Consider the following 61837-nt stretch of genomic DNA (forward strand, 5'->3'; position numbering starts at 1 on the left):
TGGATGAACGAACGTCTCTCCACATGCTCAGTTCTGAGAGATAAGTGTGTGTGAAAGCCGTCCTTCACCTAGCTTGAAGGGAACACAAAGTTTCTTTTCAGTTGCCAACTCCACTCCATACATATATATGGGGAGGTACAAGCTCCAACTCGGTTTTACAGTGAAAACGGCAGGCACTTCAAACCGGCACTAGGAAACCGACTGAGAATCCAGAGTAAGGGTTTCTCCTGCAACCCGTTCCCTTTGTGCTGGATGAACGAACGTCTCTCCACATGCTCAGTTCTGAGAGATAAGTGTGTGTGAAAGCCGTCCTTCACCTAGCTTGAAGGGAACACAAAGTTTCTTTTCAGTTGCCAACTCCACTCCATACATATATATGGGGAGGTACAAGCTCCAACTCGGTTTTACAGTGAAAACGGCAGGCACTTCAAACCGGCACTAGGAAACAGACTGAGAAACCAGAGTAAGGGTTTCTCCTGCAACCCGTTCCCTTTGTGCTGGATGAACGAACGTCTCTCCACATGCTCAGTTCTGAGAGATAAGTGTGTGTGAAAGCCGTCCTTCACCTAGCTTGAAGGGAACAGAAAGTTTCTTTTCAGTTGCCAACTCCACTCCATACATATATATGGGGAGGTACAAGCTCCAACTCGGTTTTACAGTGAAAACGGCAGGCACTTCAAACCGGCACTAGGAAACCGACTGAGAAACCAGAGTAAGGGTTTCTCCTGCAACCCGTTCCCTTTGTGCTGGATGAACGAACGTCTCTCCACATGCTCAGTTCTGAGAGATAAGTGTGTGTGAAAGCCGTCCTTCACCTAGCTTGAAGGGAACACAAAGTTTCTTTTCAGTTGCCAACTCCACTTCATACATATATATGGGGAGGTACAAGCTCCAACTCGGTTTTACAGTGAAAACGGCAGGCACTTCAAACCGGCACTAGGAAACAGACTGAGAAACCAGAGTAAGGGTTTCTCCTGCAACCCGTTCCCTTTGTGCTGGATGAACGAACGTCTCTCCACATGCTCAGTTCTGAGAGATAAGTGTGTGTGAAAGCCGTCCTTCACCTAGCTTGAAGGGAACACAAAGTTTCTTTTCAGTTGCCAACTCCACTCCATACATATATATGGGGAGGTACAAGCTCCAACTCGGTTTTACAGTGAAAACGGCAGGCACTTCAAACCGGCACTAGGAAGCAGACTGAGAAACCAGAGTAAGGGTTTCTCCTGCAACCCGTTCCCTTTGTGCTGGATGAACGAACGTCTCTCCACATGCTCAGTTCTGAGAGATAAGTGTGTGTGAAAGCCGTCCTTCACCTAGCTTGAAGGGAACACAAAGTTTCTTTTCAGTTGCCAACTCCACTCCATACATATATATGGGGAGGTACAAGCGCCAACTCGGTTTTACAGTGAAAACGGCAGGCACTTCAAACCGGCACTAGGAAACCGACTGAGAAACCAGAGTAAGGGTTTCTCCTGCAACCCGTTCCCTTTGTGCTGGATGAACGAACGTCTCTCCACATGCTCAGTTCTGAGAGATAAGTGTGTGTGAAAGCCGTCCTTCACCTAGCTTGAAGGGAACACAAAGTTTCTTTTCAGTTGCCAACTCCACTCCATACATATATATGGGAGGTACAAGCTCCAACTCGGTTTTACAGTGAAAACGGCAGGCACTTCAAACCGGCACTAGGAAACCGACTGAGAATCCAGAGTAAGGGTTTCTCCTGCAAACCGTTCCCTTTGTGCTGGATGAACGAACGTCTCTCCACATGCTCAGTTCTGAGAGATAAGTGTGTGTGAAAGCCGTCCTTCACCTAGCTTGAAGGGAACACAAAGTTTCTTTTCAGTTGCCAACTCCACTCCATACATATATATGGGGAGGTACAAGCTCCAACTCGGTTTTACAGTGAAAACGGCAGGCACTTCAAACCGGCACTAGGAAACAGACTGAGAAACCAGAGTAAGGGTTTCTCCTGCAACCCGTTCCCTTTGTGCTGGATGAACGAACGTCTCTCCACATGCTCAGTTCTGAGAGATAAGTGTGTGTGAAAGCCGTCCTTCACCTAGCTTGAAGGGAACACAAAGTTTCTTTTCAGTTGCCAACTCCAGTCCATACATATATATGGGGAGGTACAAGCTCCAACTCGGTTTTACAGTGAAAACGGCAGGCAGTTCAAACCGGCACTAGGAAACAGACTGAGAAACCAGAGTATGCGTTTCTCCTGCAACCCGTTCCCTTTGTGCTGGATGAACGAACGTCTCTCCACATGCTCAGTTCTGAGAGATAAGTGTGTGTGAAAGCCGTCCTTCACCTAGCTTGAAGGGAACACAAAGTTTCTTTTCAGTTGCCAACTCCACTCCATACACATATATGGGGAGGTACAAGCTCCAACTCGGTTTTACAGTGAAAACGGCAGGCACTTCAAACCGGCACTAGGAAACCGACTGAGAAACCAGAGTAAGGGTTTCTCCTGCAACCCGTTCCCTTTGTGCTGGATGAACGAACGTCTCTCCACATGCTCAGTTCTGAGAGATAAGTGTGTGTGAAAGCCGTCCTTCACCTAGCTTGAAGGGAACACAAAGTTTCTTTTCAGTTGCCAACTCAACTCCATACATATATATGGGGAGGTACAAGCTCCAACTCGGTTTTACAGTGAAAACGGCAGGCACTTCAAACCGGCACTAGGAAACCGACTGAGAAACCAGACTAAGGGTTTCTCCTGCAACCCGTTCCCTTTGTGCTGGATGAACGAACGTCTCTCCACATGCTCAGTTCTGAGAGGTAAGTGTGTGTGAAAGCCGTCCTTCACCTAGCTTGAAAGGAACACAAAGTTTCTTTTCAGTTGCCAACTCCACTCCATACATATATATGGGGAGGTACAAGCTCCAACTCGGTTTTACAGTGAAAACGGCAGGCACTTCCAACCGGCACTAGGAAACCGACTGAGAAACCAGAGTAAGGGTTTCTCCTGCAACCCGTTCCCTTTGTGCTGGATGAACGAACGTCTCTCCACATGCTCAGTTCTGAGAGATAAGTGTGTGTGAAAGCCGTCCTTCACCTAGCTTGAAGGGAACACAAAGTTTCTTTTCAGTTGCCAACTCCACTCCATACATATATATGGGGAGGTACAAGCTCCAACTCGGTTTTACAGTGAAAACGGCAGGCACTTCTAACCGGCACTAGAAAACCGACTGAGAAACCAGAGTAATGGTTTCTCCTCCACCAGTTTCCTTTGTGCTGGATGAACGAACGTCTCTCCACATGCTCAGTTCTGAGAGATAAGTGTGTGTGAAAGCCGTCCTTCACCTAGCTTGAAGGGAACACAAAGTTTCTTTTCAGTTGCCAACTCCACTCCATACATATATATGGGGAGGTACAAGCTCCAACTCGGTTTTACAGTGAAAACGGCAGGCACTTCAAACCGGCACTAGGATACAGACTGAGAAACCAGAGTAAGGGTTTCTCCTGCAACCCGTTCCCTTTGTGCTGGATGAACGAACGTCTCTCCACATGCTCAGTTCTGAGAGATAAGTGTGTGTGAAAGCCGTCCTTCACCTAGCTTGAAGGGAACACAAAGTTTCTTTTCAGTTGCCAACTCCACTCCATACATATATATGGGGAGGTACAAGCTCCAACTCGGTTTTACAGTGAAAACGGCAGGCATTTCAAACCGGCACTATGAAACCGACTGAGAAACCAGAGTTAGGGTTTCTCCTGCAACCCGTTCCCTTTGTGCTGGATGAACGAACGTCTCTCCACATGCTCAGTTCTGAGAGATAAGTGTGTGTGAAAGCTGTCCTTCACCTAGCTTGAAGGGAACACAAAGTTTCTTTTCAGTTGCCAACTCCACTCCATACATATATATGGGGAGGTACAAGCTCCAACTCGGTTTAACAGTGAAAACGGCAGGCACTTCAAACCGGCACTAGGAAACCGACTGAGAAACCAGAGTAAGGGTTTCTCCTGCAACCCGTTCCCTTTGTGCTGGATGAACGAACGTCTCTCCACATGCTCAGTTCTGAGAGATAAGTGTGTGTGAAAGCCGTCCTTCACCTAGCTTGAAGGGAACACAAAGTTTCTTTTCAGTTGCCAACTCCACTCCATACATATATATGGGGAGGTACAAGCTCCAACTCGGTCTGTTTCCTAGTGCCGGTTTGAAGTGCCTGCCGTTTTCACTGTAAAACCGAGTTGGAGCTTGTACCTCCCCATATATATTTATGGAGTGGAGTTGGCAACTGAAAAGGAACTTTGTGTTCCCTACAAACTAGGTGAAGGACGGCTTTCACACACACTTATCTCTCAGAACTGAGCATGTGGAGAGACGTTCGTTCATCCAGCACAAAGGGAACGGGTTGCAGGAGAAACCCTTACTCTGGTTTCTCAGTCTGTTTCCTAGTGCCGGTTAGAAGTGCCTGCCGTTTTCACTATAAAACCGAGTTGGAGCTTCAAACTCCCCATATATATGTATGGAGTGAAGTTGGCAACTGAAAAGAAACTTTGTGTTCCCTTCAAGCTAGGTGAAGGACGGCTTTCACACACACTTATCTCTCAGAACTGAGCATGTGGAGAGACGTTCGTTCATCCAGCACAAAGGGAACGGGTTGCAGGGAAACCCTTACTCTGGTTTCTCAGTCCGTTTCCTAGTGCCGGTTTGAAGTGCCTGCCGTTTTCACTGAAAAACCGAGTTGGAGCTTGTACCTCCCCTTATGTATGTATGGAGTGGAGTTGGCAACTGAAAAGAAACTTTGTGTTCCCTTCAAGCTAGTTGAAGGACGGCTTTCACACACACTTATCTCTCAGAACTGAGCATGTGGAGAGACGTTCGTTCATCCAGCACAAAGGGAACGGGTTGCAGGAGAAACCCTTACTCTGGTTTCTCAGTCTGTTTCCTTGTGCCGGTTTGAAGTGCCTGCCGTTTTCACTGTAAAACCGAGTTGGAGCTTGTACCTCCCCATATATATGTATGGAGTGGAGTTGGCAACTGAAAAGAAACTTTCTTTTCCCTTCAAGTTAGGTGAAGGACGGCTTTCACACACACTTATCTCTCAGAACTGAGCATGTGGAGAGACGTTCGTTCATCCAGCACAAAGGGAACGGGTTGCAGGAAAAACCCTTACTCTGGTTTCTCAGTCTGTTTCCTAGTGCCGGTTGGAAGTGCCTGCCGTTTTCACTGTAAAACCGAGTTGGAGCTTGTACCTCCCCATATATATGTATGGAGTGGAGTTGGCAACTGAAAAGAAACTTTGTGTTCCCTTCAAGCTAGGTGAAGGACGGCTTTCACACACACTTATCTCTCAGAACTGAGCATGTGGAGAGACGTTCGTTCATCCAGCACAAAGGGAAAGGTTTGAAGGAGAAACCCTTACTCTAATTTCTCAGTCTGTTTCCTAGTGCCGGGTTGAAGTGCCTGCCGTTTTGACTGTAAAACCGAGTTGGAGCTTGTACCTCCCCATATATATGTATGGAGTGGAGTTGGCAACTGAAAAGAAACTTTGTGTTCCCTTCAAGCTAGGTGAAGGACGGCTTTCACACACAATTATCTCTCAGAACTGAGCATGTGGAGAGACGTTCGTTCATCCAGCACAAATGAAATGGGTTGCAGGAGAAACCTTTACTCTGGTTTCTCAGTCTGTTTCCTAGTGCCGGTTTGAAGTGCCTGCCGTTTTCACTGTAAAACCGAGTTGGAGCTTGTACCTCCCCATATACATATATGGAGTGGAGTTGGCAACTGAAAAGAAACTTTGTGTTCCCTTCAAGCTAGGTGAAGGACGGCTTTCACACACACTTATCTCTCAGAACTGAGCATGTGGAGAGACGTTCGTTCATCCAGCACAAAGGGAACGGGTTGCAGGAGAAACCCTTACTCTGGTTTCTCAGTCGGTTTCCTAGTGCCGGTTTGAAGTGCCTGCCGTTTTCACTGTAAAACCGAGTTGGAGCTTGTACCTCCCCATATATATGTATGGAGTGGAGTTGGCAACTGAAAAGAAACTTTGTGTTCCCTTCAAGCTAGGTGAAGGACGGCGTTCACACACACTTATCTCTCAGAACTGAGCATGTGGAGAGACGTTCGTTCATCCAGCACAAAGGGAACGGGTTGCAGGAGAAACCCTTTCTCTGGTTTCTCAGTCTGTTTCCTAGTGCCGGTTTGAAGTGCCTGCCGTTTTCACTGTAAAACCGAGTTGGAGCTTGTACCTCCCCATATATATGTATGGAGTGGAGTTGGCAACTGAAAAGAAACTTTGTGTTCCCTTCAAGCTAGGTGAAGGACGGCTTTCACACACACTTATCTCTCAGAACTGAGCATGTGGAGAGACGTTCGTTCATCCAACACAAAGGGAATGGGTTGCAGGAGAAACCCTTACTCTGGTTTCTCAGTCTGTTTCCTAGTGCCGGTTAGAAGTGCCTGCCGTTTTCACTGTAAAACCGAGTTGGAGCTTGTACCTCCCCATATATATGTATGGAATGGAGTTGGCAACTGAAAAGAAACTTTGTGTTCCCTTCAAGCTAGGTGAAGGACGGCTTTCACACACACTTATCTCTCAGAACTGAGCATGTGGAGAGACGTTCGTTCATCCAGCACAAAGGGAATGGGTTGCAGGAGAAACCCTTACTCTGGTTTCTCAGTCTGTTTCCTAGTGCCGGTTTGAAGTGCCTGCCGTTTTCACTGTAAAACCGAGTTGGAGCTTGTACCTCCCCATATATATGTATGGAGTGGAGTTGGTAACTGAAAAGAAACTTTGTGTTCCCTTCAAGCTAGGTGAAGGACGGCTTTCACACACACTTATCTCTCAGAACTGAGCATGTGGAGAGACGTTCGTTCATCCAGCACAAAGGAACGGGTTGGAGAAGAAACCCTTACTCTGGTTTCTCAGTCTGTTTCCTAGTGCCGGTTTGAAGTGCCTGCCGTTTTCACTGTAAAACCGAGTTGGAGCTTGTACCTCCCCATATATATGTATGGAGTGGAGTTGGCAACTGAAAAGAAACTTTGTGTTCCCTTCAAGCTAGGTGAAGGACGGCTTTCACACACACTTATCTCTCAGAACTGAGCATGTGGAGAGACGTTCGTTCATCCAGCACAAAGGGAACGGGTTGCAGGGAAACACTTACTCTGGTTTTTCAGTCCGTTTCCTAGTGCCGGTTTGAAGTGCCTGCCGTTTTCACTGAAAAACCGAGTTGGAGCTTGTACCACCCCTTATGTATGTATGGAGTTGAGTTGGCAACTGAAAAGAAACTTTGTGTTCCCTTCAAGCTAGGTGAAGGACGGCTTTCACACACACTTATCTCTCAGAACTGAGCATGTGGAGAGACGTTCGTTCATCCAGCACAAAGGAATGGGTTGCAGAAGAAACCCTTACTCTGGTTTCTCAGTCTGTTTCCTAGTGCCGGTTTGAAGTGCCTGCCGTTTTCACTGTAAAACCGAGTTGGAGCTTGTACCTCCCCATATATATGTATGGAGTGGAGTTGGCAACTGAAAAGAAACTTTGTGTTCCCTTCAAGCTAGGTGAAGGACAGCTTTCACACACACTTATCTCTCAGAACTGAGCATGTGGAGAGACGTTCGTTCATCCAGCACAAAGGGAACGGGTTGCAGGGAAACCCTTACTCTGGTTTTTCAGTCCGTTTCCTAGTGCCGTTTTGAAGTGCCTGCCGTTTTCACTGAAAAACCGAGTTGGAGCTTGTACCACCCCTTATGTATGTATGGAGTTGAGTTGGCAACTGAAAAGAAACTTTGTGTTCCCTTCAAGCTAGGTGAAGGACGGCTTTCACACACACTTTTCTCTCAGAACTGAGCATGTGGAGAGACGTTCGTTCATCCAGCACAAAGGGAACGGGTTGCAGGAGAAACCCTTTCTCTGGTTTCTCAGTCTGTTTCCTAGTGCCGGTGTGAAGTGCCTGCCGTTTTCACTGTAAAACCGAGTTGGAGCTTGTACCTCCCCATATATATGTATGGAGTGGAGTTGGCAACTGAAAAGAAACTTTGTGTTCCCTTCAAGCTAGGTGAAGGACGGCTTTCACACACACTTATCTCTCAGAACTGAGCATGTGGAGAGACGTTCGTTCATCCAGCACAAAGGGAACGGGTTGCAGGAGAAACCCTTTCTCTGGTTTCTCAGTCTGTTTCCTAGTGCCGGTTTGAAGTGCCTGCCGTTTTCACTGTAAAACCGAGTTGGAGCTTGTACCTCCCCATATATATGTATGGAGTGGAGTTGGCAACTGAAAAGAAACTTTGTGTTCCCTTCAAGCTAGGTGAAGGACGGCTTTCACACACACTTATCTCTCAGAACTGAGCATGTGGAGAGACGTTCGTTCATCCAGCACAAAGGGAACGGGTTGCAGGAGAAACCCTTACTCTGGTTTCTCAGTCTGTTTCCTAGTGCCGTTTAGAAGTGCCTGCCGTTTTCACTGTAAAACCGAGTTGGAGCTTGTACCTCCCCATATATATGTATGGAGTGGAGTTGGCAACTGAAAAGAAACTTTGTGTTCCCTTCAAGCTAGGTGAAGGACGGCTTTCACACACACTTATCTCTCAGAACTGAGCATGTGGAGAGACGTTCGTTCATCCAGCACAAAGGGAACGGGTTGCAGGGAAACCCTTACTCTGGTTTTTCAGTCCGTTTCCTAGTGCCGGTTTGAAGTGCCTGCCGTTTTCACTGAAAAACCGAGTTGGAGCTTGTACCACCCCTTATGTATGTATGGAGTTGAGTTGGCAACTGAAAAGAAACTTTGTGTTCCCTTCAAGCTAGGTGAAGGACGGCTTTCACACACACTTATCTCTCAGAACTGAGCATGTGGAGAGATGTTCGTTCATCCAGCACAAAGGAACGGGTTGCAGAAAAAACCCTTACTCTGGTTTCTCAGTCTGTTTCCTAGTGCCGGTTTGAAGTGCCTGCCGTTTTCACTGTAAAACCGAGTTGGAGCTTGTACCTCCCCATATATATGTATGGAGTGGAGTTGGCAACTGAAAAGAAACTTTGTGTTCCCTTCAAGCTAGGTGAAGGACGGCTTTCACACACACTTATCTCTCAGAACTGAGCATGTGGAGAGACGTTCGTTCATCCAGCAAAAAGGGAACGGTTTGCAGTAGAAACCCTTACTCTGGTTTCTCAGTCTGTTTCCTAGTGCCGGTTTGAAGTGCCTGCCGTTTTCACTGTAAAACCGAGTTGGAGCTTGTACCTCCCCATATATATGTATGGAGTGGAGTTGGCAACTGAAAAGAAACTTTGTGTTCCCTTCAAGCTAGGTGAAGGACGGCTTTTACACACACTTATCTCTCAGAACTGAGCATGTGGAGAGACGTTCGTTCATCCAGCACAAAGGGAACGGGTTGCAGGAGAAACCCTTACTCTGGTTTCTCAGTTTGTTTCCTAGTGCCGGTTTGAAGTGCCTGCCGTTTTCACTGTAAAACCGAGTTGGAGCTTGTACCTCCCCATATATATGTATGGAGTTTAGTTGGCAACTGAAAAGAAACTTTGTGTTCCCTTCAAGCTAGGTGAAGGACGGCTTTCACACACACTTATCTCTCAGAACTGAGCATGTGGAGAGACGTTCGTTCATCCAGCACAAAGGGAACGGGTTGCAGGAGAAACCCTTACTCTGGTTTCTCAGTCTGTTTCCTAGTGCCGGTTTGAAGTGCCTGCCGTTTTCACTGTAAAACCGAGTTGGAGCTTGTACCTCCCCATATATATGTATGGAGTGGAGTTGGCAACTGAAAAGAAACTTTGTGTTCCCTTCAAGCTAGGTGAAGGACGGCTTTCACACACACTTATCTCTCAGAACTGAGCATGTGGAGAGACGTTCGTTCATCCAGCACAAAGGGAACGGGTTGCAGGAGAAACCCTTTCTCTTGTTTCTCAGTCTGTTTCCTAGTGTCGGTTTGAAGTGCCTGCCGTTTTCACTGTAAAACCGAGTTGGAGCTTGTACCTCCCCATATATATGTATGGAGTGGAGTTGGCAACTGAAAAGAAACTTTGTGTTCCCTTCAAGCTAGGTGAAGGACGGCTTTCACACACACTTATCTCTCAGAACTGAGCATGTGGAGAGACGTTCGTTCATCCAGCACAAAGGGAACGGGTTGCAGGAGAAACCCTTACTCTGGTTTCTCAGTCGGTTTCCTAGTGCCGGTTTGAAGTGCCTGCCGTTTTCACTGTAAAACCGAGTTGGAGCTTGTACCTCCCCATATATATGTATGGAGTGGAGTTGGCAACTGAAAAGAAACTTTGTGTTCCCTTCAAGCTATGTGAAGGACGGCTTTCACACACACTTATCTCTCAGAACTGAGCATGTGGAGAGACGTTCTTTCATCCAGCACAAAGGGAACGGGTTGCAGGAGAAACCCTTACTCTGGATTCTCAGTCGGTTTCCTAGTGCCGGTTTGAAGTGCCTGCCGTTTTCACTGTAAAACCGAGTTGGAGCTTGTACATCCCCATATATATGTATGGAGTGGAGTTGGCAACTGAAAAGAAACTTTGTGTTCCCTTCAAGCTAGGTGAAGGACGGCTTTCACACACACTTATCTCTCAGAACTGAGCATGTGGAGAGACGTTCGTTCATCCAGCAAAAAGGGAACGGTTTGCAGGAGAAACCCTTACTCTGGTTTCTCAGTCTGTTTCCTAGTGCCGGTTTGAAGTGCCTGCCGTTTTCACTGTAAAACCGAGTTGGAGCTTGTACCTCCCCATATATATGTATGGAGTGGAGTTGGCAACTGAAAAGAAACTTTGTGTTCCCTTCAAGCTAGGTGAAGGACGGCTTTCACACACACTTATCTCTCAGAACTGAGCATGTGGATAGACGTTCGTTCATCCAGCACAAAGGGAACGGTTTGCAGGAGAAACCCTTACTCTGGTTTCTCAGTCGGTTTCCTAGTGCCGGTTTGAAGTGCCTGCCGTTTTCACTGTAAAACCGAGTTGGAGCTTGTACCTCCCCATATATATGTATGGAGTGGAGTTGGCAACTGAAAAGAAACTTTGTGTTCCCTTCAAGCTAGGTGAAGGACGGCTTTCACACACACTTATCTCTCAGAACTGAGCATGTGGAGAGACGTTCGTTCATCCAGCACAAAGGGAACGGGTTGCAGGAGAAACCCTTAGTGTGGTTTCTCAGTCTGTTTCTTAGTGCCGGTTTGAAGTGCCTGCCGTTTTCACTGTAAAACCGAGTTGGAGCTTGTACCTCCCATATATATGTATGGAGTGGAGTTGGCAACTGAAAAGAAACTTTGTGTTCCCTTCAAGCTAGGTGAAGGACGGCTTTCACACACACTTATCTCTCAGAACTGAGCATGTGGAGAGACTTTCGTTCATCCAGCACAAAGGGAACGGTTTGCAGGAGAAACCCTTACTCTGGATTCTCAGTCGGTTTCCTAGTGCCGGTTTGAAGTGCCTGCCGTTTTCACTGTAAAACCGAGTTGGAGCTTGTCCCTCCCCATATATATGTATGGAGTGGAGTTGGCAACTGAAAAGAAACTTTGTGTTCCCTTCAAGCTAGGTGAAGGACGGCTTTCACACACACTTATCTCTCAGAACTGAGCATGTGGAGAGACGTTCGTTCATCCAGCACAAAGGGAACGGGTTGCAGGAGAAACCCTTACTCTGGTTTCTCAGTCTGTTTCCTAGTGCCGGTTTGAAGTGCCTGCCGTTTTCACTGTAAAACCGAGTTGGAGCTTGTACCTCCCCATATATATGTATGGAGTGGAGTTGGCAACTGAAAAGAAACTTTGTGTTCCCTTCAAGCTAGGTGAAGGACGGCTTTCACACACACTTATCTCTCAGAACTGAGCATGTGGAGAGACGTTCGTTCATCCAGCACAAAGGGAACAGTTTGCAGGAGAAACCCTTACTCTGGTTTCTCAGTCTGTTTCCTAGTGCCGGTTTGAAGTGCCTGCCGTTTTCACTGTAAAACCGAGTTGGAGCTTGTACCTCCCCATATATATGTATGGAGTGGAGTTGGCAACTGAAAAGAAACTTTGTGTTCCCTTCAAGCTAGGTGAAGGACGGCTTTCACACACACTTATCTCTCAGAACTGAGCATGTGGAGAGACTTTCGTTCATCCAGCACAAAGGGAACGGTTTGCAGGAGAAACCCTTACTCTGGATTCTCAGTCGGTTTCCTAGTGCCGGTTTGAAGTGCCTGCCGTTTTCACTGTAAAACCGAGTTGGAGCTTGTACCTCCCCATATATATGTATGGAGTGGAGTTGGCAACTGAAAAGAAACTTTGTGTTCCCTTCAAGCTAGGTGAAGGACGGCTTTCACACACACTTATCTCTCAGAACTGAGCATGTGGAGAGACGTTCGTTCATCCAGCACAAATGGAACGGGTTGCAGGAGAAACCCTTACTCTGGTTTCTCAGTCTGTTTCCTAGTGCCGGTTTGAAGTGCCTGCCGTTTTCACTGTAAAACCGAGTTGGAGCTTGTACCTCCCCATATATATGTATGGAGTGGAGTTGGCAACTGAAAAGAAACTTTGTGTTCCCTTCAAGCTAGGTGAAGGACGGCTTTCACACACACTTATCTCTCAGAACTGAGCATGTGGAGAGACGTTCGTTCATCCAGCACAAAGGGAACGGGTTGCAGGAGAAACCCTTAGTCTGGTTTCTCAGTCTGTTTCCTAGTGCCGGTTTGAAGTGCCTGCCGTTTTCACTGTAAAACCGAGTTGGAGCTTTTACCTCCCCATATATATGTATGGAGTGGAGTTGGCAACTGAAAAGAAACTTTGTGTTCCCTTCAAGCTAGGTGAAGGACGGCTTTCACACACACTTATCTCTCAGAACTGAGCATGTGGAGAGACGTTCGTTCATCCAGCACAAAGGGAACGGGTTGCAGGAGAAACCCTTACTCTGGTTTCTCAGTCTGTTTCCTAGTGCCGGTTTGAAGTGCCTGCCGTTTTCACTGTAAAACCGAGTTGGAGCTTGTACCTCCCCATATATATGTATGGAGTGGAGTTGGCAACTGAAAAGAAACTTTGTGTTCCCTTCAAGCTAGGTGAAGGACGGCTTTCACACACACTTATCTCTCAGAACTGAGCATGTGGAGAGACGTTCGTTCATCCAGCACAAAGGGAACGGGTTGCAGGAGAAACCCTTACTCTGGTTTCTCAGTCTGTTTCCTAGTGCCGGTTTGAAGTGCCTGCCGTTTTCACTGTAAAACCGAGTTGGAGCTTGTACCTCCCCATATATATGTATGGAGTGGAGTTGGCAACTGAAAAGAAACTTTGTGTTCCCTTCAAGCTAGGTGAAGGACGGCTTTCACACACACTTATCTCTCAGAACTGAGCATGTGGAGAGACGTTCGTTCATCCAGCACAAAGGGAACGGTTTGCAGGAGAAACCCTTTCTCTGGATTCTCAGTATGTTTCCTAGTGCCGGTTTGAAGTGCCTGCCGTTTTCACTGTAAAACCGAGTTGGAGCTTGTACCTCCCCATATATATGTATGGAGTGGAGTTGGCAACTGAAAAGAAACTTTGTGTTCCCTTCAAGCTAGGTGAAGGACGGCTTTCACACACACTTATCTCTCAGAACTGAGCATGTGGAGAGACGTTCGTTCATCCAGCACAAAGGGAACGGGTTGCAGGATAAACCCTTACTCTGGTTTCTCAGTCTGTTTCGTAGTGCCGGTTTGAAGTGCCTGCCGTTTTCACTGTAAAACCGAGTTGCAGCTTGTACCTCCCCATGTATATGTATGGAGTGGAGTTGGCAACTGAAAAGAAACTTTGTGTTCCCTTCAAGCTAGGTGAAGGACGGCTTTCACACACACTTATCTCTCAGAACTGAGCATGTGGAGAGACGTTCGTTCATCCAGCACAAAGGGAACGGGTTGCAGGAGAAACCCTTACTCTGGTTTCTCAGTCTGTTTCCTAGTGCCGGTTTGAAGTGCCTGCCGTTTTCACTGTAAAACCGAGTTGGAGCTTGTACCTCCCCATATATATGTATGGAGTGGAGTTGGCAACTGAAAAGAAACTTTGTGTTCCCTTCAAGCTAGGTGAAGGACGGCTTTCACACACACTTATCTCTCAGAACTGAGCATGTGGAGAGACGTTCGTTCATCCAGCACAAAGGGAACGGGTTGCAGGATAAACCCTTACTCTGGTTTCTCAGTCTGTTTCCTAGTGCCGGTTTGAAGTGCCTGCCGTTTTCACTGTAAAACCGTGTTGGAGCTTGTACCTCCCCATACATATGTATGTAGTGGAGTTGGCAACTGAAAAGAAACTTTGTGTTCCCTTCAAGCTAGGTGAAGGACGGCTTTCACACACACTTATCTCTCAGAACTGAGCATGTGGAGAGACGTTCGTTCATCCAGCACAAAGGGAACGGTTTGCAGGAGAAACCCTTTCTCTGGATTCTCAGTATGTTTCCTAGTGCCGGTTTGAAGTGCCTGCCGTTTTCACTGTAAAACCGAGTTGGAGCTTGTACCTCCCCATATATATGTATGGAGTGGAGTTGGCAACTGAAAAGAAACTTTCTGTTCCCTTCAAGCTAGGTGAAGGACGGCTTTCACACACACTTATCTCTCAGAACTGAGCATGTGGAGAGACGTTCGTTCATCCAGCACAAAGGGAACGGGTTGCAGGAGAAACCCTTAGTCTGGTTTCTCAGTCTGTTTCCTAGTGCCGGTTTGAAGTGCCTGCCGTTTTCACTGTAAAACCGAGTTGCAGCTTGTACCTCCCCATGTATATGTATGGAGTGGAGTTGGCAACTGAAAAGAAACTTTGTGTTCCCTTCAAGCTAGGTGAAGGACGGCTTTCACACACACTTATCTCTCAGAACTGAGCATGTGGAGAGACGTTCGTTCATCCAGCACAAAGGGAATGGGTTGCAGGAGAAACCCTTACTCTGGATTCTCAGTCGGTTTCCTAGTGCCGGTTTGAAGTGCCTGCCGTTTTCACTGTAAAACCGAGTTGGCGCTTGTACCTCCCCATATATATGTATTGAGTGGAGTTGGCAACTGAAAAGAAACTTTGTGTTCCCTTCAAGCTAGGTGAAGGACGGCTTTCACACACACTTAACTCTCAGAACTGAGCATGTGGAGAGACGTTCGTTCATCCAGCACAAATGGAACGGGTTGCAGGAGAAACCCTTACTCTGGTTTCTCAGTCTGTTTCCTAGTGCCGGTTTGAAGTGCCTGCCGTTTTCACTGTAAAACCGAGTTGGAGCTTGTACATCCCCATATATATGTATGGAGTGGTGTTGGCAACTGAAAAGAAACTTTGTGTTCCCTTCAAGCTAGGTGAAGGACGGCTTTCACACACACTTATCTCTCAGAACTGAGCATGTGGAGAGACGTTCGTTCATCCAGCACAAAGGGAACGGGTTGCAGGAGAAACCCTTACTCTGGTTTCTCAGTCTGTTTCCTAGTGCCGGTTTGAAGTGCCTGTCGTTTTCACTGTAAAACCGAGTTGGAGCTTGTACCTCCCCATATATATGTATGGAGTGGAGTTGGCAACTGAAAAGAAACTTTGTGTTCCCTTCAAGCTAGGTGAAGGACGGCTTTCACACACACTTATCTCTCAGAACTGAGCATGTGGAGAGACGTTCGTTCATCCAGCACAAAGGGAACGGGTTGCAGGAGAAACCCTTACTCTGGTTTCTCAGTCTGTTTCCTAGTGCCGGTTTGAAGTGCCTGCCGTTTTCACTGTAAAACCGAGTTGGAGCTTGTACCTCCCCATATATATGTATGGAGTGGAGTTGGCAACTGAAAAGAAACTTTGTGTTCCCTTCAAGCTAGGTGAAGGACGGCTTTCACACACACTTATCTCTCAGAACTGAGCATGTGGAGAGACGTTCGTTCATCCAGCACAAAGGGAACGGGTTGCAGGAGAAACCCTTACTCTGGTTTCTCAGTCTGTTTCCTAGTGCCGGTTTGAAGTGCCTGCCGTTTTCACTGTAAAACCGAGTTGGAGCTTGTACCTCCCCATATATATGTATGGAGTGGAGTTGGCAACTGAAAAGAAACTTTGTGTTCCCTTCAAGCTAGGTGAAGGACGGCTTTCACACACACTTATCTCTCAGAACTGAGCATGTGGAGAGACGTTCGTTCATCCAGCACAAAGGGAACGGGTTGCAGGAGATACACTTAGTCTTGATTCTCAGTCTGTTTCCTAGTGCAGGTTTGAAGTGCCTGCCGTTTTCACTGTAAAACCGAGTTGGAGCTTGTACCTCCCCATATATTTGTATGGAGTGGAGTTGGCAACTGAAAAGAAACTTTGTGTTCCCTTCAAGCTAGGTGAAGGACGGCTTTCACACACACTTATCTCTCAGAACTGAGCATGTGGAGAGACTTTCGTTCATCCAGCACAAAGGGAACGGTTTGCAGGAGAAACCCTTACTCTGGATTCTCAGTCGGTTTCCTAGTGCCGGTTTGAAGTGCCTGCCGTTTTCACTGTAAAACCGAGTTGGAGCTTGTACCTCCCATATATATGTATGGAGTGGAGTTGGCAACTGAAAAGAAACTTTGTGTTCCCTTCAAGCTAGGTGAAGGACGGCTTTCACACACACTTATCTCTCAGAACTGAGCATGTGGAGAGACGTTCGTTCATCCAGCACAAAGGGAACGGGTTGCAGGAGAAACCCTTACTCTGGTTTCTCAGTCGGTTTCCTAGTGCCGGTTTGAAGTGCCTGCCGTTTTCACTGTAAAACCGAGTTGGCGCTTGTACCTCCCCATATATATGTATGGAGTGGAGTTGGCAACTGAAAAGAAACTTTGTGTTCCCTTCAAGCTAGGTGAAGGACGGCTTTCACACACACTTATCTCTCAGAACTGAGCATGTGGAGAGACGTTCGTTCATCCAGCACAAAGGGAACGGGTTGCAGGAGAAACCCTTACTCTGGTTTCTCAGTCTGTTTCCTAGTGCCGGTTTGAAGTGCCTGCCGTTTTCACTGTAAAACCGAGTTGGAGCTTGTACCTCCCCATATATATGTATGGAGTGGAGTTGGCAACTGAAAAGAAACTTTGTGTTCCCTTCAAGCTAGGTGAAGGACGGCTTTCACACACACTTATCTCTCAGAACTGAGCATGTGGAGAGACGTTCGTTCATCCAGCACAAAGGGAACGGGTTGCAGGAGAAACCCTTAGTCTGGTTTCTCAGTCTGTTTCCTAGTGCCGGTTTGAAGTGCCTGCCGTTTTCACTGTAAAACCGAGTTGGAGCTTGTACCTCCCCATATATATGTATGGAGTGGAGTTGGCAACTGAAAAGAAACTTTGTGTTCCCTTCAAGCTAGGTGAAGGACGGCTTTCACACACACTTATCTCTCAGAACTGAGCATGTGGAGAGACGTTCGTTCATCCAGCACAAATGGAACGGGTTGCAGGAGAAACCCTTAGTCTGGTTTCTCATTCTGTTTCCTAGTGCCGGTTTGAAGTGCCTGCCGTTTTCACTGTAAAACCGAGTTGGAGCTTGTACCTCCCCATATATATGTATGGAGTGGAGTTGGCAACTGAAAAGAAACTTTGTGTTCCCTTCAAGCTAGGTGATGGACGGCTTTCACACACACTTATCTCTCAGAAATGAGCATGTGGAGAGACGTTCGTTCATCCAGCACAAAGGGAACGGGTTGCAGGAGAAACCCTTAGTCTGGTTTCTCAGTCTGTTTCCTAGTGCCGGTTTGAAGTGCCTGCCGTTTTCACTGTAAAACCGAGTTGGAGCTTGTACCTCCCCATATATATGTATGGAGTGGAGTTGGCAACTGAAAAGAAACTTTGTGTTCCCTTCAAGCTAGGTGAAGGACGGCTTTCACACACACTTATCTCTCAGAACTGAGCATGTGGAGAGACGTTCGTTCATCCAGCACAAAGGGAACGGTTTGCAGGAGAAACCCTTTCTCTGGATTCTCAGTATGTTTCCTAGTGCCGGTTTGAAGTGCCTGCCGTTTTCACTGTAAAACCGAGTTGGAGCTTGTACCTCCCCATATATATGTATGGAGTGGAGTTGGCAACTGAAAAGAAACTTTGTGTTCCCTTCAAGCTAGGTGAAGGACGGCTTTCACACACACTTATCTCTCAGAACTGAGCATGTGGAGAGACGTTCGTTCATCCAGCACAAAGGGAACGGGTTGCAGGATAAACCCTTACTCTGGTTTCTCAGTCTGTTTCCTAGTGCCGGTTTGAAGTGCCTGCCGTTTTCACTGTAAAACCGAGTTGCAGCTTGTACCTCCCCATGTATATGTATGGAGTGGAGTTGGCAAATGAAAAGAAACTTTGTGTTCCCTTCAAGCTAGGTGAAGGACGGCTTTCACACACACTTATCTCTCAGAACTGAGCATGTGGAGAGACGTTCGTTCATCCAGCACAAAGGGAATGGGTTGCAGGAGAAACCCTTACTCTGGATTCTCAGTCGGTTTCCTAGTGCCGGTTTGAAGTGCCTGCCGTTTTCACTGTAAAACCGAGTTGGCGCTTGTACCTCCCCATATATATGTATGGAGTGGAGTTGGCAACTGAAAAGAAACTTTGTGTTCCCTTCAAGCTAGGTGAAGGACGGCTTTCACACACACTTAACTCTCAGAACTGAGCATGTGGAGAGACGTTCGTTCATCCAGCACAAATGGAACGGGTTGCAGGAGAAACCCTTACTCTGGTTTCTCAGTCTGTTTCCTAGTGCCGGTTTGAAGTGCCTGCCGTTTTCACTGTAAAACCGAGTTGGAGCTTGTACATCCCCATATATATGTATGGAGTGGTGTTGGCAACTGAAAAGAAACTTTGTGTTCCCTTCAAGCTAGGTGAAGGACGGCTTTCACACACACTTATCTCTCAGAACTGAGCATGTGGAGAGACGTTCGTTCATCCAGCACAAAGGGAACGGGTTGCAGGAGAAACCCTTAGTCTGGTTTCTCAGTCTGTTTCCTAGTGCCGGTTTGAAGTGCCTGCCGTTTTCACTGTAAAACCGAGTTGGAGCTTGTACCTCCCCATATATATGTATGGAGTGGAGTTGGCAACTGAAAAGAAACTTTGTGTTCCCTTCAAGCTAGGTGAAGGACGGCTTTCACACACACTTATCTCTCAGAACTGAGCATGTGGAGAGACGTTCGTTCATCCAGCACAAAGGGAACGGGTTGCAGGAGAAACCCTTACTCTGGTTTCTCAGTCTGTTTCCTAGTGCCGGTTTGAAGTGCCTGCCGTTTTCACTGTAAAACCGAGTTGGAGCTTGTACCTCCCCATATATATGTATGGAGTGGAGTTGGCAACTGAAAAGAAACTTTGTGTTCCCTTCAAGCTAGGTGAAGGACGGCTTTCACACACACTTATCTCTCAGAACTGAGCATGTGGAGAGACGTTCGTTCATCCAGCACAAAGGGAACGGGTTGCAGGAGAAACCCTTAGTCTGGATTCTCAGTCTGTTTCCTAGTGCAGGTTTGAAGTGCCTGCCGTTTTCACTGTAAAACCGAGTTGGAGCTTGTACCTCCCCATATATATGTATGGAGTGGAGTTGGCAACTGAAAAGAAACTTTGTGTTCCCTTCAAGCTAGGTGAAGGACGGCTTTCACACACACTTATCTCTCAGAACTGAGCATGTGGAGAGACGTTCGTTCTTCCAGCACAAAGGGAACGGTTTGCAGGAGAAACCCTTACTCTGGATTCTCAGTCGGTTTCCTAGTGCCGGTTTGAAGTGCCTGCCGTTTTCACTGTAAAACCGAGTTGGAGCTTGTACATCCCCATATATATGTATGGAGTGGTGTTGGCAACTGAAAAGAAACTTTGTGTTCCCTTCAAGCTAGGTGAAGGACGGCTTTCACACACACTTATCTCTCAGAACTGAGCATGTGGAGAGACGTTCGTTCATCCAGCACAAAGGGAACGGGTTGCAGGAGAAACCCTTACTCTGGTTTCTCAGTCTGTTTCCTAGTGCCGGTTTGAAGTGCCTGCCGTTTTCACTGTAAAACCGAGTTGGAGCTTGTACCTCCCCATATATATGTATGGAGTGGAGTTGGCAACTGAAAAGAAACTTTGTGTTCCCTTCAAGCTAGGTGAAGGACGGCTTTCACACACACTTATCTCTCAGAACTGAGCATGTGGAGAGACGTTCGTTCATCCAGCACAAAGGGAACGGGTTGCAGGAGAAACCCTTACTCTGGTTTCTCAGTCTGTTTCCTAGTGCCGGTTTGAAGTGCCTGCCGTTTTCACTGTAAAACCGAGTTGGAGCTTGTACCTCCCCATATATATGTATGGAGTGGAGTTGGCAACTGAAAAGAAACTTTGTGTTCCCTTCAAGCTAGGTGAAGGACGGCTTTCACACACACTTATCTCTCAGAACTGAGCATGTGGAGAGACGTTCGTTCATCCAGCACAAAGGGAACGGGTTGCAGGGGATACACTTAGTCTTGATTCTCAGTCTGTTTCCTAGTGCAGGTTTGAAGTGCCTGCCGTTTTCACTGTAAAACCGAGTTGGAGCTTGTACCTCCCCATATATTTGTATGGAGTGGAGTTGGCAACTGAAAAGAAACTTTGTGTTCCCTTCAAGCTAGGTGAAGGACGGCTTTCACACACACTTATCTCTCAGAACTGAGCATGTGGAGAGACGTTCGTTCATCCAGCACAAAGGGAACGGTTTGCAGGAGAAACCCTTACTCTGGATTCTCAGTCGGTTTCCTAGTGCCGGTTTGAAGTGCCTGCCGTTTTCACTGTAAAACCGAGTTGGAGCTTGTACCTCCCATATATATGTATGGAGTGGAGTTGGCAACTGAAAAGAAACTTTGTGTTCCCTTCAAGCTAGGTGAAGGACGGCTTTCACACACACTTATCTCTCAGAACTGAGCATGTGGAGATACGTTCGTTCATCCAGCACAAAGGGAACGGGTTGCAGGAGAAACCCTTACTCTGGTTTCTCAGTCGGTTTCCTAGTGCCGGTTTGAAGTGCCTGCCGTTTTCACTGTAAAACCGAGTTGGCGCTTGTACCTCCCCATATATATGTATGGAGTGGAGTTGGCAACTGAAAAGAAACTTTGTGTTCCCTTCAAGCTAGGTGAAGGACGGCTTTCACACACACTTATCTCTCAGAACTGAGCATGTGGAGAGACGTTCGTTCATCCAGCACAAAGGGAACGGGTTGCAGGAGAAACCCTTACTCTGGTTTCTCAGTCTGTTTCCTAGTGCCGGTTTGAAGTGCCTGCCGTTTTCACTGTAAAACCGAGTTGGAGCTTGTACCTCCCCATATATATGTATGGAGTGGAGTTGGCAACTGAAAAGAAACTTTGTGTTCCCTTCAAGCTAGGTGAAGGACGGCTTTCACACACACTTATCTCTCAGAACTGAGCATGTGGAGAGACGTTCGTTCATCCAGCACAAAGGGAACGGGTTGCAGGAGAAACCCTTAGTCTGGTTTCTCAGTCTGTTTCCTAGTGCCGGTTTGAAGTGCCTGCCGTTTTCACTGTAAAACCGAGTTGGAGCTTGTACCTCCCCATATATATGTATGGAGTGGAGTTGGCAACTGAAAAGAAACTTTGTGTTCCCTTCAAGCTAGGTGAAGGACGGCTTTCACACACACTTATCTCTCAGAACTGAGCATGTGGAGAGACGTTCGTTCATCCAGCACAAATGGAACGGGTTGCAGGAGAAACCCTTAGTCTGGTTTCTCATTCTGTTTCCTAGTGCCGGTTTGAAGTGCCTGCCGTTTTCACTGTAAAACCGAGTTGGAGCTTGTACCTCCCCATATATATGTATGGAGTGGAGTTGGCAACTGAAAAGAAACTTTGTGTTCCCTTCAAGCTAGGTGATGGACGGCTTTCACACACACTTATCTCTCAGAAATGAGCATGTGGAGAGACGTTCGTTCATCCAGCACAAAGGGAACGGGTTGCAGGAGAAACCCTTAGTCTGGTTTCTCAGTCTGTTTCCTAGTGCCGGTTTGAAGTGCCTGCCGTTTTCACTGTAAAACCGAGTTGGAGCTTGTACCTCCCCATATATATGTATGGAGTGGAGTTGGCAACTGAAAAGAAACTTTGTGTTCCCTTCAAGCTAGGTGAAGGACGGCTTTCACACACACTTATCTCTCAGAACTGAGCATGTGGAGAGACGTTCGTTCATCCAGCACAAAGGGAATGGGTTGCAGGAGAAACCCTTACTCTGGTTTCTCAGTCTGTTTCCTAGTGCCTGTTTGAAGTGCCTGCCGTTTTCACTGTAAAACCGTGTTGGAGCTTGTACCTCCCCATATATATGTATGAAGTGGAGTTGGCAACTGAAAAGAAACTTTGTGTTCCCTTCAAGCTAGGTGAAGGACGGCTTTCACACACACTTATCTCTCAGAACTGAGCATGTGGAGAGACGTTCGTTCATCCAGCACAAAGGGAACGGGTTGCAGGAGAAACCCTTAGTCTGGTTTCTCAGTCTGTTTCCTAGTGCCGGTTTGAAGTGCCTGCCGTTTTCACTGTAAAACCGAGTTGGAGCTTGTACCTCCCCATATATATGTACGGAGTGGAGTTGGCAACTGAAAAGAAACTTTGTGTTCCCTTCAATCTAGGTGAAGGACGGCTTTCACACACACTTATCTCTCAGAACTGAGCATGTGGAGAGACGTTCGTTCATCCAGCACAAAGGGAACGGGTTGCAGGAGAAACCCTTAGTCTGGTTTCTCAGTCTGTTTCCTAGTGCCGGTTTGAAGTGCCTGCCGTTTTCACTGTAAAACCGAGTTGGAGCTTGTACCTCCCCATATATATGTATGGAGTGGAGTTGGCAACTGAAAAGAAACTTTGTGTTCCCTTCAAGCTAGGTGAAGGACGGCTTTCACACACACTTATCTCTCAGAACTGAGCATGTGGAGAGACGTTCGTTCATCCAGCACAAAGGGAACGGGTTGCAGTAGAAACCCTTACTCTGGTTTCTCAGTCTGTTTCCTAGTGCCGGTTTGAAGTGCCTGCCGTTTTCACTGTAAAACCGAGTTGGAGCTTGTACCTCCCCATATATATGTATGGATTGGAGATTGCATCTGAAAAGAAACTTTGTGTTCCCTTCAAGCTAGGTGAAGGACGGCTTTCACACACACTTTTCTCTCAGAACTGAGCATGTGGAGAGACGTTCGTTCATCCAGCACAAATGGAACGGATTGCAGGAGAAACCCTTACTCTGGATTCTCAGTCTGTTTCCTAGTGCCGGTTTGAAGTGCCTGCCGTTTTCACTGTAAAACCGAGTTGGAGCTTGTACCTCCCCATATGTATGTATGGAGTTGAGTTGGCAACTGAAAAGAAACTTTGTGTTCCCTTCAAGCTAGGTGAAGGACGGCTTTCACACACACTTACCTCTCAGAACTGAGCATGTGGAGAGACTTTCGTTCATCCAGCACAAAGGGAACGGGTTGCAGGAGAAACCCTTACTCTGGTTTCTCAGTCTGTTTCCTAGTGCCGGTTTGAAGTGCCTGCCGTTTTCACTGTAAAACCGAGTTGGAGCTTGTACCTCCCCATATATATGTATGGAGTTGAGTTGGCAACTGAAAAGAAACTTTGTGTTCCCTTCAAGCTAGGTGAAGGACGGCTTTCACACACACTTATCTCTCAGACCTTAGCATGTGGAGAGACGTTCGTTCATCCAGCACAAAGGGAACGGGTTGCAGGAGAAACCCTTACTCTGGTTTCTCAGTCTGTTTCCTAGTGCCGGTTTGAAGTGCCTGCCGTTTTCACTGTAAAACCGTGTTGGAGCTTGTACCTCCCCATATATACATATGGAGTGGGGTTTGCAACTGAAAAGAAACTTTGTGTTCCCTTCAAGCTAGGTGAAGGACGGCTTTCACACACACTTATCTCTCAGAACTGAGCATGTTGAGAGACGTTCGTTCATCCAGCACAAATGGAACGGGTTGCAGAAGAAACCCTTACTGTGGTTTCTCAGTTTGTTTCCTAGTGCCGGTTTGAATTTCCTTCGGTTTGCACTGTAAAACCGAGTTGGAGGTTGTTCCTCCCCATATTTATGTATGGACCATATGCCGACACAAAAGAAGAGATTGTAGTTAATTTAAAGTTGCTGAAATCAATGTCCGGAAGACCTAGCTAAGTTTCCTAAATGTCCCAACTTAACTAACCACAGGACTGCCGCATCAAGAATGGGGCAAATAGCACCTTGTGAATTTTTTTTAATGAATAAATAATGATCCACTTCCTACCACCGGCAATTATGATAAGACTGAGTATAAGTTCTTACAACAAATAGTGTAGAAATCATAATTTCTACTTGATTCAAACCACTTCTTCTATAAAATTTGAATCTTTTTTCTTCAGACGGATTTGTGCCATTTGACCTAGTGATAAAATTTTCAACTGGCTTTTATTAAAAATATTCACCATAGTGAGAGTTTATTATATCAACTATTCCTTTATGGGAAACCCTTGTGCCTTGTCACTCTGTTTCATAATATTTCCTGTGGAAAATTCAATCCTTCATTCAGGAAAAGTCTGAGCAATATTTCTCATGGAAATCCGTACTAAACTGCAACCCAAGAAATGAAATTGACACTGAGCAGCCCGTGAAGCCGGCAGACACATGCAGTGCACTGTTGTGTTCCCGCCTCTTATTTCTGTAACCAGCAGGGAAATTTGTATCTCAAGAAATAGACATAAACAATTTTCAGGACCTGAGCACACAGTTTCCCTTTCAGGGTTTAGTGGGCTTCCATTTAATTCTATGAGAAATGTTTAAAACAACAGGAAAACAGCTGAGATAGGGTTTAAAATAACTTTTATTTCAGTGAAAATAAAGCCAACTGACTGTTATCATTTTTACTTTATTTGATCTCACTCTCTTACTTTACCTTCCCAACCTCCTCCACAAAATGATGGTGAACATCCCCTCCTGGGTCAGAAATCTAAGTAGAAATTACCAATTACATTGAGGTGTGCTTTGTTGTTTTATTTTTCAAAACAACCAAGTTTCTTTCATATGATTTAATAATTAAGATCAGAAACAAAGTCTACTCAATAAATGGTAGACAACACATGTCGTCATAGCTGCTCATCAGGTTTGGCCCCACGTTACACACTTTTACATGGACATGTGCCATGTGCTGTCATGGGAAACGGTGAGTGGGGACAGGGCCTCTGCTCTCACAGGGCACACAGCCTGGTTGGGCAGGCGGTGTTCAATCATTGCCCTTTTGTCTTTAATATACTTACAAATTATGGGAAATGCTATTTAAAAAGAACAAAATGAGTCACTGAAAGTGAAAAATACAAGGACAGTATTTAGGCTGAGGGAAGACAGGGAATCTCTTTGAAGATCTGACACTCCACTGAGACCCAAAGGACAACTCTGGCACTGAAGGTGAAGGGCAGGGACACACTGATAAAGGGCTGAAATCCAGAATATACCAAAATTTCTTTACACTCAACAAGAAGGATGAATAACCTGATTAAAAAATGAGCAAAATGCCTGAACACACACCTCATCAAAGAAGAAATCTGGATGCCAAAGAAGCCTTTGGAAAGATGCTCCACAGCACCTGTCATCAAGGGGATGCAGACTGAAACAGCGAGATACCACTGCACACCTGTCAGAACTGCCAAAATGCAGAACACTGACAGCACCGAATGCTGGTGAGGATGTGGAGCACCAGAAATTATAATGCATTGTTGGTGGGAATGAAAAATGGCCCAGGTACTTTGGAAGACGGTCTGGCAATTTTTTACAGAGCTAGACGTAATTCTAACATATGATCCGGCAACTGTGCTCCTTGGTGTTTACTCGATGAAATGGAAACTTATGTTCACACACAAATCTGCATACAGATGTTAATAGCAGCTTTATTCATACTCAACAGGATTCAGAAGCAACTAAGCTCTTCTTCAGTAGGTGAATGGATAAATAAACTGTGGTCCCGCCAGAAAATGGACTATTATTTGGTGCTAAAATGAAATGAGTTATCAAGGAATGAAAAGACATGGAGGAACCTTAAATGCATATTACCAAGTGAAAGAAGCCAATCTGGGAAGTTTCAGCAACTGTCTGATTCCAACTGTATGGTGTTCTGGGAAAGGGAAAAACACAGAGACTGAAAGATCAGTGGCTGCCAGAGGCTAGAGGGGAAAGAGCAATGAATGAGGTGCAGCACGGAGCATTTTAAGGTCACTAAGACACACGACTCTGTATGATGCTGTGATGGTGGATACATGTCATTGTACATCTGTCCAAACCCACAGAGTGCACAACACAATGTGTAAATCCTAGTGTCAACTATGGGCTATGGGTGATGATGACATGTCAGTGTAGGTTCACCCATTGTCACAAATGTACACTCTGGTGCAGGTGTCAATATTGAGGAGGCTGTGGGGGCAAACTGCAGTTCATACACCCAATCCAGCCCCAGCCACCGCTGTTAATAAAGCTCTATGGGTGTGTGGACTATCTGGTTGTTCTGGCATCTAAACAGTAGAGCTGAGCAGCTGCACCAGAGATCAGGAGGTTTTCAGACCCTGAAATATTTACCCCCAAGCCCTTGAAAGGAAAAGTCTGCTGAGCCCTGTTCTAAATGAATCAAGATTCACCCTGATGAGGCAGGACAGCAGGGCCCAAACCAGGCATGGTTAATGGGGCTGAAGCAATGTTTTAGTTCCAACACATTTGCTGAAGTCCTGCAAGTCCAGTGACAGACTGTAGCCAGGAAGCGTCTGCAGGAGGAGTCGGGAGCAGGCCTTCCCGCCAGGCTCCGGGATGCCGGGGGCCGCGTGCCGCACGGGGGCCACCCGCTTGAAGAAGGTGGACTTGCAGTGGAAGCCGATCAACTCGTAGAGCTCGGAGAGGATGCTGCACGGCTGAATTTTCTCCTCGGAACGCTGAAGCACAAGGAGAAAAGCAACAAGCATCTGAATGAAACACGTAAGTGAAAAAAGACCCATAAAAATGGTTTTCCCTTAAAACAGAGACCCGATGACACAGGAAGGAAGAGGAAGGCTGACTTAGTGCACTGATGGGACCGGATGCAGAAACGCAGGGAAGCAGCACTGTGCAGACACTCCAGACCCCCTCTGGGCCCCACCTCTCCGCATTCCACCTGTCCCTTTACTAGAAAAGCCCGTATTCCCTGAAATAGAGGAATCTGCTACCTAAACATGGGACACAGAGAAGGGAAAGAGGAAAAGGAAGGGAAAGTAAAGGAACAACAGTTCATCTAGACCCTAGGGTCTGGGCGGGACTTTCACCAAACACACAACTTCTCAAAGCACAGAGCGCACAGGGAGAGGCTGACAGAGTGATTGCGACTTCTGCTCCTAAAGCACCCAGCTACCTGTCAGCACACGCTGCGCCCATTACTGAATCATTACAATCATCTCAGAAACAACTACTACCCCGGCTCACAGGCAAGGAAATCTGAAACTCGGGGAGGAATTATTATCATCCTGGACAAAGTCCCACAGCCCAGTAGTCTCAGAGCCTCCGGCAGACCCTGGGCTAAAATGCTCCTCATCACCACGGGCCCTGAGACTCAGGCTGAGGCCACGTCAGGTCTGCACGGGCCCAGAGCACAGTCTGTGGGACAGGGAATGCTCCCACTCGAAGTGCCAGGTCAAGGCCCTCAGGAACTTGTGTAATGAAACCAAATCCCCAAACTCATTTCCAACCCACTGCCCTGTCCGGGAGGACTGCTCGGCACAACTGCGCTGTCACCTGTGCACAGGCTGAGCAAGGGGCCCAGACAGTGATGTGACATCCCAGTGGAAGTGGCTCGGAGACCACTTCATCACAGGACAGATTCTCCCGGCTTCCAACGTTAACTCTCCATTCCATTTCCAACTGGAAAGTAAGTTTAGACTTGTTTTCCTCTCTTAGAAACAAAGAGAGCGGTAACATCAGAGGGAAACTCAAGACAGAGGAAGAGTCTCCTGGTCATTTGCAAGGATAGGCCGGGGAGGGAACAGAGACAGGGATCAGAAAGACCCGTGTTCCAGTCCAAAGTCTGCACGTCACTCGCTTTGACAGTTTCCTTTTTAATACAGGTGATAAAATCTAAATATGATTTTTGGGAAAACTAAATGAAATAACGTATTCCACTAGCATAGGTGTAAAATCCTCCATGAGTGTTCCAGAAATGGACGTGATCGTGGTTAGTTACTGTCTGCCAATTCTTGTGTTCTCAGCTCACATCACCCAACCAGAGATGTGCGAGAGATTGCCTCACCAGCCAGCAGCCTTCTCCAACTTGGAAACTTACAGTGTCCGAAGAGCAGGCAGTGTTGGATGCTTTGCGGCACTCTGGAGGTAGCACTCCAGTGATGACTTTAAAAAGCTGGGGAGAATTTAGGGGACCATACAGTTCAAATACAGAGTACTCATTCCATGTCTACAAATATTCATCTCTAGCCATGATGAGTAAGAGAGGAAATACATATTCAAACATACATCATTTTCCCACATAAGTGCATCAAAACAATTTGGAAAGAGTGTAACTTTCTTCTCTAGATCACACAGCGGGGATTACAAGGTTTGTACTGACAGCCCTACTTGTAAATCATCTGCAAACGTAACTGGGTCCACTATCAGTCATCATAATTTGAAGGGAATGTTAGAAAAGAAAAAAGCCAAGCTAATACTCTCCAATCTTTTGTTTGGTTACGATGTCACAGAGGAGATGGACAGCTCAATAAGGAACCACTCTGCCGTGATCACGGAGCCGGGGAGCGGGATGTGCGGCAAGATGTATGACGCAGCCGCAACTGTGCCCATGATTCTAGGCAGGTACCCAAAGTCACCTTGACAAGGTGTGAAACGTTTATGCCCACGTCCTCATAACCTGACATGTATTAAGGAGAAATGGAAACTTATAAACGGCCAATACCCTTGGTGGATACACCGTCCAAAGAGCAAAGTCACAGTTTGACAACTGGCCATCCCGGTACCTTGGGATTCATTCTTGAAGAACCTTAAAAACCACTCCTCTGCCCTCAAGAAGTGCTGCCTACTAGTCCTATCTTTGGCTCATGGATACCACATGTTGAAGTGAACTTCAATGTCTGCACAGATTTGACTGTCTTTCTCCAGGTTCACTTGTCCATTCTGAAGAGGCCTGAGCTAAGTCCAAATTCCTTAAGATTAATTCCCTCCAGTGACAACTCAACGAGCCTGTAATTACAAGCCAACTGAACAGGACTGTCCTCAGCGAAAAATGTCACCAACCCTTCACTGCTTTCTTAAACTCCTCTCCTGGTTAATTGCAACATACTAACACCACCCTCCACCAAGTTCCCCAACTATGTCAAATAGAAAGTAAGGTCCATAAAAGAGGAGACAACTCCATAGTCACCTTTGAATTCCTAGCATAAAGTAATGTCAATAAATAGAACTATGATTATGGCTTCTTTCCTTTAAAACCTTTCTGGTTATTTAAATGAGACCATGGAAGGGAGGTGTTTGAGTCCAGTATCTTGATCCAGAAGACTCTGGAGGCCTTTTTCAGAATGGCTGTCCACTGATTCATTCAAAACACACCTTCTCTTTCCGGGAGGAGCTGTGATTTTCTGCCATGGGTTTGTGGTCACTCTCATGCCAGAACAGCTTTAAACTAAATCCTTACTTTGGATATGTTATTTTTCCCGCTTCCAAAAAATTTTACTTTCCTTACTTCCTTGCCTTGAGGAATGCTTTTATTCTTTTCTTTCTAATTCAACCTTTTATAAAGCAGGATTCTCAGGATGTGTTTGGCCTTATATAAGAACAGCCATCCAACTCCCAGTGTGAGAGGACACAGGCTCACCTCCTGCCCTCCTGCCAGGGCAACTGAAACTCAGTTCAGGAGCCAACCGGCACCCCAGGGCTTCTAAGGCTCACGTATCTCCCAGAATCCCTGCTTTCTGGTTTGTCTTGGCTTCTGAGAATTTCCCCTCACTTTCTTGACAATTAGCTGTGCAGCTTGAAAGATGAGGAAGGAAGGTTTTATTTCTTAATCAGAATTTAAAGGAACTTATGTAATGAAGCTTTTCACGAGTTTCTAGAACCCTCCATTGCTGAGACAGAAAACACACAAGATATTTTCTAAATTTAGCTATCATGTGCATTTTTTCTTTGCTTTTGTTTTGTTAACTGCTAATAGACATTTTTTAATTAAAAAATCAAATAAGGTCCCAAATAAGATAGAAAATTGAAGGGGCAAACAAAATTAAAGAGCAAAGACAGAAAAATGATAAGTACTCTACAAAGTTAATAGAATAAATACACTATGGATCAGACCAGCAATTCTCAGTAACAGCTAATTGAAACCTGACCATGAGGTAAAACGTCTCTCCTGTCAGGAGATGACCAACAGAAAATAGAATTAAATCAACAACCTAAAATTCTAAGTCTGGCGAGGTATAGAAGTCTACCAGCTAAGTGTGTCTTCTTCTGGAAAAGAGGGAGACTCACCAGCTCTTTTCTGTGGAGCCTGAGCCCAGGGGAGGACAGTGAAGTGTGTTCTGTAAGTACCCAATTAGCAAAGTGAGTGATGAATAAAGAGATGTGAGCTTTGATGAGAGATGATACTACTATTCACTTGTCCTGTAAAGTATGTCTTCGCGTTCAGAGATCAATATCTCAGCAGGAAAATGCACAGCCCGGGACCAGACCACTTCTGTGATTGTGACACTGCACTTAGATGTCTCAAGGGCACCTCCAACTCCACCTGCAAAGAGCTAACTTCACGGTGTTCCTCCCATAGCCATCCTGCCCAGGGCCCTTGGTCGGGGGCAAGGTCTCCCTGCCTCTCCCAGCTCAGGCCAATCACTCACAGATGTGACAAGACCCCTCCTTCAGGGGCAAATTTCCTCAGTCAACGAGATCCACCACCCACACCTGTCCTACCAGGTACTCACTGGCACTCCCTCAGCACTGACTCTGTGCTGGGGACCATGCTGCACACTGTGCACATGTTATCTCACTGGATCTACACAGCAGTCCTGGGAGTTCGGTACATCACTGCTTCTATTGATTAGATAAATTGTTTCACTTCCTTGGGTGTGTCATCCAAAGTGACACGGCTACTGAGCCACAAACCTGGGACTGAAAATCACTTGAAAATTGAACACTGCTACACCTCGCAGCCACCCTACTCTGACTCATCACATCACCTCCTGCCGAGCCTTCTAAATGTTTCTAAGCATTCTACAAGACAAAAGTGATCTACGAGAGCATCGCACTAGCCTACTTAAAATCTGTCAATGACGGTCCACTGCTCTTAGGAGAAAGCCCCACCGGGCCTGAGCACAGCCCAACGGCCCGGCATCCACTTTCCCTGCGCGGCCGCGCCGCCTCACCCACCACGCAGCTCTACACGTGCAGCGTCCAGGACAGGGATGCTGACTCCGTACAACCCGGGGCTCGTCTCACTCAAACAATGATCACCCTCTTCAGTGGTTACCTTCTTCAATACTGAATCTCAGAAAAATATTTTCTCTGGATGAATCAATATCTTTTTCCTTACAACTTCCCATCATTGATAATGAGCTCCCCCCAAAAGAGAGAAGACCTAATCCTCAGTCTCCTTATCTGTAAAGTGCAAATAACAGGGAAATATGAGAGGTTTTATTAGAAGTAATATTCATGTGAGGCTGAGGGACAATTCCCAACATACAGTAAGTACTCAATATGTGCTTACTTAATATTAATAAGAATAGATTACATTCCAGCAACCTTAAATCAATGCTTTATGGCTTTGTCTAAAAGACTACCGACAAACTGTTGGACGAACTGTTTTTGAGCAGATCAGCACAAGTGTACTGGGCGAGGTAAGCGCTGACTCCAGTTACAGCTGCAACCAACCAGCACTACAGGGCGGGAGCAGTTTGCTCAAACTCTTACATGTTGCTTGAGCATTTAGTTGTAGTTATTGAATAAAGACAGGTATTATTTACTCAAAGCTCCTGAAACATAAATCTTCAAAGATTGATGCAAATTATGTTTCAAGTACAACACTCTCACTAGAAATTACTTGAAAATTATAGTCTTAGCTCCTCCGCACATCAAAACAGCATTTTCCTAATGTATCTGACTATGTACTCTGAAAGGATTGTTTAAAAGAAATTAAGATGAAGCCATCCTGAATAAGATCTCAGTATCATCTACACAAACCCCACCCAAAGGTCTCATTTCTCACTTCCACATAGGTGTTCAGATGGCTTAAGCTGGGTCTTGGTTTCTTATGACACGGGGGTGGGAAGAATTGTGGATAGATCAATGTAGCAAATATAAACCTAGTGTATTTGCTATGTAGGAATCCTAGAAATAAATAAATTGATATATATAGTCCCACCCTTATGAAGCTAAGCCGTTCCATTTACAACTGCATAAAAAATAAAATGAGAGATACATTTAACAAAAGTTTACAAGATTTGTACATTGAATATTTTGAAGTATCACCAAAAAAATTTTAAAATATCTTCATATATGGAAGGCATCCCATGATCATGCAATGGTAGAAAATATTGTTAAAAATGTTAAGACTTCCCAAAGTAATCTACATATTTAATGGAATCCCTATCAAAATTCCAGCTGACTTCTTTGCAAAAATTGAAAAACTGATCCCAAAATTCATATTGAAAGCAAGGGACCCAGGTCAGCCAAAACAATCTTGAAAAAGAAGAGCAAATTTGGAGGACTCACTCAAAGGTTACAGCAAATCTATAGCACTCAAGTCATTATGCTTCTGTCATAAGTTTGGATGCAGAAATCTATGAGACACAATAAAAAATCCTGGGGGGAATCTTACATTTACAGTCAGTTTTCCAGAAATGTGCCAACAACACTCCATTGAAAGTATAGTCTATCCAACAAATGGAGCAGAGACACCTGGGTATCTGAAGGCAAAAGAATGAATCTGGAATCTGGACCCCGTATTTTATATAACAAATATTAATTCAAAATTGATCACAGACAGAAACGTAAAAACTAAATATATGAACTTTCTAAAAGAAGACATAGTATGAATCTTTGTGGTCATAGGATAGGCTATGGCTTCCTAGATACAATACCAAGAGCACAAGTGATAAAACAAAATAGATAAAATGGACTTCATCAAATTAAAATCATTTGTTACAAAGGACAACATCAAGAGTGTGAAATGAAAGGGGAAAGGGGTAGCTCAAATGATAGAGTGCGTACTAAGGAAGAAAAACAAAATGAATAAATCTAATTACCTCCCCTATAAAGAAATTGTTTTAATGTTTAAAAAAATTAAAGTGAAATGACAATCTGCAGAATAGGAGAAAAATCTTGCAAAGCATACATCTAATAAGAGACTAGTATCCAGGATATAAAACAAATGCTTACAACTGAACAATACAAAGAAAATCGACCCAATTTTTTAATTTGCCAAGGATTTAAATAGATACACAATTGGCCAATAAGCATCTGAAAAGATGGTCAGCATCACTAGCGAAATCAAAATCAAAATGAGATCTCATTTTAAACTCACTAGGATGGTTATAATCAAAACATGGACAATAACAAGTGTCAATCAGGAGGCAGAGAAATGGATACCCTCAATATGCAGCCGTTGGAAAGGGGCAATGGTGCAGCTTCTTTGGAAGAGCCCGATGTTTCCTCAAAAGGTTAGAGTTATGTGGCTGAGCAATTCCACTCCTACATGTAGAGTCATCCTTCAGTGTCCTCGGGGGGTTGGTTTCAGGAACCCCCACCCTGGATACCATAATCCAAGGATGATCAAGTCCCTTTGCAATCAGCCATCTTGGTCCATGAAGTGGAAACTACAGATATGGTGGGCCAACTGTACAGCCAACAGAATGGAAATGTATTCTCACAAAAACTTGCACATCAATATTCATAGCAGTATCATTCAGAGTAGCTAAAAGTCACTAAAAATATCCATCCATCAATGAATGGATAAACAAAATTACCAAGAATAGTCCCACAAACTTTTGGTAATTGAATCTTTGACAAAGGAGGTGAGAACATACAATTGAGCAAAGACAGCCTCTTCAGCAAATGGTGCAGGGAAAACTGCACAGCTGCATGTAAATCAATGAAGTTAGACTACCCCCTCACAACATACAAAAAAATGAATTCAAAATGGCTTAAAGACTAAAAATTGTAGACAAGACACTATAAACCTCTTAGAAGAAGACATAGGCAAAACATCTGACATATATCTCAACAATATTTTCCAAGAGCAGTCTACTATAGCAATAGAAATACAAGCAAAAATATACAAGTGGGTTCTAATTAAACTTACAAGCTTTTGCACAGAAAAGAAAACAAAAATTAAAGCAAAAAGACAACCTATGGAGTGGGAGAAAATAGTTGCATTAAATGAAAGTGACAAGGGCTTAATTCCCAGAATATGTAAACAGCTTTTACACTTGATAAAAAAGAAAAACAAACAATTCAATCCAAAAATGGGCAGAAGACCTAAAGAAACATTTCTCCAATGAAGACATACAAATGGCCAATAGGCACATGAAAAAATGCTCAATATCATTATCAGAGAAATGCAAATCAAAACTGCAAACAAGTATCACCTTTCACCAGTCAGAATAGCCATCATTCAGAAGTTCATAGACACTAAATGCTGGAGAGGCTGTGGAGAATTGGGAACACTCCTACACTGTGGTGGGAATGCAGTTTGGTGGAGCCATTGTGGAAAACTGTATAGAGGTTCCTCAAAAGACAAAACCTTGGGGGCCCAGATGACACAGCAATCCCACTCCAGGGCATATATCCGAAAGGAAATGTAATTCAAAAAGACAGTTTCACCCCAATGTTCACAGCAGCATTATTTACAATATCAAGACATGGAAACAACCTAAATGTCCACTGACAGACGACTGGATAAAGAGGTTGTAGTATATATGTCCAATAGACTACTATTCAGCAATAAAATAATAATAAAATAATGCCATTTGCAGCAATATGAATGGACCAGGAGAATGACATTCTAAGTGAAATAAGCCAGAAAGAGAAAGAAAAATACCATATGAGATCGCTCACATGTGGAATCTAAAACAAAAAAAAAAAACAAAAACAAAGGAACAAAAAGATAAACTTATCTACAGAACAGAAACAGACACAGAGACATAGAAACCAAACTATGGTTACCAGAGGGGAGAGGGTGTGGAATGAATAAATTGGGAGTTCAAGATTTGCAGATGCTGAGTATGTATACAATAAACAGCAAGTATATACTGTATAGCACAGGAGAATATATTTAATAACTTATAGTAACTTATGTTTAAAAAGGATATGAAAATGAATGCAGGTATGTTCCTATTTAACTGAAGTTTTGTGCTGTACACAAGAAACTGATGCAACACTATAAACTGACTAGACTTCAATGAAAATATTTTTAAATAGACCAAAAACGAAAAAAAAGGAAAAGGATATTATCAAACAAAAAGAATAATGTACTGATTCAGGCTACAATATGAATGAACTTTGAAAATTTATGCTAAAATAAGCCCGTCACAAAAGGGCAAATAGTGCCCTTTAAGGTGAACTGTATCTAAGCATTTATTGTACTACTCCTGTAAATTTTCCGGAGTTTTGAAGTCTATCAATACCAAAATAAAATGTATTATTCATTAAAAACTTAAAACCCTTCCTCACAGGAGGGCTTTAATTATTAAATGCAGAAAAGCATGTAAAACTCTTGGAACAACAATTTTCACGTCCACACACAGTCACTGCTGTCACTGCCACTCAGAGTGTGGTGCCAGCGCTGGTGAGATCTGCCTCCACTCGCTCCCCTGCAGAAAGGAGTGAAGGCCTGAGCTCTGACAGGCAGGGTGAGCGTGAACCTGAGTCATACACAGCCACGTTCCAGACTCTGCGTTACCCAACTTTCTTATACAAACTGCAACATGTAATGTAAACACTCTAGAGGGATGTATCTTACAACACAGGGAATACAGACAATGTTTTACAGTAACTATAAATGGAGCATCTATTGTACACCTGAAACATATATTTTAAATCAGCTATGTCTTTATTAAAAATTAAAAAATAATTTAAAAATGTTATCCCTTTAATATTCAATTTGGTTTTTAATTAACTACTAAACAGCTTAGAATATATAAAAGCATTTAAGTGTGATGTTTGTTTACATATTTATTTACTTCAGCCTCCTGCTAAAAGAGAAATTAAACAATTTTTTAAACACAGCTTAACAACCATAACAACAAAAAGGCAAAACTGAGAGTGAAGAGAAAATGGAGATTCAATACTTAAATGAAACCAGGGGGAGGTAAACTCATAAAAATGGATTCCATGAAGTCAGGGCAAGTGTTAAAGGCCGACTAGAAATTCAGCTGTAAGATTCTTGGCAGCTAAAGCAAAAAGAAAAAGATGATGGGGCAGGTGGTAGAGCGTGTGCTTAGTGTGAACAGGGTCCTGGGTTCAAGCCCCAGGGCCTCCACTAACAGATAAATATACCTAATTACCTACCCCCCAAAAGAGCCCCAAAGAAAAGAAAAAGAGAAATTTCTTTCCAAAAAAATCCTGATATTAAATTTGGATTAAATACTTTAAAAATAAAAGGAAAATAGAAAAGATGAGTGACACTGTGAACAAAAACCCCAGCTGGGCTAACAAGCTAAGTCACAAATCTAAGTGTGATAAGTGTCGGTTTACTGATCTAAGTTTTGCTGGGCTAACTCGTAAATCTGAAGTTCAGTGTCAGTTTACTGGGCTAACAAGCTAACTCGTAAATCCAAGGTCAACAATTGTCAGTAACGTGATCTGTTCCAAATTGATAAGCTTCAGTGTACTGATTCCTTGCTTTTTGTTGTTTGAGCCTTATTGGCTAAAAGCCCCATACTTGTAATTAACCCTATAAAACCTCATGTGCACGTCTTGGATGTGCTCAGGGCTTGGGAACAGAAGCCCCTCTGAGCCCGCTGGCATAATAAATCTCAGTACTCCCACCCTCTGAGTGCTGCTTATTTCTTGGCTGGCCTGTTGTTTCCGTAACAACACAAGCGATAATGCCCGTGAGATAAATCTGCAATGGCTGCTGGCAGGTCCCCATGTCTCATGTGGGAAAATCTGAAACATATTTCTCACCACTCAGAGTCATCCTCAGCCCACCCCACATCTCCCGCTGTTAAATGCAGGAACACACGCAGGGCCCGGCCTTTGCTCTCTCTGTGTCATCACAGTGAGACAGGATGGAAGGGGGCAGAACAAGCCATTCAAGAAAGACCACAGCAATTAACATCAAAATGGTGGAGAATTCAACCCCCAATAGGTCTTGAGGCTCAGGATGAAGAGATTTAACTTCTAGTAGATCCTGAGCTTCATTATACACCCATTGTAATAGTAACATGGTGAATAACACGGCCCCAGGCACCATGGCCGTCACAAGGCTAGCCACAAAAGGTCAAAGGGTGGAAAATGGCCAACTCCCTGGAATCCCAGCCCCTTGCCCTAAGGCTGGTCCTTCTACTTATTAGCATATGAAACCACGAAGCCCAAGAAAAGGAGCAACACAGAGCCACATCCCAGGAACCCCTCTCTCTACCTCTTCGGAGAAGGCCCACACTATTTCTGTGGAGTGTGTGCCTACTTTTAATCTGAGCATCAAACCCCCATACTTCGTGACGTTTCTCATGCCTGTCAATGTATCTCTCTGAATAAATCTACCTTTACTCAACACTGGCTTGTTCTTGAATTCTTTACTGCATGAAGCCAAGGAACAAAATCTGGTGGGGCACATCCCAGGGGCTCAACGGAAGCCTGGGACACAGCCCTTCTCATGCCCCACATATTTTTTCTTGTATCAACAGGACTGGGATGTGAAGTGAGGTCTGAGGCCCCAGCTAAGGGACAGAAGCAGCCTCCAGGTCTCCAATTGGTGGGCAGCCTCTCCCCCATCAGGGGCCATGGGGTCTGCCTGGTTCTGTGTGTTTTTTTGTTGTGCTGACTCCCCAGTCAGAGAGATTTCTCCTTAGGCCTGGCTCCACAAAACCCTTCTCTCCAAAATACAAGCACATCATGTCACAATCCTCTTGTTCAACCATGAATTGTTCAGCCAACTTTTTCCTTTCCCAGTTAAGTACCTAAATGTCCTCCCTGCCATCCCACCACTTCTTTCTTTTTGAGAACTCTGCACTCCCCACACACCATCCTGAACGCAGGTGCCTTGCTGGCTGGGACCGAGATGTTTCAGTCTCAAACATCCTGAGTCCTTTCTCTTTCCACTTGCTAACTTAAAAAGGCCTTCCTGTGTCTCCCACCGCTCTGATTCTGAACGTCAATAAATGCTCAGGTTACATTCACTCTGTGAATACCTCCCAGGTTTTGGCTAGGTTTCCTTCCCAAGATCTTCATTAAGGAGCTGCATCAAGAAGTTTAAAGGGGCTATTCTTACATTTGAGTGGAGGAGCCTGCAAGAAATTTAAATGGCTTTGAAGAGAGAGTTAACCAGGGACAGAGAGGTCGCAGGTCCTAGTCAACAGTGTCATGAGGCAAAATGTTCTTCAAAGGCTCAGAGTGGCTTCTGAACACGGAGTCGGCAGGGAGGAGGTGACAGGCAGTGAGTGGGGTGAGAGACACAGGGTACGGTCCCCCAGCAGGGGAAGAATTGGTTATTTTCTAGTTTTCCAATTTCTTACTACCTTTTTCTCTTATTGCCACATACCATTTCCTACGAATTAAGCATATCAATGTCAGTCATTTGGGCCACTTGGGAGAAGCTGCATGATGCCATTCACAGGGCTGGGACATGAAAGCCACACCAGTCTAGGTTGAAAGACCAGTGGGGGTATTTCCATGGTAATCACGGGCATGCAGCAAACTCCCCAGCTTCAATGACCTCCTCTCAAAGTTGGCGCCAATAAAACTACCAAGCAAAATGCGTGATGATTCTGGCCAACATCTGTTTATTAGTTAAGTGCCTGTGACACCTGCCACTTAATAGGGAATGAGTACGATCAACGAGGCCCTGTCTACCTGGCCACACGCGCCCTGCCTTCCTGCCTTGGTGCAGCAGCACAGCCTGTTTAGCTGAGATGAGCGCCCCCAGAGCAGCCCCGATGGGAAAGCTCCCAGCTCTGCACGGCCAGACGTGTTCCTTTCCTTCTCAGAGCTGATCACAATTTGCTGTCGTCTGTTTTTATGTTTATCCCTTTTGTAACTGCCTCTCCTCCGGAGATTTTGCTCAAGCAGCACAGGACCAGGTGTGTCTTGTGGCCTGCCGGATATTCTGGGCTGGGAAACAGCCGAGCCCACATCTGGCTCTGGTGCTGAACGGAGAGAGCAGAAGGCCCAGGAGCCCATGCTGAACCGAGGCCCCTGCACACAAAATTATGGTCTGACTTTGGGCAAATTACACAGTCTTTTTTACCCTGAGATTCCTCATCTGTCCATAAAAATAACTGCCCATGGCACACAGAGTTACAAGTATTAAAGGAAATCACCAAATTCACAAAGTAGCCAAGGGGCTACCAGTGCATCCTAAACAGACACATGCTGCCTTTAAGGCTCTGACACACACCAAGCGTGGTGGTCGAACAAAGTGTACACTGCTAAGTGTCAGTGTGTTAAGTGCTTCATGTGTGCTATAATAATCTTCAGAACTTACAACAAGCCCAGGAAGTAACGAATATTATCATGCCCATTTCACAGACTCACCATCAGTTTAAGAGAGGTTACATTCAAGTCCAAGGCGCTATGGTGAGTAAATGGCGATTTCAACCTGAATATGGGCCCAGGCCTGGGCTCCATCTCTGTCCCATCCACCTGACCACTGCCTATGAATTCCACCTGTCCAATACCCAAGTTGAAGCCAGCCAGCTCTTAAATGCAATGTGTGTCACCGTTTGTCAATGTTGGTTCATTACCATAAACAGTTCTCAGAAAGCACTTCAGAAAGGAAAGTTGGACTCACATACCTGCCCACAAAGAAGAAGAATTCTGCCTTGCCTTCTCCTGTAACGTGCAGAAACCCTTCCCATTCACCACCGAATCCTTTTGTATGCTTCCTCCGTGTTCATGTTTACACATGGCTTATTAAAGTAGAAGTTACCTGCAGTAATTCCATCTCGGTTCCATTCCAAGCTTCCAGATTATCCATAATCAGGGTAATACCATAATTTTCTGTGAATGAAAACACTACAAATTGAATGAAAATATTGCAACCATGTCACTAAACAAAGAATGCTGAAAACAAGTCATCAGCGGCTGCCGCCACCCCCCAGTGAAGACAGGCCTGCAGCCATTCACAACGGTGCCCTCTGAGCAGACTCAGAATAAGAAAGGACAGATTACTGGCCCTAGATAGCTAGGTGCTTGTCTAAAGTATATATTCAGTCAGCCCAAATGTTGGCTTCCTCCCATATATTGAAAAGCATTAAATTCATGAACTTGAGATACCTGGCTTTCTTTAGATAACAAGCAATGTTTTATTGTTCTGACTACCTGGTCTTTGTTGTAAAGCTCCTATATAATCCTAGCTTCTCCCCTACTCTTGCGAGCAGTCCCTCAGAGTGTTCTGAGAGGCGGTCATCCTGGCTCGAGTCCTTCTGACAAATAAAACATAACTCTTAATATTCAGGCTGCACGTTTATTTCAATCAAGTCCCAGAATAGACACAACTCATCAATTGTGTAATGGGACACACTGGATCAGGAACCAAAAGAGTGTAGTAGTCCCTAAGAACTACGGCTCCCTCTTTCTTCCTGTCATTATACAATCCCACCAGAACTCATTACTTTGCTGTCTGCTCCTCTGGCAACCAAACTCAGAGAAGAGTCAACTCAGCAGAGCGTCCTGCTGGGGAGAACCCCTGCAGCAGCACTGCAGGCTGCCTGCCCTCCCGCACGCTCTGACGACTGCTAGTGTCCTCCGTGGAAACCAGGCCAACAGAGCTGTTCCCTACAGCTACAAAGTCCCAAATATTAAATAAAACCTTTCATTTTATACTATATGTTACATATATACCCATCTCTGAAAACAGCTTTGCCAGAAGCCCAAATCTTCAACATTAATCTGCAAAGGCAAATCAGGTCCCCAAGGGAAAACAAGTCTTAAGACGATGCTAAGACCTCCAAAGTCCTCTCCACGACCATAAACCAAACTGCCTGCAGGTCTGCAGCTGCAGGAGGCTACATGTCTGCTTTTAAAGCAACCCCTTCCTGCCCTCGGGTGCTACAATGCCCTTCTACGCCCTCCCATCTCAGGGTAAGAGCACCCACTGCAGAACCTTGCAGGGCAGCACTGACAGGACTGGACAATGAGGATCAGAGCTAAACTAAGCCTTCTGATGACACGAGTTGTCACTCGGTCACTTTACAGATGAAGATATATATAGAGAGAGGTGGGGTGTTATTGTTCAAAGTCACACAGATAAAAAGTGACAAAGTCTATAACTCTGCTCCTCCCTCTGGTGTGACGCCCCAACTGGGACAACCACAGGGTTCTTTCGTGCCTGCCTGACCAGTTCTTTCCTATCACTCATGACCCACCACAGGGTCTGAAATTAGCCTGCATTTGCAGCATCTTTTCCCTCCAGTTTCTCAGGAACAAGGCTGTTCGGGCCACTTTATGACTTCCAGGTCCCCGAAATCTCCGTGCTCAGGCTGCTCTTGCCTGTGCATCCGGCCCGCTGCTCAGAGGCTCTTCCTCCCCTGCAGGAGGACGTTTCTACTCTTCAAAGGGACACCCCCTTAGGGGATCCCTCCTCTCGCCCTCAGCTTGGCAGGTGTCCCAGACCACATCGCGAGATGCCCCAATAGGACTGCATCTGCCCAGGTCTGCTAGTCAGACCAGCAGCCTCAGAGCCAGGGATTATGCCCAGGTCACACTGCAAACCTACTGCCCGCCTCACAGACCCCAGCCAGCAGGTCACCTGGAAGTCACAGCAAGTGCCCCACCCAATCCAGAAGCCTCTTCATTTCCCAGCACCACTGATGACTGGTTTCCAAACTTTGGTCAGTTTCGCACAAAACAACACCTTCTACTGTGTAGCGGGTGGTTTTTGCTTCTGCACCCCATTCTTACTGAAAACGTTAAGGGAAACCAAAAAGCCTCTTCTCAACCCTTTTCTGATGATACCCTCCCACCCACAATATACATATGCTCAAGAGATTTGGATCCACGTGATTTTGTTTCCCTTACGATAAGTGGCTCAAAACACTGCGGGATTATTTTTCCTTTGAGGGTATTAGGACTCAGTTTCTCGGCTTTAATCTGTTTTTGTCTTTGTCTTCTTTGTTCCTAGCAGTTGCCACCTCTTACTCCATTCAGCAGCCTCCCTCCCAACTTCTAGTCTAGGAAATCAGCTGTGATGAGGGGCACGGGGGCATTCACAGAAGATGCAACAAAGGCAAAAAGAGGCTATATAATTTGCCAAAGATATCACCTTCAACCCCCAACAGAGTGTGTCATGTCCCTGTGTTTAACTCTTATTCTAAGCAAGTTAACTTTTTGTAGATTATGTTTATAAAGATGAGAAATCAAAATACATACAAGGACACACATCAACTCTAAGATATTCATTAACTCCACTATTTTGTTTCTATTTATTTTATTTGTATTAAAAAATTAAGAACCCCTGCAACCAATATAGCAAAATGTTACTGGGTTTTAAATACAGAATATAGAGGGGTTAAGTGTGTCATTACTCATCCTTATATGTATGTTCACAAGATAAAATTATTTGAAAGTCTCTCTCCCCTCTCCCTACTCACTACTGGCTCTCACCTGAGATCCCAGACCACACATCTAACAACCTTTCACTTTACCCACAGCTGAACTCATCAGTTTTCCCCCAGAAATCCCTCTGCAGCTTTCCCTCCTCAGAACACAGCAGGACCATCATTTAACTCATTAATCCACCCAGAAACCTGGGCCTTACTTCATCCTACCTTCACAGACAGCTTTAAATCTTTCTTTTTACCATCTAAACATGCCTTCAATCTGTTCGCTTTTACCCACTATCCTACCGCTCAAGTGGAAGCCACCAACACTGCCCACCTGGACTCACGAGTCTCCCAAGTGGCCCCACAGCCACTCTCCCCTACTTGAGACAAATGGGATTGTGTCACTCCCATGCTTTTTGGGCTCTTTTCAGACCCACTGTTCATAGAAGAAACCCCAATTTCTTCACCTTGTGAAGGTGTTTGCCATGAAACTGTCAGCTCATGGAGGGCAGGGCACGCCCTCTCCCCTCAACCCCACTCTCTGGCAGAGCATCAGCTTGGGAGGACCCGCTGAGCTACATCAGCCTGTATCCTAAACCTGGTCTTGGGTTCTTAGCAAACTGCTTCACTTATCCATACATATCCAAGGTAGATAAGAAAGATTTTAGATGTTGAGCTAGACTATTCATTTGGGGATTTTGCACTGGCAACCTGCAAGTATATGTTCTAATGTTTGTGTCTTGTTAAAACCACACACAGATTAAAGGAGTATTTGTGGAATGTCTTCGGAGTAAAAGGGTTCTGTACTTTTACAGATTTTATGTTTTATAACATGAATAACCCGGACAGGATCACAAATGGAACCGCCTCACAAGTGACAGAAGACAGGTGAGATGCATATAGCAACAGGTCACAAAGATGGTAAGAGCAAAGTTGTTTCTCCAAACCCCAAAAAAATTCCTCCAAGAACAGAAAACTCAGAATTTTGAAAGTAAAATACTATCATATAAGGAAAGAAAATAAATAATCCTCTTCATCAGGGTTTCAAGATCTGACTGCAGAGTTATTAGCAGGCTATACTGAATCCTAGCACAGAAAAATCAGATGGACTACTGGTGAGTAAGTTCCAGGAAAACGGCAGTAATTCCTCCACTTGAAAGAGGACACACACTCACTTGTTCAAGGTGATTGCAAACAACATTCTGCAGAAATTCAGAATATTCAGGCACCGCTTCTAGATGGTGATGACACGGAAGGATGGCTTGGATGCATGCTTCTAACTGAGTCACCGGCATTCTTACACTGCAGGGGGAAACGGAGGCCCTCAGCCAAGAGCAGAGATGTTCCTGTCATGTATCCCAGGTCGTGCCTCGGGGACTCAGTGTCCTGTAGCAGTCCGGCCCCAGGCGAGGACCAGCAGCGTGGCCCACCCAAGCAGGAAGGGCACTGTGCTTGAGAAAGCCCACACCAGATGGGAGCAAGAGTGGCTGGTGGGGTTTTGTGAACCTATGAATGCTCATAGAAAAACACCTGCATACATTCAAGTGATACAATTAACGGTAGCATTCTTTTTAACAAAATTTCAAATGTCAGTGGTAATTTTACCATTCCTTTTCTCTTGTCCCCTGCACTCTGAGACAGGCTTAGGTTCTCTCACACTTGCAGCTCTGATGCAATAGTTGTGAAGTTATTTTACTTTACTGCAAGTGTCTTCGCTCCACGTGTCACTGTGACTGTCGTCTCTTAACACAGTCAGATATCTTCCTGGATCTCTCCATGAGTTCCTTGCTCCTGCTTCTCAGATCCTGAGATAAAGAACAGGTGAAGGCACATGACTGGAAAAGTCAATGTGGACTTGAGCAAAGTCCTCAGTGACCCCCTAGGTGAGTGTTGACCACCCCTTAGCTTCGATTCTCAAAGTTCTGCCCAGGGTGACATCCAGACAGGAGGGAGTCCTGGGCCCAATTAAAAGCTGTGTGGCTTGGGTGCGGGGAAAGTTGCAGGAGCTAGTTCCATAGCCGGGACCCTCCACACCTCTGCTCCTCTCTCTCCCGAGGCCCCGCTGCCAAGTCCCCACGCTCCCTGATATTCTGTCCTTCTCTTCTACTCTACTTCAAGCGCTTTTCCTCTTCCTTTATTCCCTGATTATCTGCAGCTGGAGAGATTTTTCCATCACAAAATCTGAAAAAATTTCCTGCAGCTGAAAAAGAGGTGCCAGAGGTCAATGCGCATATGGTGGTTCCTGAATAGAGCCCCTGGTTAGGGGGACCCTCACCAACACTCACGGGACATCAGGTATGTTACAGGGTCGACCACCCCCAACAAGAGTTTGCTGTGACCCCAAGGCACGCACAGCATCCCTGCTCACTAAAGTGTAGTTGTAATCCGTTATTAAGAAGCAAAAATAAAAAAAATTTCTCATGTTTCTTACTAAAATTATTTATGAGTTAGAAAAAGAAATTGTAAAAGAAAAGAACAAATTTGACTCCATGTTAGATGTGTTCGTTTGGCTTTAAACCTGTACCTTGTTTTCTAGGCTCCGACTTGATATCTCTGCACCTTTTGTGAAAAAAAGTTGCCTTTAGCCTGAAATATCCAGGACAGCCTATTCTCCGGGCTCTGATCTTTAAGGATATTAGCTCTTCTACACTTATGTACAGATGGCAAGTGGCAAAATAGATAATAACCTTTCTTTTATTTGGAGGTTTTACGGGGGCACCTTAATTTGACCCACCATGGACAGCTGCAGGAACAAAGGATTCCAAGGACAAACAATTCGTACAGCGAGAAGTTTGCAACAACCAACCACATCCCCGCCGCTTTTTAGTATAAAAGGAGACTGAATTCTGCTTTGGGGAAGAGAGTTCTACTGGATATCAATATGCCATTTTCTGGGTCTGCCAGATTTTCAAATGAAGTCACTATTCCTTACTCCAACATCTCATCTCCCCATTTATTGGCCTGTCATGCAGCAAGCAGAACGAGTTTGGACTTGGTAACAAAATGACTGCATTAGAGGTAGTATGTCTCCACTGTTTCCTCATTTCCAGTATGTCACAACCTATCAATTTTATATGCTGTTTAACAACATGACAAAGACCTATTACAAGGAATTGATTCCACAGAAATAAAATTATTTCTACTCCCTCAAGACTTTTTTCTTTTCTATTTTATTTTGTTTTGCTTATTGAAAAGAAAATAAAAGTCAAATCATTTTATTTCATGTATTTTTATAGCTACATAATGTAAATACTACAAAAATATTTAAATTGCAATAAAACTTGTTAATATATTTGTATAATGATATATAAACAATCAATGCAGATTAGGAAAGGAGTAGATATTTACTAAAAATCTACTGCACATCCAGTCTTTTACAAGCATATCCTGGAATATAAGCTCTATTATCCAGGGGTCCCCCACCCCCATTCTCACTGCCGATTCCCTTAGTAATCAACTACCAAGGCACCAGCATAGAACCATGCGATCGCTATTTTAGGTATAAATGAATGAATTAGCTCATTCAATTCTAAAACAGAAACCTTAAAATAAATACTGAACTTATTTACAGATAAACAAATTTGGACACAAAAAAGTACAGTTTCTCCCCCAAGACACAAAGATAATAATTGGTAAAGGCAAGATTTGAACTAATCTGCCTGATTATAAAGCTAAGGTGGAAATCCCCTTCGACTGTGTAGGTCCAGCAGCACAGCCCATCACCCTATCTTTGTTCAGATCTGGCTTTAGACAGCCTGAGACAGCACCCCATTCCTATGGAACTCGAGGGGAAACGATAACAATAAGGATTTTATATTCAGTAGTTTCTTAGGTCTCAATTATATAAAGTGTCAGCAGGTCAGCAGAAAACTCTGGGAAATATGAGTGGGTCCAGAGCTTTTCGCTGATAAGAAACTCAATCTATCAGGACAGAGTGACCTTCCCATGAGTGGCCTCATGAACATAAATTAAGGCAGCTGAAATGAAAACTAGCAAGAACATGGAAGTGAAGCAGGAAGGATCCCTACTATCCCCTGCCCAGTTGCCTCTTCACCCGCGTGGACAAGATGGCAGAAGACCCAGGTTCTTGTCTAAGTTACAACATCATGGATTCTCACCCATAAAATGTTGCAACTCTATGCTGTCTTAAGTCCTTTACAACTAAAATATGATGACACCAATATCTCAGCGGAATGTCTATGTCTCCACTTTCTCTCTTCTATTAGGAGACTATATCTATGGCCACAAACAGAAATTCAATTAAAAACACCATGCACGAAGCCTGGTGAAAGTCTGTGTAAGAGACATTGTTCTCACTCTCTGTGAATGAAAACTCAGAAAAAGTGGACCTTCTCCCTCTGTAAGTGGGAGGTAGACAGATTGTGTGTGTGTGTGTGTTTGCACGCACATGTGTGTGTGTAAATCATATAAAATATATTCTGGGATTTGCACAGTTTTTTTTATGATACTATCATTTCATGAGGATGAGCCAACCTTTAAAGTAATTTGAATCTATTTTTCTGAGAGGCTCTTTTGGTGGAGGATGGGAAAGGGGAAAGGAAAGGAGGAAAGAAGTAAATGAAGCAAAGCTGTAAGAATACTGCTAGGGAAAGGCAAGACATTAATTTTGTTCCTACTTGCATCACACACAAATTAGGGACTGGCTTTCCCCCATGTCTTGTCAAGCACTGAGCTGCAGAAGAACAGGCGACAGCCCATTTCTCACTGAGCTTGTGACTGTATGTGACATCTTATAGACACAAATTATTTAACCTGATCAAACACTCTAGCAGCAGGATGTAATTCTCCTAATTTGAGAGACAAGAAAACAGGAAGTGAAAGACGGTATATAGCTTGACAAAAGTCAGAGGACAAGTAAACTAAAGAGGATGAATTCAAACTCAGATCTGAATGCAGAGTCTGATATTCCCACTCCCAGGGCTGGAAAATCCTTAACACAAGGTTCCCCAGCTCCTCTGCATTGTTCCTGGCACCAAGCATTTCCCATGGCGATGGTCTCCAATTCTCAGACACAGTGCTCTGTGCAGCCAATAACCTCCATTCGACCTTGATCATCTACCTGCCACGCCTACCAGGCTTCACCATACAGGCAGGAAAGCTGGATTTCAAGTGCATACAAAGCCACCCTGGTTTAAGCTGGACTGTTTATCAGCTTTTCCAGCATAAAGGCAGCCATGAAAGTGCTCACAGTTTGTACATGAGCCACACTACCTCTCTCCATCTGTCTCCCCACCTATACTACTTAGCTATGACCATTTTGAGAATCTTGGAAACAAATTTTTAAAAACAGAAAAGAAAGGATTCTGTAACAAGTACTTAATACTTACAATTTTAAATGAGAAGTTACAAAGTGAGTATTTACAAACCGAATCTGCCTTCCTAGGTGTCAGTTTTAACAGTTAAAAAATATAATAGCAAAAATTTCTCACTTAAAAAATTAACAAAAACATCAACAATAATCTGGAATAAACTCAAAAACAATGCCCATGTTGTACATGGAGAAAGTACAGGACTGTACTGAGGGGTAAAGTAAAAGTGTGAAAGTAGAGACATCAACCTTTTGTATGGAGGAAAGCAGTTTTAAAGATGTACGTTCTCGTAAAGATAATTCAAAATTACTAAAAAATCCCATGACAACACTTATCTTTTTTTTTTAACTTGAAAAAATTATATTAGAATTCTTCAGGAATAATAAAGTCATAATACAAGCCAAGAAATTTAGGGATCGAAAAAAGAATCAAAAAATTCACACTGTAATATATTAAATAAATTTTTACAATATGTAAGATATAGTGCTAGAGTAAGAAAGTAAGATTGACAGAAATAAATCATGAGCTCAAAAAGAGACTCTAGTATACATAAGTATTTTTTACAGGTGGGATTTCAAATTAAAAAGCAAAGTATTAATTTAATAATTGTCTTGTTACAATCAGAGAATACCTGGAAAAAACAAATTCTATTCCCGTCAAAATGACCACAAGAAAAATTACAGAAAATGATGTAAATATTAGAAAGTACTAATAAGAGCAAATACAACTCTTTGCTCATATCAATTCAGCTTCTCCTCACTGTAACAAGTACCATTATCATCTCCATCTTAGAGATTGAAAAAACCTACAGAAGAAATTTATACCATTATAAGAAAGCATTTCTAAGAATAAAACCCAAAAAGAAGACATTTACTATCTTAAGATTATTTTGGGCCACAACAATAATGAACCTACTGAACAAAATGAAAGGCAAGAAATGACAAGTAAAAGCTCTCTGATACATGTTGATGAAGACAAGGGGTTAATGTTCATAATACACATTGAGCTGTCACAAAGCAGCAAGAAGCTCCCCCACTTAAATGTTTGCAAAGGACAAAAGGGATCATTCACTTTTTAAAAGTCAGATGGCTAATGAGTGAAAAATGCTCAAAACCTCACTGGTCATCAAGTGCAAACTAAAATAATGAAAATCATTTTGCTCGTCATATTGGCAAATATGTTTAAAAGATATTATAGCTAGTGTCCATCTTTGAGACAACAAACTGTGAGCGATCTTTTGGAGGATGACATGTCAATGGATATGTAAACTCTGAAAAACGTGTGTGCACACAGGCTGAACTCCACTTTTAGGAATCGTTACATTTAGAAAAAATCAGTTCAAAAAGATGTACTCATCAGAACATTTGCACAGCACTGTTTACAATGGTGGGAAGAAATGCTGAAGTGAAATCATATCCAGCGATAGAGAATTGGTTACATAAGTTATTCTACATCTTTTCATGCCCCACAGGAGAAGGAATTTCAAGATTCACTTGAAAGCATCCTGTGATGTATGAAGTTGTCACATCCAAGGACTAAATTTCCAGAAACCTTAGCTAAAGGAATACTCATACAAGATCACAGGAATGTTTGTACAAGAAGGATGCCAGTCAAACACCCTTTCTGACAGTGGAAAATGGAGAAAACTTAAGTGTTCACCATCAAGACAATGATGCGGTAAATCACGGAGAGCTGTGGGCACTAAAGTTGCAGCGTTTCAGCGTGGTCCATGGCCTTGTCCACAGTACTCTCCCACGAAAGGTGTCGTTACACAAGAGACCAAACCTGCACATCAGGAGACCCCTTTACTCTATCTGAAAGGACCGGGTGAGTCTGGAGTGGGAGGAGGTCTATGATATATACGTTAGTGAATAAACCGAGCTACAGAAAACATATAGTATGGCCTTATTTTTCAATAAAGCATATATACACACACATATACATAGATTTCTCATATACGTGTATGTATGTGTGTATATATATATGACAAAGGCATAAAGGTCATGAAATATATACTCCACATTGTCAGCAGCTTTTACTCTCAGGAAAAAAGGGGAAGGGAAGTAGGGGACTTTCGGTACCACCACAGTTCTCTTTTCAGAATTTCAATTAAGTATACTTGGAATTTAAAAGTTTACTTAAATACAAAGTAAAATGGACGATGACTCCACAAAACAGAATGCTATACTGGTCATTAAAAATCATGTCAGGGGAGATAGAATATTGTAGAAAAATGTGTAATAAGCCGAATGGAAAATGGAGGTCTCCACACAGTAAACAGGCACACAGTGCTCACTGGTTTTTATGACAGAGCTGATACACACTGATGAAAAGAACAGAAAATAGATGTTAAAGTGTTAATTATTATCTTTGAGTACTGGGACCAGGATAGACCCTTTTGACTCTTTTTTCAGACTTTTATATTAAATACACATTATTTTTCATCTGAAAAATGCATTTTTAGATGTCTAGTACCACACATTGGAAAAAATACATGAGTAGTTACAGAAACAAATAACTAGGAGACACCGCAGCACCGTCACACAGTGTAGAAAGGGCGATCCTGAATAACACCACGCAGTTACATAAGGACCCACAAAGTGAGAGCACCTGCTGTAACAGGACGCGGCTCCCTTCCATTTGTCAGTTGTGTCTTCAGGGCTGAGGCATTTCTGAGCACGGCCAGTGTCAGTGCTGGTGTCTGGATGGATGCCACTGGAGGTGAGGGCACCTGCAAGCCGAGAGGAAGAACAGAAGTAATCCTCTGCTTTTTCTGTCTTGTTTCTTTGTTACTTTTAAAGAGAGGCGTAAATAAGATAAACTGAACCTTCCTTACTGAAATTTCACTAATGAAGCCATTTTTAAAGTGTTCACAACTTATATTCTGCCTATAACTGTCTTTTCAAAAAAGCCTCATATTTATTAAATGTTAATTAACTCAGTTAATTAACTACATGTTGAAACCTTTTAAAAAACATGAAATGCACTACGTGAAAGCACCACACATGCAGTGACTAGCTCAGCTGTCTTTACGGCAGTGCAGTCAGCCCCCACCATCCCGAGACCCTGAACTCCTGATGCTGGGAAGAGAGCACGCTGCTTCCTCAGATGGAGAGAAACGGTAAAAGCATTTTCTGAAATCTACAGCACTGACAAAACATAACTGCTTAATCCCAGGCTCCTTGGAGGCTGTCATTTTCCATTTCTGGCCAACACCCGTCAATGAGCAGAACCACCCCATTCCCGAGTCATGGGACTCACGTGGGCAGCAGTTTTGGAGAAATTTCCAGTTATAGAATGTTAACCAACTATACATAAAACTCTGAAAAAGAAAAGATGCAATACTCAGATTTTGGAAGACACTCAAAATATTCTCCTAAGTCTTAGTATTTGGAAAGGCTGGGCTTCTCCTAAGCCACTTATTTATTTCACAGCCAGTGAGCATCTCCCACAAACCCTGCTTCCCTGTGTGTGCTGGGAGCCTCAGGAACATTGATGCTGTCTATCTTATAAGTCACAAGGCAGAGGCGTGTGTCTCACGCCTGCAACTCTCACACAGGCTCAATTCCGAGCCTCAATTTGTGAACTTGGCCCCATTTTCTCACCTGTTTATTTGGTATCTGTTCTTCTGTAAGCTGCCTGAAGTGCTTCTTGGAACAAGTCAGAAGAATGAGTGGGTAGAGAAATGGACAGATGGACAGGTGAGAGATGGGCAGACAAACAGGGAGACTCCAAGAGAAGGGGAGCAAACAAAATTTCCTATGCAAAACCCTCTTCTAGTCAAGGAAGAAAACCATCACGAAGAAGTGTGAAGAGGCAGGTGGCTTAGGACTGTTTCCTGGATTCCATCAAAAGTCACACCACGTGATGAGAGGGTAGAAGTATAAATAATAAAAGAAAAAAAGCATGCATGTTTGAAAAATATATCTACATTATGTACTTTCTAAAGAATAGATTTATATCAGCAAGGCTCAATAACACAATCTTTGGGTATTTACAGAAGTGAGAATCCCATCTCCAATCCGCAAGACATCCCTTCGGAGCACTGAGGGTCTACACGGTGCGATCATAAAGCCGTAACCGCAAAAGCTGTGCTATCCTGCACTTACGAGGAACGAGCAGCTGTGCTTGGCCTGCCCACGCGCGTCGTTTACAACCCACAGCACCTCTACGGGGGAGGGATGACTAGCGAGCCCTGTCTCTGCAGGAAAGAAAAAAGTCCGGGAGAGGCTAAGCCGACCTACAAGTTCTCCATTTCACAGGACTTGTCACTCCAGAGCAGGACTCGAACTCGGCCCACGTTTGTAACCACAGTACTACCGTAATTTATGTGCTTTTTGTGTGTATAATACATTTGTTTCTGGCATGAAAGTGTATTTAATAAATGATCGGTTGTCTTGTATATTTCATTAGCTCACAATCTTTATATTTTTGAATTGTACTCTTCCCCTGGAGAAATGAACGGAAAGAGCAGTGGTCAGAATGAGGTGGGGCTTCATTCTTTATCTGTTACCTCATCTCATCCAAGTCCCCAAGCAGGGAGAAGGAGCAAATGTTCTCTTCATCTTTTAAAGAGAGGGCTCCAGTGATGGTGATTTACTCAACTCCAAAACTAAGTCTGGGGGAAGGGCACATGCAGCAACGAGAGCAGTATCACCTGTAGGAAGGCAAAAAGAGCTCAGGGGATGGCTCAATGGGTCAGCCTGATTTAATTTCAATTGATAATTCAATAACACACTCTAAAAATACTAGCATGCAATGGATTTGCTCTTTCTTGACATCTAGCAAGTTTCCACAGCCGACATGTAACATTATCATGAACTAGTGAAAAGAAGAGTCCACAGACAAGGAAAATCAATGCCACAGGCAGGCTGAAACCCAGGCTGGAGGAAAGGAAGAGAAAGGGCATATTTAAGAAGAGGGGAAAGTCTGGGAAAAAGACATCATCACAAGGACTCTCAAGCGTCATCCAGCAATCATATAATCATTCTTTCAAGAGAGAGTTACTTAGGTCCTATTTTGTGCGAGATTTTACAAAGGGCAAAGAGAGACCACAGCGTCCATGGTGGCAGCAAGTTGCGGGGCTATAATACAATTCTAATCTTGGTACCTTGCACAATTGTCCTCAGTATAAAGGCAAAAATTAAAGTAAAATAATACTATGTAAACCATACACATTGCTGAAATAAATTAAAGAAGACCTAAATACCTGGAAAGACAAACCACGCAAATTCCTGGATCACATGACAATATTCTTGGGATGGCAGTGCTCCCCAGAGTGAAGCACACATACAACGTGGTCTTGATCACATTCCCAGCGGGCTCCTCAGCAATAACTGACTAGCTTCTGCTACAATTCATATGGGAATTCGAGGGTCTCAGTAACCAAAACGTACCTGAAAGAGTAGAACAAAGTGAGAGGACTTGTAATTCTCAATTTCAAACATTACAACTGTATCTACAAGTGAGATTAGAGGCCATTTTTAAGGTATTATTGTGTTTATCCTTATTTTCTAAATTCTGTACAACGAATATACCTGTTAGAATAAGAAAAATAAAAACTAAAGTATCTTTTAAAACATGCACACCGATTCATTCATTGGGGAAATTTATTTTAACTATAAAGAGGTAAACAAATATCTAGTGAAAAAGGACCACTTAAAAACAAGTCTGCATTTACAATTTTCATAAATTGAAAACTGAAAAGCACAAACACATCAAATTTCTAGGAAGACTGGTGAAACATATTAATAATTATTTTCAAAAATTCTAATTGCACAATGAAAACACAAGAAAGAGAAAATCGTGATTGACAGGAAACTGCGAACACGTGGAGAGCAAAGGCCTTGAAATCACTGTTCCTTTAACTCTGCTACTAGCTCAATAGGAGAGGAAATTCCTCACTGAGGGGACAGTGGAATCCCATGCATAAGATAGGATACACAGTACAAACTGCAGTAGTATCGGGAGTGAATATGTTAGAAGAATTCTGAAGTTACAACATTGCTGAAAAACTATAAAAACACTGACAGACAGATTAAAACACACAGTCATACATATTATATAGAAACATGAACTCTGCTCCCATGTTGCATAGAAATACAAACATATTTGTTCATTTATGGGCACTGATTACTTTATCCCAGGTAGAATATTTCAACTAAAACAAATAATCAATATTACACTCCTATTGTCAAATGTACTTGATAACTTACTCTGCTATGTAACCATATGTGTCTAAGATAGATCTAAAATTATTGAAAAAGAGCTTTTTATGGTTTCTTGAATTCTTCTCAAAATTCCAAGCTTAATTTTAAAATAGATCTGAGCAGTATTTCTATATTATCTTTTCCCTTGTGAAATGAACAACACAGTCTGTTGTCAAAATTCTGTCCTTACAATGATTCACGAGCACCATATCCTCACAAAACTGCTGGACAGCAAGTCACTATCCAGACACTGTGACCAAATAAATGAAACAGAAGGAAGACAGTGATCCTATTCTGGAGGGCTTATAGTCTGTGTCAACACTGGGGTTTTTACTTGATTGGTTTGATTGGGTAGCAAAATAAAATCAATCAAGTACTTTCTTTGAGCATTCTATAAGTCATGACTGTTTTTAGTGTCATTAGCAGGAAAGACTTAAGCATGACTTGGTTAGGTCAACTAGCAACAATCATCACTGGAGAGTGAGTAATAAAGAAGTTAACTGATAGCAATGCTTCTGCCTACATGAGACCTAAAATAAATCTACACTGATATCCGAAAGGAAAATAAGGAGATGAGGTCCCCAATGAGAAAACAAACTAACAAGAAATCAAAAAATGAAAGTCATTTTCATTAACGATTCCAGGCAGTAGTGGAGCATGGTGGTGAAGATCACAAATGCTGGGGACAAACATGAGGGTCTGAAATCCCACAGCACTAGGTAGATGTGACACTGATATTTCAGTGAAATTTTCTGCATCTCAGTCTCCTATCCATAGACTGGGGACAACAACTGCACCCATCTCCTATAACGGTCCTAAGAATTAAGTTATTTTATATATAAAAGCTTAAATAAAATACCTCAGAGTTTAAATAATACCCCAAAAGCACAAGAAACAAAGAAAACAGAGACAAATTGCAGTTCATCAAAATTTAAAACTTTGCTTCAAAGGGCACCATCCAGAAAGTGAAACAACAACACAGAGGAGAAAATTTTTTCAAATCACTTATCTGGCAAGGAATTTGTATCTCAAAATGAAGAAAAAAAAACCCTACAACTCAACAATAAAAAGGCAACTCAATTAAAAGGTTAATAAAGTATCTGAAAAGGTATTTTTCAAGGAAAATATACAAATGTCCATAAAACATAATGTAATGATGTTCAATAGCATTAGCTGTAAGGGAAATCAAGTCAAAACCACTAGGAGAAACCGCTTCACACTCACTACAATAGGGTATAATAAAAAAAAAAGCGTAACAAGCACTAAAGAGGACACAGAGGAAGCGGAGCACGCAGCCCTTGCTGGTGAGGATGTAACACAGCGTGGCCACTTTGGAAAACAGCCTGGCAGGGCCTCAGAGAGTTGAACATTTCGTTTCTGACTTACCCAGCAATTCTGCTCTCTCGGCACACACGTAAGAGAACTGAAAACAAATATCCACATAAATAATACCACATGAGTGTTCACGGCGACATTACTCATCACAGCCAAAAACAGAAACAACCCAAATGCGTATCACCTGATGAATGGGTAAACAGTGGGGCCCAGCCATAGAGTGGAATGTTATTCAGCAATAGCATAGCATAGAATAGTGACTAGGGCCACAACATGAGCAAATATTGAAAACGTTACTCAGTGTGAAAGAAGTCAGTCACAATAGACGTTTCCACTTATATGAAGTGACTCGATTTACATGAAATGTCCAGCACAGGCAAATCCACAGAGAGAAAAGTGGCTCCTTGGGGCTGGGGGAGGATGGGGAAGATGGGAATGTCTGTTTATGCATACAGGGCTTCCTGTTGGGGGGATGAAAATATTCTAAGATTGAATGGGATGCACAATTCTGGGCATAGAGTAAAAACCGATGTACATTTTAATGGGTGAATTGTATTAAAACTCTTAAGAACAAAAGGACCTTGGGCCAGTATCTTCCATAGTAAATGCAAATTGCTAACTTTTATTAGAGGAAAAAGAAACTGCTCTCAGCATGAAAGCAGGAGATCAGCAAATGTGAGTTAACCGAAATTGGACAAGAGCATTTCACTTGAAACAGTTGCTGAGTGTACACGAAATATTCAGAAATAGGAAAATCACCTTGACATCACGAGGAAGCATTCTGTTTCAAATACAGATCAAGGATTCGGCAAGCCCAGCTGCCAGAAATGACCAGAGAAGAAACCTGGTTTATAAAACTAGCACCAGAGACAACAAGGAATGGTGATGAGGAAAGCAGGCGGCAAATATCTGGAACAGTTCACTACAAATAATTTCTCCACCAAAAATTGAAAAATAAAATGAAAGTGATGAAATGCTCTGTTGACATCTCGAGAATGGGCTTCCTTCTGTGCTGGACTGTTCTGTAACCCCGATTGAGAGACTAAGGAGAATCAGCATGGCTCCTGGGGGTCCCCAAAGGACTGCCCACCAGCACGCTGACCACCATCACATCTGCCAGGTTTGAATTGCAGAGAAGAGACCAAGTTCTGAAAGGCACAGGAAATATTGACAAGGGAAGAAAACGCTGAGGTCTGTCCTGGGACAGAGGCCCTCTGAGCAGAGGCCAGAAGGCTGCAGGTGAACTGCAGTAGACCTGGGGCAGGAAGGGATCACGGGGGAGCATATCTCAATTCTCTTCTGTCTCTGCCTCCGGTAGGAGAGATAAAGCCTGCATCCTTCTCACCTGGAACTGTGGGTTCTGGCTGGAAGAAGTCTTACTGACAAGGAATGATTATTCAAGACTCTGTGGAAAAAGTCAAGAAATCGAGAGGGATTAGGGAGCCATCTCCATAAGCCTCTCAAATACTCCCATATTTATAGGGTATAATCAAAGGAAAACTTCGTTAACAGTTGTGAGATAGTAAGGAGGAAATTCGGGAAAGACAGGATGAGGCAGAGATTGTAGAATACACAATGAGTACAAAGGATTAGTGTATCTTTAGGGAAGTCATGGGGTGAGGGGAACAAGATACATTTTTAGATATGTTCATTAAAAAGCAGACCACCAGACCAGCCAGGTCCTTGTTTTGGGGATAATACATTATCTAACAACACACAAGCCCAGCGTTTATAGCTGAGGGTCTCGGTCCTTGCTTTACAACCAGCAGAGTGCTATCTAAAACCTCAACTACACAAGCAAAGCATTGTCTCTGCTTTTTAAGGCAAGGCGTCTGGAGTGAGGATGCACAGGAACTTGCTTGTAAAGCAGTATCAAAGCATATTTTTTCTTCTTAAAATTCAGAGGCGACTGGGGTGTGTTACAATTTGTTAACCCAATCATCTGCTTCCACATGGAACCATTATGGAGGACACCCTAGGATGAAAATCCTGGATGAGGGTCTCTTCCTGCCATCTTCAGCCACTCTATCAGGGTCTAGGCACATCCGTGAATAACGATCCTACAGTACCACTCACTCTCTTAACTCCTGGTGATTGAAACTTAATTTTAGCTCTACACAACTTAACGTAGAAAAGTTTCAGCAATAAAAGATATAATATTCCATTTATATCTCATCATATTACTGATTTTCTGATTGCTCTAAGCTGCTTCTACTTGGTAAAGCACCTCATTCTGAAGCTGAATTCAGTAATTTCCATTGTGCATTTCTAGCCAGTTTGGGCTCGCTAACTTCTTTTGGTCAAATATCGATATACTTAATTGATTTCTTTGTTTATCAATTTCAACCAGGAGGAGAGGGAGTGTCACTCTTTTCCTCAGCCCACCCTCAACTCTTTTCCCATCAACTCAGGCCTCCTGAAAACAAAACAAAGTATTTTTTTCCCTTCTACTCTTTCCACAAACCCAACAGGAAACATCAGCCTGGAGAAAGAATTCAACACAAATGTTAAAACAAAAATCTATAAACTTGAAACAATACCATCTCCGAATCATGATACACAATGACATGAGATTAAGTGTGTCAGGCACAAAGCATGAGGGAGCCTGACTACCTGATTTCTATTCTTCAAAGGAAGGAAGGTTTTCGTATTTTTTATTATCATTCTTGGTCATTGTTTCTGATTATGCCAAAAAATAATTTATGAAATATTTATGCACTGCAATAACTGATTTTTATTGTATCAATTTTAGAAGGCATTCAGAGGGGATAGGAAAACCCACCTCTGTAAAAAATGCAAAATTTCTTCCCCTGTAAAGAACACGTATACAAAATGCAACAGAGAATTCAAATTCTTGTGGAGAGGAGCAAAAGACACAGAATCAAATCAAAGTCATTACAATGAGTCAATTTAAAATTCACTGGACAAACATGCTCAATGCATACAAATAATTTTAAAGGCACACTGCAAACCATTCACTTAATGATCTGCAGGCTAGAGGAAGAATTTCACTCTTTAACAGACAACAGAAATCAATAGGGTGCCCCACCAAACAAAGAGCAGTGAACAATCAGGTTTTTAACAGTTCTGAGAAATCAGCATGTTCTAAAGATCAAAATCCAGAAATTTTAAACATTCATTCAAACCACAATGAAAAAAGCACTTAAAGAAAAAAAAAAAAAAGAAAGTAAGCACATAGATCATTGCAACAGAACAATGAGAATTTCTTGTACCGCTAGAAGAAAGAACAGGCTATAGCCTTTTACTTGAAAAGAGACTACTTTTAAAAATAACTGCTAAAACACATTTCATCATTCATGTTGCATTTAAAAATCTGAGGTACATGTATCTGATCAGAAAAGCAATTCTGAGTAATAGTATGTTACAATTCAGTGCCAGTTTGCTTTAGAAGAAAAGAGAAAAGTTACTGTTTCTAATTCTGCACAAAGTTTAAAGAACCTCCCTGCCTCTATCTCCTCCCATTTCCTAAGCTCATGCTCCCTAATCCTTCTGAAACAAGTATGAGAAAGTCTTATTCCCAATATGCCAAATGACAACTGAATATCAATTTATTAGTGTAAATATATGCCAACACCTTGAAATGGAGGAGAAAGGTATCAGAAGTCTATATGGAATTTCTTTCTACCTTCCTGAAATCACACACACCAACGTTCACACAGACACAGACACAGACACAGACACATACCCCCTGGATTACTGGGCACTTCACAAGCTTAGTACTTACAACTTGTAGAAGGTAACTTTGTAGTTACTTTAAAATACAAAACTGTCAGCTTTTGAAAGCCTTCATCATCTGCTAAACCATCTAAATATCAAAGAGACCCAATTAGCCTTCTCTGTAGAATGTAATTTCCCTTGATGGCAAAACAGTCTCTAAGAAGTACTGGATCAAAGATTCGTGTTTATCACTACCTATGATCGTTTTTAAGCACATTAACAGATTCAGAAATGTATGTCTCAAAAACATTTATTCCTATTGAAATAGTATACGTGTTCAATTGTCTATACAGTGACTAAGTCCCATGATGGTGTTTAAGAGCTATTTTGTGTATAGCAATATTTACCTTCAAGTGCAGAAAAGGAGGGTGTGTATTACTCAGTTGTAGAGCACCTGCTTAGCATGCACAATGTCCTGGCTTCAGTCCCCAGTACATCCAAATAAAATAAATAAAAATAAGTGCATATTTAAAAATAAGAATAAAGTTATAAAAAATGCAGACTAAAAACCACTGCAATCTAGGTGCTACAATTATACTAAAAAAACAAGTGTTTCTATCAAATATTAACTATATGCCAATCACAGAGACAACCAAAAGTCACACCTGAAGCATCACGTGTGATTCTCAGCAACCCTACTAAGTAGACACGGATGAGAAACCCGGCTCTGCGGATGAGGAGACGGAGCTCGGAGGAGCCGGGGACGCTGACTGTCCTGCTCCCCGTGACACCGCGTCAGCCCAGGGCAAGCGCTGACAGAGCTGCACTGAGGGGACACCCAGCTGCATGGAACCTTGGGGCACTGGGGAGTCCCAGAAAACACTAAAAACTGTTCAGTGAAAAACCAGCTCAAATATATTACACTGTGCTGCATCCTTTAAACAGGGAAAGTGACTGAGACCTTTTTGATGCCTCCGTGTCCTTTCTGCCATTATCAGTTACTTGCCCTCACAGTGCGACCAGTGATGATCTGGACCCCATATGAAGTGCACTCAGATGGAAGAGCTTTTAAAGCTGGTTTATGAAGTTTGTAAGACTGTCTATGACTCACAAAGGCGGTCATTCATCACTTCTCACCGGTGTGGACGTACCACCTGAAATCACTCCTTTCTGCTTTTTAAAATCCCTTCATCTACTCCAGACTTTTCAACAGCAAAGAAGTAGCTCAACCACAGACAGTGGACAGCTTTTCACCAAATGGACTCGAACAGCCCATCTGACAACCTGGAAGCCCTTGTCTTCTATTAAACCCACTTCCAGGTACTTCATCATTTTCTGATTGGTGGACTCGGCCTCTGACTGGCCTACTCAGAGAGCTCCCAACCTCACATCCAGGGGTGGGAGAGGACCATGCTGTTGGGGGAAATCAGTGAGGAAGCTGGACATCCTCCAGCCACGTCTGCACGGGTAGAAGTGCCTCAACGTGCTCAGAAATTATACCGTCATCATCCCTGGGCTCCCATGGACTGGTTTCACATTAACCAAGCTCATGAGACACTGATGCAAGGAAACCAGAAACTTAAATTTTTAATGTAACAGAAGACGTGAATCTATGAACCAGACTGAAATATCAGAGTTCAACCATGAGTACATTTTCTCCTCCACGGCCCAATCACGGGCAGGCAGTCACATGGCAAGCATGGACAGAAACGGAGCAGGAAGGGTTTCTAGATTAATTCAATGGACTATATTTCTATTATACGAACAGATCTACTGCCCAGAAGTCAATTAACGCCAATCACGGTGCACTCTCCGTGGACAGCGGCCAAGAAATGACTATGAGCTCCTGTGTAACACTCCTTTCCCTGTCCTTTCTAGGCTAACTGATGCACAGAGGTATAAAGATTCAGGGATGTCGATAATGCTAAACACCCAAAGCCCATCTCTGGGAACCTCAAAACCAGACAGCCAGGGTTTAAATACCAGCTCTGCCAATTACTAGTTCTGTGATTTTGCCAACTTAATTACCCTCTGTGTGCCTCAATTTCCACACTGTAAAACTGGGATAACAATCAAACCTTCCTTACTCGCTTGTTGAGAAGATTGAAGGATTCATTTCTGTAATATGCTCAGAAAAGAATGTAGCACATTTTGGGTGTTCAACAAATGTCAACTTAATATCAAATTGTTTTACAAGTGTCCCCTCTAATCATCTTATCTGTTTCCTGGCTAGCCTAAGTCCCAAATAAAATCCTTATTTCTCCTTTTACACACTCTTGGGGAGCACCCTTATGTTCCATCCAACCACCTGTTTAAACTGAGGGAGTGGATGTCTCCTAACCACTCCTCTGGGCCATGGAGGGTGCTTCTCCCTTCACACCCCTGGCCCCTGGCCCACAGCTAGCACTCATTACACTAACAGAGTGAGGTGTGAGTCCGGGGAGACAAGCAGGGCATGTGAAACCCTTCCTTTCACTCCAGTGTTGGTCACCATTGGGAAGCACGCGGGATGCTCAGCTCCATGTCAGGAAAGCCCTGTGCATGAAAGGGCAGGTCTTCTCAAGGGAAGGCTCGCTGTGGCCCAGAGCTACATGGGACAGGGTGAGTCTGTATTTCTGGGACACAGTATCATGACACGCATTTTCCCACAGCCTTGAAGTTCATGGAGAACGTGGCTTCATCAGTAACAAAGAAGACATTTATTGCCTGTCTACTCTTTTGTGTCATCTCTCAGTAGGCTGCTGGAGACAACATATGTATAAGTATTGGATCT

At 43.7% G+C, this 61837-nt stretch overlaps 1 protein-coding gene across 1 annotated transcript; it reads right to left on the minus strand.

Annotated features, from left to right (window-relative positions):
- Positions 1-26202: 26202 nt before the first annotated feature.
- Positions 26203-59564, minus strand: LOC140694991 (trafficking protein particle complex subunit 9-like). Its single transcript, XM_072957979.1, has 8 exons — positions 59472-59564; positions 53052-53238; positions 52356-52499; positions 50453-50573; positions 44118-44317; positions 43688-43814; positions 39899-39969; positions 26203-26729 (listed from the first exon to the last, which is right to left on the minus strand). Exons 7-8 carry the CDS (start codon positions 39944-39946, stop codon positions 26481-26483), a joined length of 297 nt encoding a protein of 98 aa, XP_072814080.1. The 5' UTR covers positions 39947-39969; positions 43688-43814; positions 44118-44317; positions 50453-50573; positions 52356-52499; positions 53052-53238; positions 59472-59564; the 3' UTR covers positions 26203-26480.
- Between the last annotated feature and the right edge of the window lie 2273 nt (positions 59565-61837).

The sequence above is a fragment of the Vicugna pacos genome, unplaced genomic scaffold (genome assembly GCF_048564905.1).
Source record: "Vicugna pacos unplaced genomic scaffold, VicPac4 scaffold_117, whole genome shotgun sequence".
Taxonomy (NCBI): domain Eukaryota; kingdom Metazoa; phylum Chordata; class Mammalia; order Artiodactyla; family Camelidae; genus Vicugna; species Vicugna pacos.

Excerpts from the sequence above, each read along its gene's own strand:
- LOC140694991 (XM_072957979.1), bottom strand. The coding sequence starts at position 39,946 with ATGGATAATCTGGAAGCTTGGAATGGAACCGAGATGGAATTACTGCAG. Across the intron at positions 26,730-39,898 it reads CCGAGATGGAATTACTGCAG|CGTTCCGAGGAGAAAATTCA; the intron begins GTAACTTCTACT and ends CTTGTGCTTCAG.